Here is a 72,089-nt window from a genome sequence, read left to right on the forward strand (position 1 = left end):
AGGTAGTTTAAATTTAGTTTTTTTTTTTTTTTTTTTTTTGCTGAGTAACAGACGAATCTCATAAGATACGTCCGTTCTTGGGTCAAAATAAGTAAGTAAATAAATAAATGAGTAAATATGTATATTAGGGTGGCCCTTAGTTATAGGGCACTTTTTGAAAGTTAAAATTTCATTCCTCCTACCCCCTTTACTTGTTCCAATGAACAAAAAAACAGACTTGTGCAAAATTTTCCTTCATTTGGACAATTTCTTTGGTTGCCTCAAATGACTTGAAGTTCAATCAGTTCTAAATCTTATGAAGCCTTTTTAAAGATTACATTTTTTTTAAATATTGCAACAATTTCTTGAAAATAAATCTATTTTATTATGACAAATAATTGCCATAAAATCGAAATATAAAGTGAATAGCTAATGCTAATCACTATTTTTTCATAAATGAGTATTTAGTATCAGTTGGGCAGTTTTTACGGTCTTCAGCTTGGATTTCTAAAACAAATTTTCTCTTACTGTAATCTTTTGCGAGATTATTATACTGTGTTCCTAAATTAATTTTACATCCCTTTCTGCTGCATCATTCACATTAATTATTTTATCAGTTTTTTTCCATTCCGCTTATATAATCAGGGTCCTCCTTCCGAGTTGAAGGGTCTTTGTTGCAAAATTCGAAGCTGATAGAAAATCAAGTGCAGAAATACTTTGAAACAGAAGTTACATAAGATGAAAAATCGTGACTTGTAAACAGAAGAAAATTATTTTGGTGTGGAATGTATCTCTTGTATTGGATGTCTTTTTATTCCTGTTCTTCATTCTTTCTACTTATAACTAGAGTCATATTTCTCTTAACTGATTAAACCATTATCATCAAATAAATGTAGAGCGATATTCAGTAAATTACACCCATTAGCCAGGGCTAAAGCAGAAATACATGAAATATACTGTCAGCTCAGTCATTTCCAGCCGCGGATTGCAGTTTCGTGCTTATTAGCACTCATCAGCCCGGCATAGGAAAGTGACTGAGCCGGAGATGGAAAACCTCTTAAGGAGGCCAAGCGTGCCAAACAAACTGGTAGCTAAAATAGAATTAGCACAGACCAGACGAGTTACCGAAGCAATGGTTCGGTTCAACTCGAAGATTTTATAGCGAGACATGGTATAGTCAGTAACTTATTGAATATACTATGCCTTGCCATCAATCTTCGAGTTGAACCGTATTCAGTAACTTACTGAATATACCATGCCTTGCCACCAATCTTCGAGTTGAACCGAACCATTGCTTCAGTCACTCGTCTGGTCTGTGCTAATTCTATTTTAGCTACCAGTTTGTTTGACACTCTTGGCCTCTTTAAGAGGTTTTCCATCTCCAGCTCGGTCACCTTCCTATGCCGGGCTGATGAGTGCTAATAAGCACGAAATTGCAGTCCGCTGCTGGAAATGACTGAACTGGCAGTGTATTTCATGTGTAGAGCAATAGTTTCTGGAACTAAGTACCGGAAATTGTTTTAAAAGTTTTAGAGTGCATCCTATCTAATTTATGGTTCAATATCCTGATAACTGAACAGTTGACTCATGAATATAAAATCTTTATATGGAGCTTTAAATGCATCCGGGGAAAGAAACCTGGCGCGAACATAGACTCAAGCAGAAAAACTGCATTATTTTTTTTTAAGGAGTTCTTCGCCCTTTTAGATTAGTGAAACTGACCCTAAAGCAGGCAAACCATAGTGTGGCCAGGCAGTGTACATAAAGTCTTTGACATTCACCTAGTTTGACTTACAGCTCCTACAAAATGATATCCCATTTCTTCGATTTCCAACATCATGGAGAGTCAAAGCATTAGATTAAAACTTACTCAAAATATGAAACGACATGGCATAACAGGAGATTATGATCGAGTAATTTTTCTAAATTGGTACAAGCACCACCTACAGATATTTCTCCCATGTTTCCAGAACATAGTGCTTGAGTTGTATCGGTTAAGCCCCACTTTTCAACTGCGTGAAAAATAGCCATCACTTGGTCTTCGCCTGATGATACTGGGACTTAAGGGGCGCCCAATAAATGTTCCATGACATGAGAAGTTACAGTAATTGCCATCTTATCTATATTCCTAACTTCTGTGAGTCTGGGAGCAATTTTGCATCCCAGTGCAATATTTAGTTCTTGAGAACCGGTAAAGTAACAGTTTTGTAGAATTTCTTCATGTCTTTATTTTCTTGTTCTTCTTTTGCTTTTAAAGAAGTTGAAGAAAAGTTCAATTTACGAGTATAATTGCGTCCATGACATCAAGCCCAAGTGCTTTCAAAGCAACTACCATTATGTAAACTTCATTTTAATTAGTGATTTTATACCAGTCAGAAACTTCCGAGAGACGAGGAATAAAAAATTACCATAAGTTACTGGTGTGGCAAATTTTCGTTCCATTTTTTCATAAGTTCTTTCCTTTGGGTGAACTTCCATTTTTTTTTCTAAAAAGGTGTATGTCTCTTCTTTTTAGCTGGTTTTTGGTCAGCACCAGGGATGTTCCCATCAATTTTTCTGAGGGTATACTCCCAGTAATCCATTACTCACAATATGTGAATGTGAACATATACATAGTATGTCATAATATGAAAACTTATGAAGCTGGAGGGTATATGCTAGATGTCAAAAAAATGTTTGAGAGTATACGGCGTATATGGAGCCATATATGGCGTATATTTTGCCATAGGGCTCCATATACGGCGTATATGGAGCCCTATGGCAAAACCACTGGTCAGCACCAATACTAAAGACCGGCTTTTTGGCCCCGAAAGAACTAGAACTTCCTATCATCTTCTTTTTTTGATCTCCTCAAAAGCATCTGCATATGCAGTGTTAAAGATTTCGTCCGTAATTTTCACGAAAACTTCCCTTTTTCATATTTCTTCGTCTAAAATTCTGGGAAAAAAAAAACTGTAAATATTTCCATTCACTCATGGAGTTTGACTAATTTATCAATGCAGTGGTTAGCTATGCTCCCACAATTTGATTGGAAATGTAGCAGAGAAGATTGGTATAAAAATATTTTCTTAACTTGCATGATATTACTGGAAAAGGACATTTTACAAGTCTAGGTTGATCTAAGGCCACTATATAGTCTCATTTAGTGGCTCTAGGTTGATTATGTCACAAAAGTAAGGCACAAGTAACCAGCAGCGCAAACTGCACTTAAGGGACAATTTGTGATCTAAGACAATGTTATCGTTGGTTTTCTAACAATCGAGTAAGTAAACAAGTAAACGTACCAATTAAATTTATCAAATCATATGAATAAAAATATTGATTTGTTTGTAATATAAATAATATATTACCTGTCATAATCCAAAATATAAATATGAAGTAATTTCTCATATTTATTTAATAAAAGGAAATACCATGTCATGGAAAACACTGCATGCTAACAAAGTTGATAAAATTCAAATTAAATATTTTTCAAATTAATTTTTAAATCACTCATAAATTTATGTGTTTGTACAAAAATAACTCGACTGTAAATTAACAGAGAAACATACGAATGAATGCTTTAGCCCTGGCTAATGGGCGGTAATTTACTGAATATACGAATGATAGTTATGGAAATGATTGCAGTAACAAGAAAACGTTTTGAGTCGTATGAACGGCGTTTTAGCGAAAAAGCTCCGTCACTCGAAAAGACGCCAGACGAAAAGGTGGGGGAGGTATACTAAGTCACAGGAAAGAGCGTTTGAGTAAAATAACACTCATAACATGAATGATGACTATAAGAGAGGCATATCTACTAGAAATTAGTTTAAAAACTTGAAAAAACAAAAAAAACAAAAAATCTTTTTTTCGGTGAAAGTTGGAAATTTTCATGTTATTTGAGGCACCCCTTAAACCTTTCCAATTGAGCTAATATTTTGTACACTTCATTTTTTTGCCCATTGGAGCGAAATAGGGGGATAGGAGCTAACTTTTTACAAAGTTCAAAATAAGGGCAACCCTAATGTATATTGTTTCTGGAAATCTTCAAAATTAAATTGCATTATATCGTACGAATAGAATGAAGGTCACGCACAAATTGCGTTTTTTTGAAGTGCTTTTGATAGGCTTACATGGAAGCTGACCCTTGTTAGTCTAGTACAAAGAGGCCCCACTAGTCAGCATTTGATGCCCTTATTATACTCAAAGTCAGCCATGCCAGCCTAATCGGATACTAGGGGCCCGCCTTGACTGTCAGCGGTCCTAATATTACTGCCCACTGTGGAGGGGGCATGAAGTGGGCTTAGAGACATTTTTTGACGCCAAGCTATGCTAACGAGGGAAACTATACCAAATCATTATAATCGAAAGTCTCCATTATTCGAGCATCCGAAATAAATCATAGTCCATGTTTTTACTTCAATTTGTTCATTTGCGTTTTGATTATTGAGATCACGGCTAGATCACCACATATCAGCCAACAACCGTTTTAATTTGACCACATCAGTAAATATGCATAGTTAATTGTACCTAGGCTGCCAAACGAAAGGGGATGATGGAAGAACTCAAAATGAGCATGGGACCCTCCTCTGGACTATATCCAGCCCCTAACCATTTTCGAGTTATGGTGGATTAAGGAATATAAGTCAAAGCAGAAATTTCTGAGAAAAAGACCAATTTCTAGAATTCCTAGCAAACCAACACAAAATAGGCACAAGTTTGAAAAGAAAGGGCAAACTCCTGTAAAAGGGGATTTTTTTCATAAAAATAGTCGAATTTTTTACAGCGAGCTACAAGCTTTGAAACATTGAAAGTACTTTACGTTTCATATCTCATGGAATAGCGGTAGTATCAATGTCAAATTCTGTGCAAGATTTTTTTTTTTTTTTTCAATTTAGATTATTTACCAAAGCATAAGTTAGAGGACCTAGGGCCGTTATAAAAAGTTATTTTTTTTATTCTTTCACTATTTTTTTTTCGCTTCAGACATTCAATACCTTTACTCTGAATCTGATTTTGAACATTTTTGCAACTGGAAGTATGCATCTAAGACTGACGGTTGCGAAAATAGAAGTTTTTGCAGGTTGATCGGGAACACGGCTGTATGTATATATTGAGGACGTACCAATCAAAACCACACATGTCGACTCTAATTTTTTCGAATTCACAAAAAACGTGTTTCTAAATGACCTTCAATGAAAACATCTATTTATTTATTTATATCGATTGATTTAGTCTCATTAATACATTTAAGATAAAGTTTTCAAATGTATAAAGACTAATAAAACTGTAATTAAATTTTAAATTAGTACAGGTTTCATTTGATTGAACCTAACAAACACCTTTGCCTTTAAATGAATCAATTAACCAAGGTTTTGAAGCACAAAAATTGCACATTACTGCAGACACAGGGCTGTGGTAGCCCGATCGGTAGAGTATCTGATTGACAGAGGTTGAGTGGGGGCCGGAGGGTCCTGGGTTCGAACCTCGATGGTCGAAGACCCACCGTCGTCATTAAAGGGGACTGGGCGACGTTAAATATGTTCGTGGTTTCAATGTCCTCCAAGTGAAACGATACCTCTGGGGGTGCTAGCACCAGGTAGCTATTAGCTCCTCGACTAGTTCTAAATTCTCATAAACTGTTCGATCCGGTGATGGTGCTGCCATCTATCGGTATATAAAATAATAGAGGCAAGGCACTTAGTATGCAGTCCTCGACATAAATACAGTTGTAGTCAGTTGTGACTCTGAATAGGAATAGGTACTGCAGGCACGTGTTTCGGTGTTTCAAGGACGTGTCTGCAGTTATTTGCAATGTTTGTGCTTCAAAACTCTGGTTAATTGATTCATTTAATTTTCAGCACAACGATATTTATTCGTTACCTTTGTCTTTGATTAAAATCATGATGGGCATATTTGTTTTAGAACGAATTAAGACTCTAAAACATTTACAGTAGTCCACCATAACTTCAACAGCAAATAGCACAAAGCATGATATTGTAGATCAGATCCAGGTCACGTGACCAAAGTGGGTGCCTACTGCTCAAAATTGACATTTTTTTTGACTGAAACAAATCTATTGACATGTTCTTGTCTTATTTAAGGCTCTAAGTTTCAAAAGAGAATTTAAATGGGATATTATTTTCTTTGGCTGAAACTAACAATAGTGTTGCAGGAACCGTCCTGCGATATTTGAATTAGCAGTTAACTCAGTTTTTTCCTGAAACTAGATAGGTGTGGTTTTGATTACTTCCTCCTCATATAGTCATATAAAGTTGTATTTGCACTTGAATTTCAGGGATTCATACTCCCAGCAATGATAGTTCTATCAGCAAACTGGTTTCCTAGATCCGAGCGTGGATTTCTGTCTGGGATTACGTTCTCTGGTTTGACGCTTGGACGTTTATTAGGAGGGATTTTATCCAGTTTTATTTGTGATAGTTCCTACATTGGTGGCTGGCCCGTAGTTTTTTACACCTTTGGTAAGTAGAAATTGGTTAGTACGCTTCGAATGTATGTTGCTGTTTTTCCCCCAATAAGATTAGATAACAATTTTAAACTATCTGCCTTGAGCATCCATTGCATCCTTATTTGGAATAATTAATGTTTTTTTCCGTAATATCTTAAATCTTTTTCAATTTTCTCAATCTATACATATCTATACATATAATAAAATAAGATGTTTGTGTGTGTGTGTGTGGCGCGCTTCCCGGGAAAACGGTAAGACCTAGAAAGATGAAATTTGGTATACAGGTGCTGTTTTTGCTGAAGATGTGCACCTCGGGCTTCGATTTTTTATATTTTAATTAGAAAAAAGTTATTTAATGTTTTATGTGTTTTATGCACTTTTTACCTCACAGACCCCGAACCAATCGCACCACACAAATATTTTTTGTACTATAGTGTAGGAAATTTAATTTCTAATATGATGAATGAAAATGTTTTGAAAATAGAGCAATTTTTGTATTTTTTATGAATTTTTGAAAAAACCTTTAATTTGTATTTTTTTCTGGGTTTTATTTTTTCTAATATCATCCTGCGAGAAGTATCAAAGCCTCATTTCTAAAATTTAAGTTGGTAATAGTAAAAACATTTCGTCCTCTTCAGAAGGAAAAAAATCTTAAAAATACGCAATAGTTGTTTTTTTACAATTTTTTTAATGCTGAACACATCATGTCTTTCCACGCATCGGTCGAAAAAGCGTTCTTCAATCCTTTTTGCCTCTGACGTCACTACTTGGATTTCGATTCGATATTTACGCTGGAATCTTAATCGCAAACAATGTTAATCTTTTTTTCTTTTTTTTTCACTATATAGCTTACTTCTACATTTTATGACGTGATGACCACGTGCTTTTCCGGCAGCGCTTGCTTTTTTTCTTTCCTTTTTTTGTGTTATTTAGGGACTGTATTTATTTCTTTTTCCATCCCCCTCCCAAGCTGGGGGTTTTGCTATATCTATATTACCTTACAGTAATGCACAGTTGTGCACATTTAATTCAATAAAAACAGCGAGATTTTTTTTTTCTTTGTCAAACACTACTTTTGCACACTACGGGGAATTTTGGAGATGTTTTTGTTCATTTGTAAAATGCAATATCGCGCGACAAAACTACACTGACAATCCCACCTTTGCTATTTATTTTACAGACAGAAACTTTGAACAGAAATGTTCTGACCTACTTTTGTATTATATTTCAAAATTTACGAAACATTAATTTTCGTTGGATGTTTATATCTTTCTACTAAAAAAATTAATCCATTAATATTTAGTTTGTGGTTTTTGTAGAGTATCATAATCCCTAAATTTGTTGCTAATATTGCAAACAGCGAATAAGTTATTCAGTTTTTACACTTTATTTAAAAAAAAAAATGGCTGCCAAAAATGCAAAAGTGGCTACCATTTTTTGTGACTTTGTTCACCAGTGGCTATCATTCAGAAATCCTAGTCTAGAGCTTTAAAGTAATTTAAGGTTTCAAAATGCAAAACAATAATTATAGTTTTCTAAAAATGATTTTTAAAAAAAGGGGGAGTCCCGAATATGTAGTTGTTCAAAACGCAAATTATCATGTTATAAAATAGTAAAATACATGAATTTTTCTTTCTGAAACTTCATCGCGTAATTTCTTGTATGTTCTGCCCACCTTTTGGCCATGTCCACTCTTCGAAAAATCACATAAAAAGGAGTGAAAGTGCACTCACACTTGCAATAACTTCGATCGTGTGACCTGTTGCTGCAGATGTCAAAGCAGCTACTTACTTATTTATTTATTTTTTTTTTGTTTACTTGAAAGGATCAATGGTTATTTATTCTAATTTATTTTCAATCCTGTTTGGTCAATGTTGAAAACTCTTTTTGAGGAAAAACGTAAATTTGTCTTAAAACTCTTATAAACTGTTGAAGAAGTTTGCAACTATTCCTCTATTGAAGTCAAGGGCTCTAGAAAGAGAAGTTCCATATTTGTGTCTTTTCATAAAAAAATCAAACCATAACCTGCCAACTTCCTTAGAATTTTTCCAGCGTATTTTCAGGTGATTCCGAATTGATAATTCAGATGCCAGCTGCCACAAATCTTTGAAGGTGTATCTAATTCTTTCTTTATTGTGCAACAATTAAATCCACAATCTTCCGTTCCAGTTCTTTCGCTAGGAACACAATAAAAAAAGAGAGCAAGACTTCCGTACTAGTAGGAACTTTCTAGGAAATTAAGACTCCATAAACTCTTCTAATAACTGATGTAGTTCTTTCCGAGTGAACGTCGTAACTATGGATGAGCCGATTAATCGGCAGTACCGATTAATGAGTGCTTCCATCTATCGTGTGGTATCCGTGCTAAATATGACAGGCACCTTAGTGATGCTCCGTAAACGGAAGCCATACCTCTCTGCCTTAAACCGCTTCGCATTGTCTACTTGGGCTCGGATACCCGAGTGGATTAAGCAACTATATCATGGAATGACTGCGTTACAAAAAATATTAGAAGAGCGTGGTATCAATGCCACTAAAAGCCGGTATTACAGCAATACCCTAAAAAAGGATAAAACCAAATATTTTAAAGTTAAATTTACTTCTGAAATTTAAAATCAGAATAGTATGAGGTGAAGCAGTAACAAAATATATTTCGCATTTTTAGGAGGATTTGGAATTTTTGTTTCAATACTGCACATGTTTTTTGTGAAGAGCTTACCTAAAAATGATCCAAGGATATCGAACGCAGAATTGAAATACATTTTAGAAAATCTAGAAAATGAAATGACAAGAAAGGTAACTACCATCTTTTTACACACCAAGTCATAGTTAACTGCTATATGTTGTCAATCGGTTTGCTTTGATGGTTGGAATACATTATTTATGTTTTTGTTCTAGTGTTTTTGTAACTGGTGTGTTTCATTCTGTTTCTTATGCTTTTCTTATAATTCCTGACTTTCCCTTCTTGATAGAGACCTGCAGTTCCTTGGAAGAAAATATTGAGCTCTACGCCTACACATGCTTTGATGATTAACGCGTTTGGGCAGCATTGGACAGCATACTATTTTATTGAACTTCATGCTACGTTTTTAAAAACCATTCTTCACTATCCAATGGCTAAGGTAATTTTTGTTTAAAAAATACTCTAAACTAATAATTTCAATTATATAATTTTGCTTCACCGGAAAATCAAGTTAAAGAAAAAAAAAATAATAAGAAATATTTACCGCGTGATCCAACAGTCAAGACCAACTTTAAAAATAAAGAATTCGAAAACGAATCAAGATAAAAAGATGCAGTTTGCCCAGAACGGGTGGAAAAAAGAAGTCGGGTTTTGTCTGGCAACAAACTAAAAATAGTTCTTCTGGTGATTTAATGATGTCGTTGTCGTACTTCTGATCTAGGATCATTCAAAATAACAAACGATGCATAAAGAATCAACGACAGCGGGTAATGGTAGTCGAAGCTAATATGCACCGAAATGCTGTAAATAGTTGAGAAAGCCCGTTTAGTTAAACTGTATTATAAGAATTATGGAGAAATAAAAAGCTAAAGCATCATCCGTTAGTCGAAAACAGAACTATTTTTTGTTTCGTTGCCACACAAAACCTGGCTTCTTTTGGATTCGTTCAGTGCAAACCGCATCTTCTGATCTGCATTCGTTTTCGAATTATTCATTTTTAAAGTTGGTCCTGACTTTTGATCATCCTGTATATACCTTGTGCTGATACGTTTCGATTTTTTTTCTCGTTTTCATTTAGAATTTTGTATTATGTTTGAAAGACATAGGACGGATAGCTCTTATTGGTATTGGTACAATATATTTCGACTGTTTAGAAAAAGAAATGTAATAGCCCGAAAACGGGAAGTAAGACTCTTTCGCAGGTGCTTGATTTTGGCTATATAAACTCTTTCAACAATGCATCTGACTGAGGAAACAAATATGAAAAAAAACAGCAACAAATCTTTAACATCACATCGTTTCAAGTCCATACTGTCGTTGAAGCCATTTAATAGGATTAATGCTTATCACTATTCAGCGCCTCCCCGTTTAGCTTGCAAAACCTCTATTTTCCCAACAGTTTGACCTATATGCGTACTTCATAGTCAGAATAAGATCACGATGCGTGTAGATCTGAAAAGTTTAATGCGAAAAAATATTTTTGTGAGAAAATACGAAATCTAACATTTCATATGATCCCCAAGTCCCCCACATTGTGTCTACGAAAATCACGAGCATGAAAAATCAATTCGAGCAAAACATTTTTGACATTAGTACGACCAATATTTACCGAGGTGTTAAATGCTGAGTTTTGTTACTCATATTATTTTACGCTGGCAGTCAATTACACCAAGGAGGGGGGGGGGGGGGGGAGGCTGGTATAGCGACTAACAGACGTTTACATTATATATGAGCAGATATTTTTCAAACTGGCTATAAGTCTTATTCCACGAAAAAGTAGTATCTTTGTCCCGCATGTGACGGTTCATACATTTCATTAAAAAGTACTAATTTTAAAACTTAATGACGATACCTTTTGTGTAAGAAATGGCACATTTTAACACAATCAAACACGTTTGTAGCTTGTTAGGCGAAAAATTTTACTCATTACCCTTTTAGATTATTATTCTTAATGATATATATACACATATATATATATATATATATATATATATATATATATATATATATATATATATATATATATATATATATATATATATACACACACACACACATATATATATATATATATATATATATATATATATATCTTCTATCTTCTATACATATAATAAAACAAGATGTTTGTGTGTGTGTGTGTGTGTGTGTGTTTGTGGCGCGCATCCTGGGAAAACGGTAAGGCCTAGAAAGATGAAATTAGGTACACAGGTGCAGTTTTTGCTGAAAATGTGCACCTCGGGCTTCGATTTTTGATATTTTAATTAGAAAAAAAGTTATTTAATGTTTTATGTTATTTTTAGCACTTTTTAGTACTTTTGACTTCACAGATCCCGAACCAATCGCGCCAGACGGATATTTTTTGTACTATTGTGTAGGAAATTTAATTTTAAATATGATGAATAAAAAAATTTTGAAGATAGAGCAATTTTTGTATTTTTTATAGATTTTTGAAAAAACCTTTATTTTACATTTTTTTCTGGGTTTAGTTTTTTTCGAAACCTATCCTGCGACAAGTATTGAACCCTCAATTCTAAAATTTTAGTCGGTAATAGTAAAAACATTCCGCCCCCTTCAGAAGAAAAAAGTTTTGAAAAAAACGCAATAGTTTTTTTTTTTACAATTTTTTTATTGGCAGAACACAACGCGAGCTGTTCGCTTGCCGGCTGATTCCGAGCTTACCTCATCACGTGATCCAACTGAAATCGTATGCCTTCTCTTCACCTTTTTTTTTTTTTTTTTTTTGCAAGAGCTACTTTTTGAACACTTACGGGGAATATAGTGCCTTTATTTTTTGAGGGCTACTTTGATTAAATAAATAAAGCCCGCGATTTTTTGCATGATCTTCGTTTCTGTTACGAATTGGCGGTTAGGTTAGGTAGATACAGAGATAGATAGAGGTTGAGTGGACAAAAAATGTTTTTGCTTTCGAAATAATACTTATATAAATAAAAAAAGATTGTACTGTCAGGAGGTAGACATGCGCAGATCGTATAGATTGATAGATAGACAAATATAGAGTTCGATATAGCAGATGGACAGCAAGAAAGAGGCATGCCCGTCATTTAAGGAATTTCAACGGGGTGTCAGTGCCCCCCCCCCCCCCACACACACCATGACTTTGAAAAAACAATGCTTTCACATAAAAGTGGAAGTGCTTTTTGTTATTTTTCGACAAAATTTGCATGAAGAGTACGTCGTTCGTGTCTCCCACTCCTTTAAAAATATTCCAAACGACGGAACTGGAGATAGATCTAGAAAATATTTTATTCAAACTACTAATGATATACATAGATAGAGATTGATTGATACCGCCACGAAATTTGTTTAAGCAGCCGCCGAAGGCGGCAACATCGGTGTAAAAAGGCGAATGATAATATTGAGAAAAAAGAGAAAAACATTGATTAATACCGTTGCTAAATTGTCTAAGCAGCCGCCGAAGGCGGCAACTCTGGCGCAAAAAGGCGAATGGCGTAAAAAGGCGGACCAGCTGGTCGCCGCAGGCGGCTAGTATATCTATAATAAAATAAGATGTTTGTGTGTGTGTGTGTGGCGCGCATCCCGGGAAAACGGTAAGGCCTAGAAAGATGAAATTTGGTATACAGGTGTAGTTTTTGCTGAAGTTGTGCACCTCGGGCTTCGATTTTTGATATTTTAATTAGAAAAAAAGTTATTTAATGTTTTATGTGATTTTTAGCACTTTTTGGTACTTTTAACCTCACAGACCCCGAACCAATCGCGCCAGACAAATATTTTTGGTACTATAGTGTAGGAAATTTAATTTCTAATATGATGAATGAAAATTTTTTGAAGATAGAGCAATTTTTGTATTTTTTATGAATTTTTGAAAATACCTTTAATTTGCATGTTTTTCTGGGTTTTATTTCTTTCTAATATCATCCTGCGAGAAGTATCAAAGCCTCATTTCTGAAATTTAAGTTGGTAATAGTAAAAACATTTCGCCCTCTTCAAAAGAAAAAAGTTTTTAAAAATACGCAATAGTTTTTTTTTTTACAATTTTTTTAAGGCTGAACACATCATGTCCTTTCACGCATCAGTCGAAAAAAGCGTTCTTCAATCTTTTATGCCTGTGACGTCACTACTTGGGTTTCGATTCGATATTTACGATGGAATCTTAATCGCAAGCAGTGTTAATCTTTTTTTTTTTTTTTACTATATAGCTTACTTCTACATTTTCTGACGTGATGACCACGTGTTTTTTCGGCAGCGCTTGCTTTTTTTCTTTCCTTTTTTTTGTTTTATTTAGGGATTGCATTTATTTCTTTTTCCATCCCCCCCCCCAAGCTGGACCTTTCGCTGTATCTATATTACGTTACATTTCATAGTTGTGCGCATTAATTCAATAAAAACAGCGAGATTTTTTTTTATCTTTGTCAAACGCTACTTTTTGCACACTACGGGGAATTTGAGCTTTTTTTTTTTTGCTTTACTTAAATAAAAAAAAGCGGTTTTTTGAGTGTTCTTTGTTTTTATTAGGAAATGGGTGAAGAGGTCAAAATAAATAGAGATGGATAAGAAAATGTAGAGATAGATTGTAAAGGTAGATAGCCGCCGAAGGCGGCAATCTTGGCGTAAAAATGTGAATGGCACAAAAAAAAAGATAGAGATGGATTGATTAATACTGGTGCCAAATTTATTTAAACAACCGCCGAAGGCGGCAAACTTGAAGTAAAAACGTAAATGACAAGTTAGCCAAACAGCCGCCGTAGGTGGCTGCTTGCACATTGGATGTCAATTCCCCCCTCCCTCCCCCACATACACCATGACTTTGAAAAAACAATGCTTTCACATAAAAGTGGAAGTGCATTTTGTTATTTTTCAACCAAATTTGCATGAAGAGTATGTTGTTTGTGTCTCCCCTCCCCCTCCTTTAAAAATATTCCAAACGACGAAACTGGAGACAGATCTAGAAAATATTTTATTCAAATTATTAATGATATAGATAGATATAGATTGATTGACACCGCCACGAAATTTATTTAAGCAGCCGCCGAAGGCGGCACCCCTGTCGTAAAAAGGCGAATGGCGTAAAAAGGCGGACCAGCTGGTCGCCGCAGGCGGCTAGTATATATATATATATATATATATATATATATGAATTATATTTGCCTTTTTTTTATAGCAAAGAAAAATATAGATTTTTTGATTTTTTTACTTCGACAACCACCTGTCATTTTTCTGAAATTAATATTCTGATTGCATCTTCTGCACAGTCCCTATTAATTTTAAAGTTAAATACCTCCTTAAATATTCGTTGCAAATGTTTTAAATTTTTATGTTGGTATATTTTTTTAAAAAAATATTATTTTCCGAAATGCAATGTCGGGGGCTTGGAAACCACAAAAAAAATTTAAAATTTCGTATTTTTTTAACTTTTTTTTTTTTTTGTTTCAAAATTTTCCTATCTTACATTTGCGTATTATTTTGACCATGTTTGCAGTAATTGAAAGTACGCATCCCGGACTAACAGTTGCGAGTATAGAGGTCTTGCTGGTTAACGGGGACGCGCTGTATATTACTGCAAGCTGTGCTTGCGTGTTTATTTAAAATGCTCTATTTAATGCATCGCTTTTCGTAATTTGCATGGATTTTCAATGTATATGTACCCATTATGAATGCTGATGTTTTATCTTACTGGCCACATTCTGTAAGTGACCACTTTTTACTTCCTTTTACAAAAAAGTTAGTATTGTATTCGCGAAAAAAATTTTACTCTAAAATCGGCCATAATTTCCATTTTGCTCGCTCCCGAATAAATATTGATATTTTTTTCAACCCGACCACACGTGGATACATGCCTAAGAACGTATAGACACCTGAAGAATCCATTTTGACGATCCCCGAGATAATTACAACGACTTTTCTCGTGTCGTCTGTATGTACGTATGTATGTGCGTATTAGGGTGGGTCGATTTTGACTTTTTTTTGAAATCGAAAACGCCTGTGGTGGGAAAAGTTGTGTATTGGCATCAAATACTCGCATAAAAATTTTTTTGGAAATCAAAATATATTTAGATCCCCCGCCAGCCTTTTAAAGTTTAGCCAAGTATGTAAAAATTGACATTTTTTAAATTCTTAAAAAAAAATCTTATGTATAATATTTTTAATCGCCTGTGGTGGGAAAAGTTGTGTATTGACATCTAATGTTCATTAAAAAATTTTTTTTGGGTAATTAAAATATATTTATACCTTCTGCCAGGTCCCTAAAATTTCGCTAAATATGTAAAAATTGACTTTTTTTAAAACTTTTTTTTCATTTCTTATGTTTTTTTTTAATCACCTGTAATATAAATAGTAAATAGTAAGACCCTTTGTTTGTGATCAAAATAATTATCATATCGTATTACATATACCACCATTGCCGGGAATCTGAAATTGCGCGTTTTGCTTTTTCTTTGCTCCTTCTTCTTAGTTTTAATTGTCAAAGAAACAGATGATGTGATTCCTCCGAATGTTTATTTTTCTTCTTCTCTGTGATATAATGAAACTAATCACCTACCTCCAGTCTGACAAATCGGCCTGTTCTTGGCACTTAGCCATGTATATATGAACCAAATCAAAATCTTAACGAAAAACTCAGAGCAGAAGAATTGGTACAGCGAATGAAGTGTTATCAAGCATGTTAGACTATTTAAAAACAACCCAAGTATCTACTGTGGATTTAATTGCAGAAGGATCAGATGGAACAGCAGTCAATACTTATGTGAAAGGTGGTGTAATAAGACTGAGCTGCATTTAAAAAGGCCGTTGCAGTGGCTCATATGTCAATTACACACCAATAAGCTACCTTTACGCTATCTGTTACGGCATCTTGATGGAAGCACTACAGATCCTTTTACATATAATGGTCCTATAGGGAAGCTTCTTGGCACATGTGAGCAGCTTCCAATTGTCAACTTTAAAAAAATCGTTTTTGATTTGACAACATTTGATACAGACGTACTTAGCACTGACCAAGAATACTTGTATCAAATATGTCAAGCAATATGTTCAGGAAATTGTTCATCATCACTGTCCACCAAATCACCAGGAAAGCTATCTCATGCTAGGTGGTTTACAACAACGAATAGAGTACTTCGTTTGTATGTTGGTATAAAAGAGCCATCGCTGGAAATAGGGACTCTTGTAGAATACATTATAAAAGTGTATGCAAAAGTTTGGTTTTCGATTAAAACTGAGTCTTCATGCACAGCCGGTGCACAGCATCTATGGGAAGTTATCCACTACTCAAGATATCTTAGCGATGATTAGAAATCAGTAGTTGACCCTGTGATACAAAGAGATGGTTTTTTTTGGTCATCCAGAAAACCTGCTGATAGCCATGATCAACGGCACGCGATTCTCAGTAAATAAATTAGGCTACCGAACAATTCTGAAGGCCCGAACACTTACTAATGAAACTGTTCGTGATTTTGTCATTCCACCTTTAAATTTTGAAGCAAAAGATTGTACACAATTGATAAAGTGGCAAAAATTATGTCCTTACAGACCCTCCACTCACCAAACATATACCCAATGCGGAACTTGAGAAAGTAGATGAAACGGGTGACGTTATTGAAAGTGAGTTGTGGAATTTATCATGTCATACACAAGCGGTAGAAAGAGCAGTTAGGTTGGTAACAGAAGCATCTTTATCTGTTTGTGGAGCAACACGCCGTGATGGCTTTAAACGTACAACATTGGCTTCCCGAAAATTAATGCCAAAATTTGAGAACAGAGCAATGTATAAGGCGTAAAACTTCTACACTACAAAAAACTCCGAAGTGAATTCTTAGTCACTTTCCCCTAATACTTCGGGAAAATGAGCGAAGAGCTACTGTAAAACTGCGACGACGGACTTCTGGTATTTTAATCTTTTATATCTATTGTAACGGATTCGGTGCGACTTCCACTTTCTTGAAATGAAGACACAGTTCTCGATAAAGCACAGGAAATTTATTTACACTATGCACAGGAAAGATCGTCAACAACTGCTAAATTATTCATCAGCAATTAAGCAACTATCACACAACACCGTAAACTCAACGTTTACACACGTATTTACTTCCAAATACGAAAACAACACAGCGAAATGCTTCGCTATAAACAGAGCTAATACACTCTCAGTTCGAAATCCTCAATCGAAACTCTCTTGTTTATCACGTGGGACGCCTTTATAAACATCGAAAGAAATCTCTCAAATATTCCACACGCTTCTCGAAATGCGTTGACCGTTATCAAATTTTATCAATGAAAAGAAAAGGAAATAGGGGATCGTATACTTTAGCGGAATGAAAAGGGGTTGTATATTCATTACGGGAAACTATTTACAGGTTACGTTACTACAATTATTACTTTTTGCAGAATTTGTAACATTGCCCCCTTCCTAAGGACTGCACGTCCCGGGCAGTACAATCCCCAGAAAGGGTGCAAACACAAGTCTATCACAAGTTCACAAATACACACATTAATTAATAACTAACAGATACAGAAAACACAATAATAACAAGAAATATTACTAAACATTAAAAGCAAAAATTATCTACAACTTTTATGTTATCAACCATGGTTGTTTACGTAATACTCATGAACTATGGCCATAGTATGGGGCTAACCGATCATAATGTACAACCCTAGGTTTTGCATTAGGTGATTTTTGGATCCTCACTACGACGTCATTTAGTCGGTTAAGGACTTTGTAGGGTCCATCCCAATGCGACTGCAATTTGGGCGACAGACCTTTCCGTCGGATGGGATTCCATAACCAAACCTTGTCGCGTTCGTTGAATTCATGTCCAGTAGACCTTGTGTCGTATCGGGTCTTCATCTTCTCCGCCGCGATGTTGATTCGCTCTCGTGCGAAGTTATGAACGTCTTCCAACCGGGCCTGGAGATCCTGGATGTACTCCTCAGGCGATGCAGGCGCATCCGGAGGACGACCGAAGCCGAGATCACAAGGTAGCCGAAGCGCTCGTCCGAAGAGCATCTGAGATGGGGCACATCCGGTAGTCTCGTGGACAGCACTGCGGTAGGCCAGCAGGAACAAAGGTAGCTTCTTGTCCCAATCCTGTTGATTTCTGGATACCATAAGCGAGAGATTATTTAGGATTGTGCGGTTAAATCTCTCCACCATGCCGTCCGATTGTGGGTGTAGTGGTGTTGTCCTAGTTTTCTCAATTCCGAAAATTTGACATAGGCCCTTAAACACAGCAGAGATGAAATTCCTCCCTTGATCGGAATGAATCTGCAAAGGTGTTCCATATCTCGAGATCCAATGTTGGACTAGAGTCTCGGCTACGGTGGTAGCTTCTTGATCTGGAATGGGATACACTTCGGGCCATTTGGTGAAATAGTCGATGGAAACAAGAATGTATTTGTTCCCATCAGCAGTTCTTGGTAGAGGACCCAGGATGTCTATCCCAATTCGTTCGAAAGGAGCTCCAACGTTGTACAGATGTAGCTTCCCTCTGCTTCTTTTCTTCGGTCCTTTACGAGCAGCACAGGCGTCACAAGAATGGCACCACTTCTCCACGTCATCATTCGCCTTGCTCCAGAAGAAGCGCTCCCGAACTTTATTGAGGGTTTTCAACACACCAAAATGTCCTCCAGTCGCACTACTATGTATTTCTTTCAGAACATTTGAAATCCTTGATCGGGGAAGTAGTAACTGCCACCTAGACGCTTTGCCGTCATCAGATTCCCATTTTCGGTACAGTACGCCGTTCCGTAAATGGAGTGAGTTCCATAAAGCCCAGTATCTTTTTGTCGCAGGGCTGAAGATGGAAACGTCCTGCCAGCTAGGGCGCCGACTGTCACATTCCATGAACTCCAAAATTGGTTTTATGTCGGGGTCTTCAAGTTGATCTTTTCGAACTTGGTTGTCACTCCATGGATCAGGTTCTGATGATATTGGATGTCACCTGATAGGCGGTAGGGCTAGTCGTTCCATACTGTTTCTCGATTCGGGAACAATAATTGCAGTTCTCAGGACAGGGTTTCCTTGATAAAGCGTCTGCATTACCGTGAGACAACCCTTTTCGGTGCTTGATCTCCATGTCATATTCCTGGAGCCGCTGTATCCACCTGGCTATCTGGCCTTCTGGATTCTTGAAGTTCAAAAGCCAAGTTAACGATGCATGATCTGTCCGAAGCAGAAATTTTCGGCCGTAGAGGTAATGATGGAAGTGTTCTATAGCTTTCACTATGGCCAGTAACTCCTTTCTGGTGACGCAGTAATTTCGCTCCGACTTTGATAAGCATTTGCTCCAGTAAGCGATGACATGTTCATTTCCGTCAATTTCTTGGGATAAAACAGCTCCGATGCCCTCGTTGCTCGCATCAGTGTCCAGGATGAAGGATTTTTCAGGCTGAGGATAGGCGAGAATAGGCGTTGATGTTAAAGCCTCCTTCAGTCGTAGAAATGCATCTTCGCATTCTTTGGACCATTCAAACTTTTGCTTGCTCTCCGTCAGCTTATGCAAAGGTCGTGCAATGTTGGAAAAACCCTTTACAAACTTCCTGTAGTACGTGCAGAGCCCCAGGAAACTTCGCAGCTGATGGATGTTTTCGGGATGACTCCAGCTCTTGACCGCAGATACCTTTTCTGGATCGGTTTGTACACCTTCAGAAGAGATGATGTGACCAAGGTAGTTCACTTCCCGGCGGAACAAATGACATTTGGACGGGCTTAACTTCAGATTGGCTTCCTTAAGCTTTTGCAGCACCTTCCTAAGATTTGCCAGATGTTCTTCGAAACTGCTTCCCACGATGATGATATCGTCTAAGTAGACCAGACAGGATTCGTAGGAAAGTCCTCTTAACACTGTCTCCATAAGACGCTCGAGCCTAGCTGGTGCATTGCAGAGGCCGAAGGCCATCACTTTAAACTGCCATAAGCCTTGTCCAGTTGTAAACGCTGTCTTCTCTCGGTCATCAGGGTGTATCTCAACCTGCCAGTAGCCGCCTTCCAAGTCCAGGGTCGAAAACCACTTGTGTCCGGAAAGAGTGTCCAAGGTGTCGTCTATCCGTGGAAGAGGGTAACTGTCTTTCTTGGTGATTTCATTCAGCCGTCGGTAATCGACACAAAATCTGGTGGAGCCATCTTTCTTTCGGACCAAGAAGATGGGAGAGGCCCAAGGACTGGATGAAGGTTCGATTACATCATTCTCCTTCATCTCTTTCAGGAGGGTCTCAACCTCTTCCTTCTTGGCGAACAGTAGTCGTCTTGGATGCTGTTTAATAGGGGGGTGTTCTCCAGTGTAGATCCTATGTTGCGTTAAATTCGTACGGCCAACATCCTCCGATGTAGATGAAAACAGATGCTTGAAGTCATCCACCAATTGTTCCACAGCAGTTCTTTGATCATTCGATAACGGCGCACTCCCAATTAACTTCGATGCCAAGGACTCAGAAGACACAGTCGCAGGGAAATTGATTCTTCTAATGATGCAGTTTACTGGAGTACAAGTTGCCAACACTTCACCTTTTCGGATATTCCTTGGCCTTTCACTCACGTTGGCGACTCTCACAGGAATTACATCCATAGAAAGGTCCACAAGCGTAGATGCTACCAGCACTCCTTTTAGGTTATTGTTTAGGTTGGGGTATTCAATGAGTCCAAATCGAAAACTATTGCTTTCTTCAATGGAGCCAGTTATTAATGATTCTGACCTTGAGGGAATCGATAAATCTGTTTGGGCTATTATTTGATGAGCAGATTTTACATCACTTTCTGCGTGGAAAACGGCTATGTCTTCTCTCATCGAGTGCAGCTCATTTGTCTTGAAGTCGAGGTTGAAGTCATACTTCTTTAAAAAGTCAAATCCGAGAATGAAGGGGTTTGTGATAGCAGCAACGAATGCCGTATGATGGTAAGTGGCATTTCCAAACACAATTTCTAAGTTTACTTTACCTTCAATCTCGATCTTGTCACCTGTCACAGTTTGGAGGGTAACGCAGGGCGGCGTCCATAGAATGTTGAGTCCAAATTGACGAGCCACATCTGTTCTAATGATTGTAACATTGGCTCCAGTGTCAATAATCAGTTCGCAGGGAAACCCGTTTACGTATGCGTAAACAAACAGTCCATTACTGCCGCCACTTGTCGATGAAATCTGGAAAACTTTAAGATGGGGCTCATTCCAATTTGGCGACCTCCGCCCCGCGAGATTGCCATGGCTTAGTTTTCCTGGACCTGGGAGGGAGAGGTGCTCTTCCCTCTGGTTTCTTGGCGAGCTTCACAGTTTCTTCGTAAGTGACCCTCGCCGCCACATTTCCAGCACTTAAGTGATTGTCCATTTTGGTACTTGGGAGCCGAAGTCCTTTTGAGGATTCCTGCAATTTCTTTTATTTGCTTTTCCAGTTCAGCAAAGCGTGACGAAACCGGATCAGGCTCATCAGTTTTCACGCCGCGGATTGAATGGCGATCCTTGCGGGTTGCTTGCTGGGCGGCCTCCAACTTCATCGCATACACAACAGCAGAATTCAGGTCTTTGACATCCGCCATCCGTAGAGCTTTCTGGATTTCCGGATCTCGAACCCCGTCGATGTAGTAGTTCAGTGCCAGGTTGTCTCGAACATCCGCAGGACAGTCGCAAAAAGCAAGATGAGACAATCTCTCGACGTCCGCCGCTAGCTCTTGCAGGGTTTCCCCGGTTTTCTGGAAACGGGACTTCAACTGGGGTCGGCTGAAATCTTTCTGGCACTTCTCACCGAAGCGAAGCTCCAACGCAGATGTGAGGGCGGCGAAATCCAGGCGCTGCCTGTCCGGAAGGGTCTGGAGAATGTCCGTTGCGTCACCTCTCAGGGATGCTGCAAGATGACAGGCCTTGGTAGCAGAGTCCCATCCGTTCGCTTCCGCCACTATCATGAATTGGGTCTTGTACACCTGCCACGAACTTTTCCCATCAAATGTGGCCAGTTTAATGGACGGTCGAGCAACAGATGTGGGAGCGCCAAACTGTACAGAGCTGCTTTCCGCGGTCGCCAATCTCCTTTCCACGTCCTTAATTATTTCTTCCTTAAATGAAGTCAATTTCTTGTCTTCGTCTTCCAACTTATTTTCCATATTGGCGTTGCGCTCTTCCACAGTATCAAATTTTTCTTCCAGGGCATCGACTTTATCTCCCATGGCGGTTAGTTGATTCTCCATCATGGTTTTCATCGACGTTAGGTCACTTTTCATTTCATCGTGACTTGTAGTAATTTTAGCAGTTAAATCACTATTTAACAGTTCTTGGTTAGTCGCTAATTCATTTTTCAATTGTTCCTGATTTGCAGTAAAACTTGCAGTCAAATCACTTTTCACAGAGGTGATTGCGTCAAGAAGTTGTTTTAATTGTTCATCCATTGCGCGAGTAATCACCATAAAAACAAGTTCCAACCTTATAAAGTTTTTATGAAAATAATGTCCAAAGTCACACTTACTCCAAGAAAGTCCAGAAGTAGCCCCACGTTGGGCGCCAAATTCTAACGGATTCGGTGCGACTTCCACTTTCTTGAAATGAAGACACAGTTCTTGATAAGGCACAGGAAATTTATTTACACTATGTACAGGAAAGATCGTCAACAACTGCTAAATTATTCATCAGCAATTAAGCAACTATCACACAACATCGTAAACTCAACGATTACACACGTATTTACTTCCAAATACGAAAACAACACAGCGAAATGCTTCGCTATAAACAGAGCTAATACACTCCCAGTTCGAAATCCTCAATCGAAACTCTCTTGTTTATCACGTGGGACGCCTTTATAAACATCGAAAGAAATCTCTCAAATATTCCACACGCTTCTCGAAATGCGTTGACCGTTATCAAATTTTATCAATGAAAAGAAAAGGAAATAGGGGATCGTATACTTTAGCGGAATGAAAAGGGGTTGTATATTCATTACGGGAAACTATTTACAGGTTACGTTACTACAATTATTACTTTTTACAGAATTTGTAACACTATGTTTTAATCCTAAAGAATTCTATAGTAATATTATAGAAAAATAAAGTATAAAAAATGCATAAACTTTTTTAAAAAAAAAAGAGTTGGATAAAATTTTTGCTTTAAAACGTCAAAATTTTAAAAAATTAATAAAATATTCCTAATTTCACCGGTTGAGCGGATCTTGAATATTATTATTATTATTACTTATGAGTGAAAAATCTTACTAGGCAATCATTTTCACAACGGGTGATAAAAAAAATCAATCATGAGAAATTTAAAAAATAATAAATAAATGTCAATTTTTCCATATTTGTTGAAATTTCAATCGGACTGGTGAGGGATCTAAATATCTTTTGATTACCAAAAACAAATTTTTATGAGCATTAGATGTCAATACACATTTTTTCCCACCACAGGCGATTAAAAATATTATACATAAGATTTTTTTAAAAAAACTAAGATTTTTTCAATTTTTACACATTTGGCCAAACTTTAAGGGGCTGGCGGGAAATCTAAATATATTTTGATTTCCAAAAAATTTTTTATGCGAGCATTTGATGTCAATACACAACTTTTCCCACCACAGGCGTTTTCGATTTCAAAAAAAAGTCAAAATCGACCCACCCTAGTGCGTATGTGTGTATGTATCTTGCATAACTCAAGAACGGTATGTCCTAGAAAGTTGAGATTTGGCACATAGACTCCAAGTGGGGTCTAGTTGTGCACCTTCTCTTTTGGTTGCATTCGAATGGTCCAAAGGGGGTCTTTTAGACCTTTTTGGGATAAAATCATTGTTAATTTCAATGTAAACTCAAGCGGTGCTATAATTTGGCAAACACTTGGCAATACATTGCCAAGCTTTTGTTTGCCAAGTTTTTTTGCCAACTTGGCGACGAATTTGGCGGTTTTTTTTTAATCTGGTTTAAATTTGGCCATATTTAGAGAGTTAACCATTGAATCACATTAAAACTGCGAATATTGATAAAATTTATCTGTATAAAACATTTTCTTTGCTTCGGTTCGCAACAAACTAGGAATGAAAGTATTTAAAGTGCTTTTTTGCTTACTCCGAGGCACTATTATCTTTAAATAGGAGTAAAAGGAAGTCATGTGATGCACACATCAGCTCGTTTTTCAATTATCTGATAGAGGATCATCCGATGAGCTGAAGGAAAACGCGGTTTTTTCTGAATGAGAATTATTATAAGCTTCGGCTTTAGGTTCCGAGTTGTCTTGGCTGTTTTGTAAATCCTCAATTTTTACTATTTTTTCCAACTCGTTGCTTCTTTTTTTTTTTTTTCTTATTATTAAATACGTCATCCCTTTGTACGTATTCAACAATGTTAACTTTAACAAATTACGGGCTGACGCATGTGAAAATTTACAAACAACCCACATGGATAAATATTCAATTGTAACATTTGAGACTGTACATCGTGTAAAACTACCATTGCGTAAAACTTTGATTTCTCCAATGCCGTTTTTTTTTTTTTGAGTTGTGTCACGTTTTCTGACGGGTGCGATGTATATATATATATATATATATATATATATATATATATATATATATATATATATATATATATATATATATATTAGGGTGGTCCTTGTTTATATGGGAATTTTTTTTTTTTTTTTTCAGAATTCAACAAGTGTACCCCTATGGCTAGTTTTGTGAGATCTCGGGGACTAGTGCTGCTTTCTTAGGCAATTTTGCCAGCAGCACTCACGATACATCTTATGGTTTTTCCCTACCCTTGGGGGGGGGTGATGCCCCCCCCCCTCCCCCGTGATGGGGCCCCAGGGTATTTTGGGATTTTTTCATTTTTTGTTCTTTGAAAAATAAAAAAAAAATCTTTCTTGTTTAATTCTTCCTTATACGTTTTGCTATCAAATTTGTTGTCTACCAGTATCATAGAGCTACCTATGGCGCCTATTGAACTGAGTAGTGAAGTTCATTTTGGTTGACTTGTCCAGGTTATAAATACAGTATATGATAGTGTTTCTTTATATATATATATATATATATATATATATATATATATATATATATATATATATATATATATATATATATATATATATATATATATATATATATTAGGGTGGCCCTTATTTATATGGGAAATTTTTTTTTTCGGAATTCAACAAGTGACGCCCCCTAGTTTTGTGACACTATAATAAAAAGTAACGTGTGCAAAATTTGAACTCGATCGGTCAATAATAACACATGCCCCTAGGCCGTTGAACTTTAACACTTTTGATAATTTTCCCACAAATCTTTAAGTTTTTACTTCTGACCCAGTACATTGTTTCTCCTAGGTTTGCAAAATATTTTTACAGTAAGGTAGTACTAAAATTAATCTTTCAATTACTTTATATCAGCTAAAGATTGTACGTTGAATAAGAATAAAATAATGCTTTAGAAACGTTCCTCAATCTTACACTTTTCTCAATGTATCTCCATAGTTAATTCTTCGATTAATCATGCTCCTCTTTCAGATTGTATCCTTCACAAATTTCAGCGTTTTAACGACCTATCTTCCCTTTAAATAGCTTCCTTCATTTTGCCATGAATCAGGATCAAATAAGAAAAAATTCTTTAGTATTCGTAACTAATCAAACAGTTTTATTGACTTGTAATTGATTCCATAAAGAGGAAGAACTTTACTAAGAAAGTATTCCAAATCTTCAACTGTTACCTGAAATTTGTTAAAACAGTCATCATACACGTCTTTCTTATCACAAGCATTTTTTGGACTAGTCCTTTCCTATCTTCAAAGTCAATTCCTTTATCCAAAACGGACAAAGCTAGTAGTTTATACCCTAGATACCATAAGTGATTCATGAATTTTCCAATCGCTGCTTCTGCTGCATGTTTGTCATCATTTTGTACGCTGCTAGTTTTTCAGACATATTATATTATTTAAAGGAACCTCGATTGGGTTTCTGCGAAAAACCATATCTTCATGTACATTCAATTGTAAAACAGCATTTAAGGGTTTTCTTTTCACCTAAGGCAAATTTAAATTGTTTCCTAAATTTTCAAACAAGAAATTCCTTTTGCCACCCATCTTGCTCAGGGATAGGCTCCAGGTTGCCAAAAACACATCCTTCTAGGAAAGACTTCATCACGAAATATTATTACAAGTTATAAGAATTCTCTGTAATCCTATATAAAGGGAAAGATCTTTCTTAATTCCACTTTTTACGAACAATAATATATCATCAATTTCGTCTTTTAGAATTAAAGTTCTTTGTGTACTTGATTGAAATGTTATAAGTTCTGAATGATGGAGATCTTTCCACAACATTTTGAAGCATTTAAATGACGGACTATCGGGTCTAGAACTAAGGAAGGCAAGAACTTCTTTAACGGCACACTCTGCAGTACGATTTCAAGTGCATGATGATGGCAATCCAAATGTAATGTATCACCGTTCAGTTTTTTGCTGTAAAAAATTGCGTGCACAATTTATGCGGCCGGTATTGCAAGCCGTTGTATCAAACACTACAGATAGAACAGTCAGCAATATAGAGCTATCATCTAAGATAGCATATACAACTGAAGAAATATCTAAGGAATTCCGAGTAGCTGTTCAATATTAGGACCTGAAGCTATCACGGTAAGCCTATCGGCGTCCTTCTTCCAGCTACATCTGGATGTAGCTTTGTATCCCAGTGAATATTTACGAAATCTATATTTAAATTCATGAAATTGGATTTTACCTCTCAAAGATTTTCTCTTGCTCTCTTAAGGGATGTACGAATGATCACAAGGCCATTTGGATTTAAATTTACTGCATCTACATTGGCCGTTAATAAATAAGCAGCATCTTTATCCCTAATATGGCATTTGTGGATGAAAAGCGAGCAGATGTCAATAGTTGTCAAGTTTTTTTGCGTTGTGGTAGACCAGCTGCAGAAAAAAAAAGGTTCAACAGGTTAGGATATATATCCATTTCGGTTTCTAAATCTTGTGAATCGCAAGTATTTGATGCTAATAAAGGACTATGTACTCAAATAGAAGAAAAATAATTTAAAGTATGGATTTTTACATTATTCCGATCTGGATTTTTTTTTTTTAATTTATATTTCAGACATGGAAAATACAGTATATTTATATGTTAGAGTAATTGAGGATTTTTCGAAATTTATGTTTTAAAAAGTAAAAATTGCATAAGCATTTAGGTATGTTTATAACTAAAGAACAGCGAATTAAAATATAATTGCCATTACCTATACTTATAGCATCGAAACCTTACGACCCTATTTGCCACACCTTTACAAACACAGGGAATTTCGAAAATCAATACTCCCAAAGCCTGGAGGAGGGAATTTGTTGTTGACAAAGATCATTTATTAATGACCTAGGCCATTTATCAATGGCCTATAGAAACCTTTGAGCCCATCTTTGTGGAAATAAATGTTCCCCTGCCGCTTGGTTGGAACGAACGCAGAAGAGCGCTATGCTTGACCCAAGGCCATTGGTGTACATGTACCCTCTGTAACATGTAAAATTTTACAGAATGAAAGTGAGAGAATGGTCGGTCTGGAAGTAGCAGCATCTATTGAGGTTCAAAATTACTTTAAATATTAAACGTTAGAATATTTTTACATAAAAATGAGAAAATCGGCAATTTTTTCTTCGAAACTCAAAGAAGGGGGTCCTAGGGGCACGTGTTAATATTCATGGACTGACTTAAAATTTTGCAATGATCATTTATTTGTATAATGGAACAAATTGAGGGGGCGTCGCGTAAAATATCTGCAACCTCTGAAAATAAGGACCACCCTAATATATATATATATATATATATATATATATATATATATATATATATATATATATATATATATATATATATATATATATATATATATATATATATATATATATATATATATATATATATATATATATATATATATATATATATATATATATATATATAATTACACAAAACTTAATTTTCAAAATTGAGCTACGTAATTCATTAATCGCTCATGCTTTGCAGATTGGAACATTAATTTCCATGCCCTACGTGCTGACGATGATCGTTACTGTTGCTACGGCCTTCTTATCTACAAAAGCAGAAAACTTATTTAGCGTCAACAAAGTTAGAAAATTTTGGAATCTTATAAGTGAGTAAAAAAATAAAGTTTATGCTGTAACTTTAATACTAGTAAACATATTTATGTGCCAGCTTGTTTTCACTATTGTTTTTCATCTTTTTGGGTAAATCTAAGGTCAAAATTTTTTTATTGTATTTGAACTTTATACATTACAAACCTTTCAGTAGTGTATTCTGAATACACATTCAAATTAGAGTCTATGCGTAAAAATATGGTTTAAAATTCTTTGATGGCAGGTTTGTATTTTATATTTTTGCAATTGAGTCGAAAATTTCATTTATGTAGCGTTCGTTTTTTTCTTCGACGATATTATAATGAAATCAGAAAGGAGATATAATAATGTAGTGAGCTACTTGTTTTGTTTCGTTCATTTCAATTTTGCCCAAAATTTTATAATTTGTAAGCTTTGAGCTCTCAAGGTGTGTTTTAAAGCTTTTCCATCCTAAAAGATGGATCTTGTTCAAGCAAATAAAAAAAAAATAGTTTAAAACTTAACTACGTGAAGGCAATTTTAAATGAAGTTTACACTGAACAACAGTTTTCAACAATATATAATATAAACAATGTACAACAAAGTACAATAGTTTGGAAAATTCAATGCAGAAAAACATATTTAACATGACTCCATAATTTTTAGCTACCAACAGGAATCGCAAAATACCATGCTCTGCAATCAATCGCTATGCACTCTGACAATCATGTCAATGTATTGCAATACAATACGTATTGCTAACAGGTCTCAGTGCACATATTGACTGACAGCTGTTTTGTGTAAATCACATAAGAGGTCATTAGAAAATCTTTTCGAACTGAGCAATCAAGATTATAGCTTCGGATATACTGATATTGATATAAGAGACCATGCCCACGTCTCTAACCCTCTCGCGCAAGATAGGTTCTTGAGAAGCTAATTGAAGAGGTCTCAGTGCACATATTGACTGACAGCTGTTTTGTGTAAATAACATAACAGGTCTTTAGAAAATCTTTTCGAACTGAGAAATCAAGATTATAGCTTCGGATATACTGATATTGATGTAAGAGACCATGCCCACGTCTCTAACCCTCTCGCGCAAGATAGGTTCTTGAGAAGCTAATTGAAGAGGTCTCAGTGCACATATTGACTGACAGCTGTTTTGTGTAAATAACATAACAGGTCTTTAGAAAATCTTTTCGAACTGAGCAATCAAGATTATAGCTTCGGATATACTGATATTGATGTAAGAGACCATGCCCACGTCTCTAACCCTCTCGCGCAAGATAGGTTCTTGAGAAGCTAATTGAGGAGGTCTCAGTGCACATATTGACTGACAGAGCTGTTTTGTGTAAATCCCATAACAGGTTGTTTAAAAAATCTTTTCGAACTGAGCAATCAAGATTATAAGTTTCGGATATACTGATAATGATGTAAGGGATCTTGCCCATGTTTCTAACCCTCTCGTGCAATATAAGTTCTTGAGAAGCTAATTGAAGAGGTATTTTCTTCATTTACTATTCGTTCAAGTGAACATTGAACGAAGGGAAATGATACTTGTTTATGTATTTAAATTAATTAGTTCTACATAATTTTACAAATTGTTAAATATGTGAAAAAGTTCCATGGATATTTTTTTTTACCTTTTTAGCTTCTGTGATTTGGTCCATGTGTTTTGCTTTGATGATTTTTACGAATTATGGAAACACAGCCACAGTATTCAGCTCTATTATTGGGATAGGTTCCATCGGGTTTATGAATCACGGTATTATGATTGTTCCTATAGAAATGACCCCCATTTTTGCAGGTAAGTTATTAAAGTTATGGCACAAAACTATGCTTTTACAGTAATAAAACTATTGTAATTTTAAACATGCAAGGGTGGAACTTCTAAATGATTACGATCATTTGTGTGCTTAATTTGTTTCAAATATATCAATACTAGTTCGGTTGGTTTTGTCGATTAAACTTAAGATAGGGGAGAAGCACAAACTAAATTGCTTTCCTGTCATAAACAACGGTTTTGGACTTCTACACAGACTGTTTGTATTAAGTACAGTACTGCCAGATCACGGATTGTATGGAAAGGCAAACATCCGGTTTACAGGCGGAAATGGACGCATCTATTAGTTTCTAGGGATGTCAGCGGTTTGCAGATGTTATTTTAGCCTCTAGTAGAGTTTCAACAAATGAGCGGAACACGCGCATCAAAGTTTTATTCCCCCCCCCCCCCCCTCATTCAGCTAGACTCGTCTTAACTACACGCTTTCCAATTCCATAGAATCCGTGGTTAGATAGTAGATACCCGCTATTCCATGTGACCCAACAAAAGTGTTCAGATTATAGGTGTGTTCTGTTCACTATGGAGGAAAACTGGATAATTTGCATAATGTGCAGGGGTGTTCACGGCAGGAAGTCTTCAGATGGAGAGAATCCACTGTTTTTAATGTACGAAGGATCAAGCGATTCAGTTTGTTAAAAATGAGAGAGTAGAGCCAGTTTGCGCTTCACAAATAACGACGGTTATTGGCGTTGCACCCTGTTAACAATATTCTCCTATTCAGGCTCAAAAATAAATGACCTCGTCAAAGTCGATCGCCTTGTTATCAGAGCTAAGCTATGAGAGTTCTTAACTCCTTCACCACAAAATTGATGGCCAAATGTTAAAACAGAGCAAGTAGTGAGTAACAATCATTAAAAAGTTCACAGAAAGAAAATAACTGGATTCACCATTGAGAGATGGCGCTACCAATCATTGTTACGAATTGCCGAGAGAGCGTATTCCTCACCTATACTATTTAAGAAAGTTGTCTTGTATCTTTTAGCATATGTTACTTGTTATGTTACATCAGTAGAAGGGAGCCGCCAGCCCTCATAATACTGGCGAGAACGAGTAACTGCCTCGTTTTATCTTCATTCTCTTTTAAGTTTTAAATAAAAGTTAGTTTTTACTTTAGTGTTGTTATTTGGAACCACTGATAAAGCTAGTACCATTTTGTTGTTTTATGGTTGTCCCTCTTATTGTGCGTTGTGGGTATAGTTAGTAACACCCTGAAAACTCAAATCAATTTGTTTATCTTCAAACTGTATAAAACCAATTCAAACTCATTAAAAATAAAAAAATGACTGAAACCGTTTTAACAAAAGTTGATTCATTGAAAAGTACCCAATTCAAAGAGCATAATAGGGAAGTTGCAACCTATTGAATGTTTATATTTTGGCTATTGGATATTGTTAATTGACCCTCTAAACTAAAAAATTCACCATCGCCGAATTTTAAAACACCGTGATTGATTTTTAATGACTTTTTAAAAATCCACGCGCAAAAGTGCGCTCTTCTGAAACGTCACGAGCTTACGTCACAGGGCGCTAATGGGCGGCCTTCCGCCGAAGATCCCTTGTTTTCGCTAGGGACATTTTGAGCGCGCTGATATTTTTATTTTTTAGAAATTCAATAATCCTTTTGTACACACTATGGAGGCAGGATTCGTTAAAGCACAATCTAAATAATCTTCCTCAATTAACATCAATGATGATATTCGAATTTTTCCGAGAGGATGAGAGGTTAAAATGTTCCAGAAACGCGAGGAGTTAAATGCGAGGAGATAAGCCTTTTACGTTTCGTCTTCGAAGTCGAATGCACGTCCTTCAGCTTCTCCCCTAGCGGAAGAGCGCGAGACGTCACTTCCTATGCCATTTGACGTCACAAGCACTTGAACTTTAAAAATTAATTTAAAAAAAAACTACTTATCGTATCGCAAAATTTTTTTCACCTATGATGTTCATACATGTTACTTTATCATATAAAAATATAATTGAAAAATCGAAAACTTCCCTATTGAATACATATGTGTAGTGGTGCCATCTGTATTGCTTTTTATGCACTTCCGTCGAGCTTGACATAGGTGTCTGGAATATAAGTACAGATGGCACAAACATCAATTCTGTCAGTGATTTCTAATTGGTGAAATTCCTAATGAGACATATAATTTTAAGGGGGGAAGTTGATATCATTTATTCCATCCGAATCTTTCTAAACACAAACCAAAACCCCAAATTTCTGCCAGAAAATAAGAATCACCCTTCAGTCATTGTTGCGACATTCCGGTTTGAGGGTAAATATTCTAAGAACAACAATATGTTTTTAGTGACACCACGGTTTGAGAAAATTTTTGCTCAAAAATAAACCTACCCATCACATTAACAGTGTATTAATTTTTAACTTATGTAGCATTTTAAACATCTGTCTTTCGGATTTTTTGTATGAGTTAACTAAAACTGTTTTAGAAGTTCGTGTGGGTTGCATGTCATGTGTTTCCATCAAGTTAAATAATATTTTCCGATGAAAGGCTGCTGGGAAAATCAAAGTATTCGAACTCTTTCATATACATACATTGCGTTCAAAAGTTGAACTTTATTTTCTTGTCACTAGTTCAACTTTATCATGTTCAACAACAACGGAAAAACTAGTGCCTTGTTAATGAGTCTTAATTCTTTAAATTTTCAAAATATGTCAGTACGTGTGGTAACATTTGAATCCAAAGTATCGAATGTGCAAGAGAAAAACAAATAAAGGACCAACAAAAACAGCTATAACTTGAGACTTTTTCCCAGATAAAGTGTTTAAATTCTTACATTACAATATTATTTTTGTGAGCCCACTTCGTACATCTCGCTAGTCACTGGTTGGAAACCAATGCCCAGAGATAACTGAAGCCATTGACCGACAACAATAAAAAAACTGCACACCTATAGAAACACTTTTCGGAAACTTTATAAACAATAAGAATTCCAATTTCTTTGAAAGCAAACATTTAAAAAAACATCTGCAAAATAACAGAATTTTGCATAATGAATGGCTCCAGCGGCAACTGAAGGTACTAACTCAAATCAAAAAACTTTTGCACACATACCAACAATAACAGATGGCAACTTTTCCTAATTATTGGAAATTTGATGTAAAGGGTGGCTATAAAATAACGCGAGGTGTTCAGAGCCCTCTAGCAAGTGAAGTATTGGACAAAACATTGCCAAATTTCATGGGCGTACATAGCAGACTATGGGATTTTGATTTCTACAATAAAAAATAGTACCAAAAGTCACCACCAGAGGGAAATTTGGTCCTGCAAAAGTGTATTACAGTAAAACCTGTAAAGTTGACTACCTTTGTAAGTTGACCACTTGTCTAAGTTGACCGCTTTTGTCAGGAGCGGAATAAGTCTTATCTTATATAATGAAGGAAAACCTCTATAACTTAACCACCTCTCTATATTGACCACCTGTCTATCTTGACCACTAATATACACCAGCTTTGGTTTGGAGTATTGTAAAAACCCTTTGTAAGTTGACCACTAGGCAAAAGCATTAGATTATACTAAACTTTTCATCAGTTGTTCCTCAAATAAGTAACCAGACATTTTAGAAAAACCTATAAATATTTATGTTTCCATCGAAAAACATTGAACTCATGTTAAGTCCTAGAAAATGCGCCAGAATTCAATAAGGAGTTATTATGTTGAAAAGTAGATTACCATAGTTACAAATGTTCAAGAAAAAATCAAATGAAGAATTTGAGTAAGTTTTGACTTATGAATTTTTAGGAATTGTTAATATCAAGTAAGTTGTTTTTCATTAGTAATGAGGCATCATGAGTAATGAGGTTTTTTGATCGATTCACAGAAATTTTAAATTTGTATGATACTTTACGAGTCATTCTGGTAAATAATCTCTAAAAATATTTAAACAACATTTTTTCTTATTGTTTTAAAGTAATGTTAAATAATGAAAGTGAGTTTAAAGTATTCCAATTAGTTAAAAATGAATGCATGAGACAAGAAATGACAAAAAAAAAAAAGTCTTCATTACTACCCTCTATAAGTTGACCACATGTCTAAGTTGACCACCAAAGTGCTGCACCGCAAGTGGTCAACTTACACAGGTTTTACTGTACTTGCGAATACTGAAGAATTAAATGCAAAAAAAGCCAATTAAAAGCACAAATTACGTGTTTTGCTACAAATAATTGTTGCTTACAAATGAGGTTCAAACGAAACCAACAAAAAATTTCAATTTGTAACAAGAGAAGAATTTTACCAAACGTCGTCAGGAAGAAATTTCGGCGCTGCAGCAAGGATTTCTTTATGAATAATATTCGTGTAAGATGGTGCACCACCCCATGTTGGGCTTAAAGTACTGAGCGTGGCGGCAACATTTCTTTGATAGCAGTTTTATTAGTCATGCATTTCCTACGGTATGGAGACCGTGGCCGTCAATCTACCATGGGGATTTCGTAACGGCGTTGTGTATCTGCGACATGTCCCCGATATCTCAACTTTCAAAACCAGAAAATTTTTACAGGTAGGCGAAAAAATACCCAACCCCAGTGGTGTTGAAAATATTGTGCATTGTATGCAGTATCTGGAAAATCTCGATGTTGGTCACATTGAACCTCACTTGTTGGTAAAAATCATATTTTGCGAATAAAATTGATGCATATTTTATCAGTTAGCATTTAATCCTTCAATAGTCAGAGTAATACACCTTTTCAACGCCAAAATTTCCTCTGTTGGTGATTTTTTTGTACTATTTTTTTTTTTTTTTTTGAGCAATCACGATTGCCTATTGTTCTCACTTGACTGTTTTGATGTGCTATCATTTTATTTTCCCACCGCCACCCTCTGCAACATCACCGTCACCGGGTCCTCGTGATGCTGCTCCTATAGTGAAAGCCGTCTCCAGGATGCATCCATGTCCTACACACACGCGCATACATACACAACTACACACAAACACATACGCACACATACACCTACACACACATACACAACCGCATAAAGAACTACACACACACGCACGCACACACACACAAACACACACGCACACAAACACATACACGCACACACACACAAACACACACGCACACAAACACATACACGCACATACACCTACACACACAAACACATACACACAACTACCCACACATTCATACCTGCACACAGACACAAACACATATGCCTACACACACATACACATACCCCCCACACACACATTCTTATACACAACTACCCGCACACTTATGCCAGCACACAGACACCAACACACATGCCTACACACATACACATACCCCCTACACACAAACACACATACCCCACCCCCCACACAAACACACACGCCTACATACACACACTTGTGAATGCGAAAAACATAATTTGAATTTAAGATGTCAAAATTCAAATTAATTTTTCTTTTTTTTTTAATTTCAGAAATCGAAATCCCATGGTCTACTGTGAATGCGCATGAAATCTGGCAATGTTTCGTCCACTACTTCACTCGCTTTAGGGCTCTGAACAACTCACGTTATTTTATAACCACTCTGTATAAAAGAAAAAGTATTTCTTTTTTTGGCGTTGCACCCTAATGTATACTGATATCTACGGACACAGTGCCCTCACCCGAACTCACATAGAGCCCGCTTCAAATACGGGATGTTAATGTGCCGAACAGGGGTGCCCATCACCTCAAGATCAATGGCGCTAATTTCCCCCCAAAATTATTCCCAATCCACCTTATCATTTTCATTTTTCATTTTTTAGCTCTCTTATGTTATGTTATTTTATTTATTTTTTTAAATAATTTTTTATTATTTATTTATTATCATTATTATTATTATTTTACTAGAACAGTTCTGACTTTAAATGCCTTGTACACACACACGCAAACTAAATAAATAAATGAAATAAAATACGAACAGAATTAAATGAAATAAATAATTTAAATAAAAATTAAATCTTTTTATAAATTTAAATAAAAAAATTAAAAAGTACCCCCTCCCTCGGAAACGTTGATGGCGCAACTTGTGCCATAATCCCTTCTGTGTTCACCCCTGGTGCCAAACCCTGCATTTCTAAAGCAAAATTAACAAAATTCCAAATTTGAATTATTATCTTCGAATACATGGAACAATTGATTTTTTTGGTCAGTCAATTCAAGTTGTTCCTTTATAATTGTTTTATTAATTTATTGTAAATTTTTTTTATTTACTTATCATTTAAAATATTAATGTTATTGAAATAGTCGTATTAACAGTAATAGCAGTACAATTCATTTCTCTCTCTCTCTTTTTTCCATTGTGAAAATACATGCACGCCGCGTTTATAAGGTCTAGCCACCACCAAAAAAGCGGAAAAAAAAACACTTTTTTTAAAGGACCAAATAAAGAAGTTGTTGTCCTGCGTCAGCTAGGCTGGCAATCTGACGTGCGCTGCTTCTCTTTTCCAAATGTACCGCTTATAGGGTTGGCAACCATTCATAGCATAACACCGTATTCACACAAAGGAAGGACAAGGACAGCAGAGAAAGTATATCCATCCCCAGCCAGGACTAGAACCCGGTACCTCCCTGTTGCAGTCGAACTCTTCTCACTGCTAGACAGGGCGGGTGACAGAGACAAAATAATACTTGAGGGGAATGCATAAATTACGTTTATCATACAGTTTATCACAGAAAATAGTATTTTTAGCTTCGTGTCTTAGAGAGGACAATTGAAGTTATGTTCTCATCATTATAAGTGTTTTTTTTAAAAAAATGAGAACTTTTCAAGAAATGTGGAATCAGGGCATGCGTTCCAAATTAAATTTATAACAACGATCAATTTGTTACCTTTCAAATGTACAAGACGTAGATCCAGGGGTACGATCTTTACTATCATGGCTTTAAAACCACGTGGGAAAGAAGTCCCCTACTAAAATAGCATTCAGATCAGAAATTCCTTCCTAGATTTGTCATATAACATTTCTAGTATAATTTTATTTCTTAGGATCTTTATCGGGTCTTACAGCAGCAATTTCTTCTTTAGCTGGATGCATACTACCTGTAGTGTGTGGCGTATTAACCAAGGAAGAGGTAAAGTTTTATTTCTAATAAAGTAATTGGCAATACTTTTCAATGTCTAATATTTAATTTAAAAATTGTCTGAAATTCAATATACTATCTGTTGAGACAGTGTGCTAATTGAATTTTAAGACTTTACTAAAAGCAAATTTAACAATCGGTCTGCACTCAGGAACACTGAAATTAGCGCCAGAAGAAGGAAACATTGGTTTGCAGTGAAATTTCATATGCAGAATAATATAAGTGAGCGATACACTTGATCTCAAAATCTAGACAATTGAACAAATACAAGTGTACGGATTGTTTACTTTAAGCCTTAATAGGAAAAAAAATCTCTTTTAATTTACAAATTAACTTCCCAATTTTCTTACAAAAGTGATCGTATAGCTTTTTTATGTCCAATCCATTAACCCAGATATAAATTCTTATCATTAAACACTTCATAACAAAATTTCCCAGATAAGAGAAATACGGCGCCACGTGCTCAAAATATGCAATCTAATTGCATCGTGGGATAAACATATGAAATCAGCTCAAATACAAATCGTACCTTATTCATTGTAGTAAAAGCAATTAAACTACATCTCAATTTTTCCTAAAGGAGAAATAGCACGTGACACAAAAATTTTACAAACTCCCATCAAATACAAAAATGTTTAATTAGAAACTAATCGAAGCATCATGAGGCGTTACGCACTGAATATTAATCATCAATATTAAAACCTTAATCAATTACAAAAGAGAAAATGGTCACCAATGAGCTGACAAGAGTTTATATACAGACACATACAGTTTATCTGCTGTCGACACATTTGTAATCGTGGGGCCCCAATTAATAAAACAAAGTTCCGGTCCGAGGTACATTTCCGATGCAACGTGGTATCAGGTCTTGTGCTCGTCCTATGGACCCCCCAGACCATTATGCCCGCGGTGCAGGCAGTGTGTCGGGCGATAGAATGGGTGGAATGGTACCTTTCTCCAGGGCACCTCCACACCCGTGCGCGGTTATCATCTGACCCAAAAATGAACCGGGATTCATCAGTGAACATCACTTTTTGCCATTCAATGACATCCCACATCGCTCTGGCTTCGCACTATTGTAGACAGAGTTGCCTATGTTTTAGTGTTAAAGGGAGAACAGGAAAAGGACGCTTGGACTGCAGCTTCACTTCCGCTAGACGTCTGGAAATGGTTCGGGGAGCAACTGCTACCACTACGTCGTCTTGTATGGTGAAACGAGTAACTGTGGGATCCACGAGCGCTTGCTGGACAATCCTTCGATCCTCTCTCCTCGTCGTCTTACTGGTCACTCCGTATCCAATTTTTCCCACGACCATTTCGTGTCCACTGCCTCCAAAACTTTCTTACGGAACACTCCGAACGATCCTCCTGGGTAGCAACACGGCTCATCCACCAGCCCGCAATTTTCATGCCGATGATCAAACCTCTCTAAAACTCGCTTAACTGTGAGCAACATTTTCTAACTCGCCTACCTAGCATCCTTCACTCCTTAAGGTTCTCCAACAATCGGGATGTAACTGTAAAATTTAAAAATTTTAAATTATGTACTGGTATATGTAGCACCTTTTTCCCAAATGCAACGATACTGTGGTTAAACAGTCATGCGCAAATTTGGATTATTTGCATATCAGATGTTACTCTTCTTATATGCAAAGTTTCGAGATTGTGCCTTTCTTCATTCTTGGGGTGCTGCTTTCAATGTTCCTGATTGTAAATTACATCCTAGTTAAGTCAGGAATAAAAGTGCTTAATGCACAAATTGCTGATTACTGCTGACAAAACTTGCGTCGGGCACAAATCTTGCGTCCGCAAAGGCGTTCCTTTTAACGCCCAAACACGTGTCTGCAATAATATGTGATTCGTAAAGATAATCGTTGTTATTTCTTATTTACATTTAAAACACAAAGATATTTTTTCAACTCTTATTTCTGCTAGTTTTAATTTTTCTCCCCGTTGAAAGTTTTATCTTATCTTTTAAAAAGGGCCAAAATCTAACTAAGTGTTCATCTTTCTCTAATCGGTTTTAGACAACAGCATCGCACACATAACTGTTTTAAATAATACATGTACTTTTTAAATAACTGAATGGAAGCGTAAAAAATCTGAAAGTAAAAGCTTAGAGCTTGATTTTTACTCGTAGAAATCTAAAAAAAAAATGTATTTTTAACTGTATTAATGTTTTTATAAAGGGATCATCCAAAAATGATGTCATGCTTTGAGATAGGCAAGGAGTAAGCGAAAATCTAACAGCTTGTGACAAGGGGTAGAGATGGGTAGCAAGACCTGTGATATGCGATTTTTATTTCAATAATATGCTTGTGAAAAAAAGAGTGAAGTGTGACAAGGCGAAAGAAAGGCAAAGATGAAATGTAACTAATTTTGCCCCCGGGAGGGGGAGTTGTGTAATAGGTTAAAAAAAGCAGGGATATTATTTCTCGACAGCCCAGAAAGTTGAAACGCATACATGTTGAAGATATCTCTAAGCAGCGAAAAACATTCCCAATGAATACTGAGTACTATCAGATGGCAGCACTGGAAATTAAAAAATAGCATAGAAGCATCAAATGACAGCACTAGAAATGAAATAGGGCATAGAACCATCAGATGGCAGCAATAGAACTAAAAACCGGAATAAAACCATCGGATGGCAGCTTTGGAAGAAAAAGCAGGGCGTAAAACCAGCAGATAGCAGCACTAGCAATCGAAAGAGGGCATAGAGTCATTAGATGGCAGCACTAAACAATACCAGAGCGAATAACCATTAGGTGCCAGCACTAGAAATGAAAATCGGGCATAGAACAACATGAAGGCTGAACGCGAAGTGAAAATTATGCATGGAACCAACAGTAGCATTCAAATGAAAACGTCGCCGTCGTATAGGACTATTAAATGGCAACACTATAAATGAAAATTGTGCATAGGACCATCAGATGGCAGCACTAGCAATGAATAAGGGAGTAAAACCACCAGAAAGCAGCATTAACAATTAATAAAGGAATATAACCACTAGATGGCAGCACTAGGAAGAAAAATAGCACACATCAGTTGGCAGCACAATCTGAGAAATAGGTAAGAAAACCATCAGATATCCGCATTCGAAAGAAAAATAGGGCGTTGAACCATCAAATGGCAAATCTAGAAGCCGAAAAAGGTCATAGAGCTATCAGACGGCAGCACTAAAAAACAGGGCAAAGAGCCATCAGGAGAAAGCACCAGGAAGAAAAATAGGGCATAGCACCATTAGATTTTAGCATTAGAAGAAAGAACAAGGCATAAAACCAGCAGATAACAGCACTAGAAATCGGAATAAAGAAAAGAGTCATCAGACGGCAGTACTAAAAAAAAATTAATTTGAATTTTGACATCTTGAATTCAAATTATGTTTTTCGCAATCACGAGTGTGTGTATGTAGGCGAGTGTGTTTGTGTGTGGGGGGTAGGTGTGTTTGTGTGTAGGGGGTATGTGTATGTGTGTAGGCATGTGTGTTTGTGTCTGTGCGCAGGCATGAGTGTATGGGTAGTTGTGTGTATGTGTGTGTATGTTTTTGTGTGTGTGTATGTGTAGGTGTCTGTATGTATGCGTGTGTGTATGTGTCTGTGTGTGTAGGTGTATGTGTGTGTGTAGTTGTGTATGTATGCTCGTGCGTGTAGTTGTGTAGTATGCGCGTGTGTGTAGTTGTGTATGTATGCGCGTGTGTGTAGGTTATTGATGCAACCTGGAGACGGCTTTCGCTAGAGGAGCAGCATCGTGAGGCGCCGGTCGACGGTGATGGTGCGGAGGGTGGCGGTGGGAAAATAAAATGATAGCACGCCAAAAACAGTCAAATGAAAGCAATAAGCAATCGTGATTGCTTTAAAAAAATATAAAAAAAACACGGCAGTAAACCATAACGGGTAAGCACCCGAAATAAAAATCGGACAGAGAACCATCAGATAGCATTAGTAGAAATAAAAAGAATGCAAATAATCTTCTGATGCCAATACGAAAATAAATTTAGGGGATAGAACCAACACATGGCAGCACAAAAAATAAAACTAGTATGATGTGACCATCACGAAACTTTCTTCTATATTTTTGAGCAATCACGATTGCTTATTGCTTTCATTTGACTGTTTTGATGTCCTATCATTTTATTTTCCCATCGCCACCCTCCGCACCATCACCACCCTCCGCACCATCACCGTCGACCGGGTCCTCACCATGCTGCTCCTATAGCGAAAGCCGTCGCCTGGTTGCATCCATGTCCTACACACATGCGCATACATACACAACTACACACACACACACACATACACCTATACACACAAACACATACACACACGCATACATACAGACACCTACACATACACACACAAAAAAACATACATACACACACAAAAACACACACACACACATACACACACATTCATGCACACAACTACCCACACACTTATGCCAGCACACAGACACAAACACACATGCCTACACACAGATACACATATCCCTACACACAAACACACACGCCTACATACACGCACTCGTGATTGCGAAAAACATAATTTGAATTCAAGATGTCAAAATTCAAATTAATTTTTTTCTTTTTTTTTCTGATCCCTCCCCATGCTTGACGAGGAAGCAATATTCCCAACAAAAACAAAAGTACACATGCAAAAACTTGACGACCATCCCAATGTCTGAATTATTACAAAAGCAAAGCAAAGAGCGAAAATTGAAAGTTATTTTAAAAGCCTTGCTTAAATTAATTACAAATATTTTATTTGTTAACAAACATAAGATGGCAACAGTTAAAAATTTCAAGTCATTGAGATAATTTAATAAATTTTTCTTTCATCCCGTTCATTATTTCTTTAGTTACAGCAGTCACAATTGACGACAAAAAACGTTCTATTGCTCAACCCCCGTTTGAGTTATTGACACCAAAATTGAATCAGCACCTGTTCCTGTTAATGGCAACATATGGACCAAATTTTGTTTGATTCCACTAGTTACTTACTGAGGAATAGCAAGCACGCGTAACTCAAAAAACGTCCCATTGCTCCACCCCACTTGGAGGAATTCGCGCTAAAAACCAATGGGCACAAGTTCACATAGGGGCACATATGTGTACCAAATTTCGTTCGATTTCATGCGGTAGTTTTTGCTGTAGAGCGGCCACAAAAAACTGGTCACATACAGACGTGACACACACACACACACGGACACACACACAGACAGACATTTTCCAAAAATAGTCGAAATGGACTCATCACACCTCAAAACGTTCGAATCCGTCAAAATTCGAAATTCGAAAATTTGCACGAATCCAATACTTTCTTCTATATATTAGATATAGAAGAAAGTAACTAGGACACATAACTATCTGATTGCAGCACTAAAAATGAAAATTGTGCAATGTGCGTAGAATCATTAGGAAAAAAAAGCATAGAACCGTCAGATGGCATTAGTAAAAATCAAGTAGGGAATAAAACAATCAGATGATTGCACAAGAAAAAATATAGGGCGTATCTGTAATCGATCAGAATGCAGCACTAGAAATGAAAAAGAGAATGATACCCTCAGATGGCAAAACTAGAAAGAAACATAAGGCACATCGCCATCAGATAGCAGTACTAAAAAAAAAGTCAAAGAACCATCACGTGCCAGTAAGAAAAATATAAATAGGGCAAAGAATCATCATTTGCATTATTTTTTGAATAACAATGAAAAATATAAATACTTTGTTTCTTTACTTCGACAACCTGTCATTTTTCTGAAAAGGCGATATGTTCCGATCTCATCTTCTGTATGAATCCTTAAAACTTCGAACTCAAATATCTCCTTGAGATTTGGTCGCACAAATGTCAAAATTTTTGTGTTGGAATTATTTTTTAATGGAAATTATTTCCCTAAATATAAGTTGGGGGACCCGTATAAACAGTAAAATTTTGTATTTTTACTTTCTTCTATATCTAATATATAGAAGAAAGTATTGGATTCGTGCAAATTTTCGAATTTCGAATTTTGACGGATTCGAACGTTTTGAGGTGTGCTGAGTCCATTTCGACTATTTTTGGAAAATGTCTGTCTATCTGTGTGTGTGTATGTATGTGTGTGTGTGTATGTATTTGTGTGTATGTGTCACGTCTGTGTGTGACCAGTTTTTTGTGGCCGCTCTACAGCAAAAACTATCGCATGAAATTGAACGAAATTCGGTACACATATGTGACCCTATGTAAACTTGTGCCCATTGCTTTTTGGCACGAATTCCTCCAAGGGGGGTGGAGCAATGGGACGTTTTTTGAGTTATGCGTGATTGCTATTCCTCAGGAAGTAACTGGCGGAATCAAACAAAATTTGGTCCATATGTTGCCCCTAACTGGAGCAGGTGCTGATTCAATTTTGGTGTCAATAGCTCAAACGGGCGTTGAGTTATAGAACGTTTTTTGTCGTGAATTGTGACTGCTGTATCTCAAGAAATAACGAACGGAATCAAACAAAAATTTTTTGACAAGTAGCCCTTAGTGGGTATAAGAGCTGATTTTATTTTGGTGTCAACAGCTAAAAAGGGGGTAGCGCAATCGCCCGTTCTTTTTTTCCATTGTGAGTGCCCTATCTCAAGAAGTAATGCTACGTTCTGTTTGAAATTTGGAATATATGTGAATCCATACGTAAACAGGCTTTGGTTCAATTTTGACGCCAATCGCTCCAAGAGGTGTTGATTTTTTTTTTTTTTTTTGCGAATAAAAATAGTTTTATTAATGCAACAATAAGAAAGATAAATCGTAATAGATTGTCGTCTGCGTATTTCTCGTGATTTTAATTGTATGGAAATGATCGGAAATATTATCTCAATGAATTAAAATTTTTAACGGTTGCCATCTTATGTTTTTTAATAAATAAAATATTTGTAATTAATTCAAGTAAGGCTTTTAAAGTAACTTTCAATTTTCGCTCTTTGCTTTGCTTTTGCAATAATTCAGACATTGGGATGGTCGTGAAGTTTTTGCATGTGTCATTTTGTTACTTTCTTCTATATCTAATATATAGAAGAAAGTATTGGATTCGTGCAAATTTTCGAATTTCGAATTTTGACGGATTCGAACGTTTTGAGGTGTGCTGAGTCCATTTCGACTATTTTTGGAAAATGTCTGTCTGTCTGTGTGTATGTGTGTGTGTATGTGTGTATGTGTGTCACGTCTGTGTGTGACCAGTTTTTTGTGGCCGCTCTACAGCAAAAACTACCGCATGAAATCGAACGAAATTTGGTACACATATGTGCCTTTATGTGAACTTGTGCCCATTGGTTTTTGGCGCGAATTCATCCAAGGGGGGTGGAGCAATGGGACGTTTTTTGAGTTACGCGTGATTGCTATTCCTCAGGAAGTAACTGGCGGAATCAAACAAAATTTGGTCCATATGTTGCCAGTAACAGGAACAGGTGCTGATTCAATTTTGGTGTCAATAACTCAAACGGGGGTTGAGCTATAGAACGTTTTTTGTCGTCAATTGTGACTGCTGTATCTCAAGAAATAATGAACGGAATGAAAGAAAAATTTATCGGCAAGTAGCCCTTAGTGGGTATAAAAGCTGATTTTATTTTGGTGTCAACAGCTTAAAAGGGGGTAGCGCAATCGCCCGTTCTTTTTTTCCATTGTGAGTGCCCTATCTCAAGAAGTAATGCTACGTTCTGGTTGAAATTTGGAATATATGTGAATCCATATGTAAACAGGCTTTGGTTCAATTTTGGCGCCAATCGTGCCAAGAGGTGCTGATTTATTTTTATTATCATTATTTTTTTAGCGAATAAAAATAGCTTTAATAATGCAACAATAAGAAAGATAAATCGTAATAGATTGTCGTCTGCGTATTTCTCGTGATTTTAATTGTATGGAAATGATCGGAAATATTATCTCAATGATTTAATATTTTTAACTGTTGCCATCTTATGTTTGTTAACAAATAAAATATTTGTAATTAATTCAAGCAAGGCTTTTAAAATAACTTTCAATTTTCGCTCTTTGCTTTGCTTTTGCAATAATTCAGACATTGGGATGGTCCTCAAGTTTTTGCATGTGTAATTTTGTTTTTGTTAGGAATATTGCTTCCTTGTCAAGCATGGGGAGGGATCAGAAAAAGGAAAAATATAGAAGAAAGTTTCGTGATGGCCACAACATACTAGTTTGTCTCATTTTTATTTCCGCTTCAAACATTCAATATCTTAACTCTGCATCTGATTTTGAACATTTTTGCAATTAGTACTAAAGGTTGCAAAAATAGAGGTCTTGTAGATTAAAGCGGAGCACCCTATATGTTTAATAAATTCATATTATATATTTTAAAACCGTAATTTCTTATAAGCTATCACACAAACTTTTTTTAATAAAAAAACTTTTTTTAACGAATTAAAAAATACATTTTTTGTACATAACAGCTATCTATGGTTGTAGACATGATAGCAGTAAAACTACTTAGCACAGCTTACCATATACTTCTGTTTCTTTAACCAAACACCCAAAAGCGTCAAGAAGCCTCTTTTTATGTGTGTTTTAATATTTTTTTCACTAGTAAGTAATACCAGTCAAAAACGTTTTTTACTTTTAAGTTAAAAAGTGTCTCTTGGCAAGGACGTTACATTGATATTTAGACAGTTGTTTTGAAATAATAAAAATATCTCACTTTTCGTAACGGATTATTTAAAAAAATCCAGAATATCTCTCTCTCTCTCTAGTGTCAGTTCTGCCAGGTCTAAAAAAAGTATTGGAGAAAATCAATGTTTTACGCAAAATTAATTATGACTGGTTGACTTTTAAATACACTAATACGCGCAAACCAATGTGATGTTTGCTGGTTGATTTTTGTACTCAAAAGTATTTGCTTAAACTTGAAGAGTGATTTTTTTTCTAAATTATGAAAATTTAGTAACCTGTCACTATTGGTTATATCCAAGCGCATCGGCAGGACCTGGTTTTTGAAAAACAATGATTAAAACATGATATTACTTTGATATTTTTTTTCACATTAAAAAAAATAATTATTTGTGCTAAGTAAATTTACTCACATTCATTTCAAGCAAAGATGCTTGAAGGCACAAACGACAAAATACTTTAAAACTGCAAATGCATCACAAATATTCTTAATCTCATGCTTATGTCCACTAGAGACGGTAGGGGGGGGGGGTTGGAAGGGGATGCGTTCCTTGGCTTTTAGAAATGCAATAAAGTTAATTAAACAAGGACAAACTGGAAAATAATTTTGAATACCGACAAAATACTTTAAAACAACAAAATACACCGCATAAAATTTTAATCTCACGTTTCATGTGAGTGTCTCAGTGGGCTACAAGAGCTCTTTCACCGCCTGACTTTTGAAAAAATAATTTTATTGATTTGAAAAATTAATATTAATTTGGTAGGGCAGACCGGGGCACGTTTACGAGTATTTTTTCAATGAATTTTCTAATTTTTATGTTTTAGGAAACTTTAAACATTGCGCTTTTACGAAGCAGTTAATGGAGTCAAAATTGGTTATTCAGTTGTTGCTCAGCTTATGTTTTTAATCGTTAAAAAAAAAAGTCCAAGTCGGTTGCGTAAACGTGGCCCGAACACGGGGCACGTTTACGCATATTTATTTTGACACCTAACGTGGTTCTGTTAGTGTTTTGAACATTATGTCTTACCATCGCTAAAATAAAGCAAATTTATTACAGACTGAATAGTGTATAAAGTTAAAGCTGAAGGAGTATGAAGCTAGTACTATATGATTGTAAGCTGTAAGATACGAATGTTTAACTTAATTAAAAATTAAATGATAATTTTCAAAACTAAATAGCCGGAAAATGCAAAAAAATATTTGAGACAGTTTAGAGCAAAAAAAGTGTCCGTGGCAGGTTTAAGTAAGACACAGTAAGAACGTGATCCGACATTCAACGCGTAAACTTGCCCCGTCGTCAAGTTTGGATTAATTTTTAACGTGCATAAAACTTTAATAACATTTCAGTTCATACAACTACAAATCTCAAAAAAAGATAAAATTATGCTAATTTTTATACATTTGTTCTTTCTTGACTAAGTATTATTTATTCACAACGAGCTTCAAAACGTTCAACATAAAATTTACTTGACTTGGTAGATAACAGATTGTTCTTTCTGCATGTTAGACCGAAGATCGACTAAGGCTCAAAAACTTGTGAGAATTAATGTTGTAAGATTCCGGGGTTCCATTGCCATGGTCTGAGTGTTGTTACTCCAAACGTTTCGGCCGCTTCTGAGACGGCCATCTTCAGTGTTAGCGTGGTTGAAGCTTCCAGGGAAGCAACTTCCTAGCAACTGATGCAGATATCGAAGTGTTGTCACTATTTATGTGGGAGGAGCTAGCTCTCCCTTCGTTCTGGGCCAGGATTGGCTGATGAACATTCGTCCTTGTTTCTAGTTGGCTGACACTTGAGCTCTCTTCTTTTTGCTTGAGGATTGGTTGCTGGGCGTCCGTCGCTGTTTCTGGTTGACTAGAAGTATCTCTCCGTATAATCCGTCAAAATATAGCATGCCAGAGTTTGTGGATCTTTATTTCTTCTTCCTTTTTGTTAAAATTGTTAGGATGTTTGAAAATTTCGATCGCTTCTCTGTTTAATCTGTGGTAATAGTGGGAAGTCCTTGAAAGTATTTTGGTTTCTTTGAATTTAATGTCATATGTGCCACCACTAAAAGCGTGTTCCGCGACTACTGATTTCTCAGTGTGGCCCAGACGGCAATTTCTTTGCTGTTCTTTTATTCTTGTATTAACGCTTCTTTTTGTTGATCCAATGTACGCCGATGCGCAAGAACATGGGATCTTGTAAACTCCTGTAGCGGACAAAGGGTCTCTCGCATCTTTCGCTGATTGCAGTAAGTCGCAGATTCGATGGGTAGGCTTGAAAACAGTCTTGATGTTGTGTTTGCGCAGCAGTCTTTCAATTCTGTCTGTGACGTCCTCTACTTAAGAGAAGTAGGCTGCAGTCGCGGAACACACTTTTAGTGATGGCACCCATGACATTAAATTCAAAGGGACCAAAATACTTTCAAGGACTTCCCACTATTACGCCAGATCAAACAGAGAAGCGGTCGAAATTTTCAAGCATCCCAACAATTTTAACAAAAAGGAAGAAGGAATAAATATTAACAAACTTTGGCATGCTACAGTTAGACGGATTATCCCGAGAGATACTTCTAGCCAACCAGAAACAGCAACGGACGCCCAGCAGCCAGTCCTCAAGCAGAATGAAGAGAGCTCAAGTGTCAGCCAACTTGAAACAAGGACGAACGTTCACCAGCCAATCCTGGTCCAGAAAAAAGGGAGAGCTAGCTCTTCCCACATAAATAGTGACAACACTTCGATATCTGCATCAGTTGCTAGGAAGTCGATTCCCTGGAAGATTCGACCACGTTAACACCGCAGATGCGGCCAAAACGTTTGGAGTAACAACACTCAGACCACGGCACAACAGCCCGGAATCTTACAACATTAATGACACCGGCCGTGAAAGCCATCATTCTTACATACTTGTGGGAATATTTGCTAAAGAGCAACATCAATCTGTTATGACTGCTTTCCAGTTATAATTCGTTTTGAAAAAAGAGCACTGCGTAAATGTGTCCCATGCGTAAAAGTGGCCCGGTCTACCCTACTTTTTTAATTATTATTATTATTATTTAGAAGAAATTATTAATTTTAAATGAGTGAAATGAAAATCGTTTTAAATAATTGACGAATAATATTAAGAAATAGAACTGTAACAGAGATGAGTTAATACGTCTCTGAATTCGCTTAAAATTAGTAAATAAATAAAATTTAACTGTAAAAAATATATAAAAAGAAATAAAAACTCTGATTATTATTTTTTTATTGTATTTTACGTGCGAGAGCATCTTTCCCCCCACCCTCTGCGTATGATTCTGCCAGCGCCAATGGTTATATCGTTTGGGTGGAATTTTGTTAAAATCCTGTTGGAGCAATCTATTCTGTTTTTCTCATAAAGTTCCAAAAAATAATTTCATTTAAAAAATACACAAAAACATTTTAACCCAAACAAAACGTAGTTCAACTTTAAAGACCAATATCCTGAGTACAATTAATGTCGGTGACAAAATAATATTAAATTGAAATTTTCAGAAAAACGTTGTAGTTAGTTACGTCGGACACTAAAGATTACATATTTTTAATTTAAAGAACTTAATGTTCGTCGTTAGCTAATCATACATAAAGCAAAATGTTTAAGTGTTTCGTATGAGAAATTTTTCCCGAATTTGCGTAAAATTGCATGCATTTTCATTTTTTTTTTTATTGGCCAGGCGCCAATACAATCGCCTGGCCTTACCGGATCTGAAATTGTTTATATAAATGATATTGTGTGTTTTTGTTGAAGTTTTTTTTTCATTTTGTTTCAGCAAACAATACAGCAGTGGAACAAAATCTATATTATGAATATTGTGATAAGCATGAGCACAGCAATATTTTTTTGCATTTTTGGATCGGCTGAGATTCAAAGTTATAATTTTTTAACCGAAGATGCGTCACCTAAAACCGAGGGAGAAATAAAAAGCGAGCCAAAGATATTTGAACTGAAAAATACCTCATGAGTTGTCCATCTACATACAGATAAGGAATGTTTGTTTTATACATATGCCATGTGTGAATATCATTTCAATTAAAGACTAGATCTCGTTGATGTTTTTATAACTTGAAATGTGAATAATATATCTACAATGTGTTTGAAGATTTGTATGTAATACTATTCACGATCCAATGTTTACAAGAAAAGTCTTGAAATTAATTTATAACAATGAAATTGAATAATGTGACAATGATGTTAATGTAAAACAAAACAGTCAGAAACTTTGTACAATGAAGTGAGTAAACTAACGACAATGTGTATACTTGTACTAATAAAAGCAATTATAAAGCTCTGCGAACAGCTGTTTCGAGATTATAAAAGCGAACCCCTTCATCAGAGCAAAACGAAAACCTTTGTAGAACTTTGTGAGCAATTTTTCTTTTAGCACTTCTAAAATGTCCAATCATAAAATTACAATACATCTTGAGTATAATCGCAGTTGAAAAAAAAAAGAAAGTTCTCGAACAGTGACCCAAAGCAACAAGTGTTTTTTTTTTTTTTTTTAACATCTCGGCCTGTCGTGGTGTTATTTTTTTTTAAAACCAAAATCTTGATTTTAAATCGTGTGATTTAAACATAAAGCTTTTAGTTAAGAAAATACAGGTGTTCGAATTAGGGATGTGTTCATGAACGAACGGGTCAAGAAGAACGAATCCCTAAAATAAACGGATCCGTTCTTTTAGACGGTGAGTAGTTTGGAGCATTGTATTGATGCATTTGTGATAAAATAGTTTTTTTTTCAATTACATTCATCTTTTAATGTTTAACTCTCAGTCAATCTGAAATTTTCTTTTCATCAGTTGCAGTACAATCTAGTCATTCGAACTTTTTTACTTTCTGTTTCGTTCATCATTTTTCTTTAATCGTTACAGTTCATTTGCAATTTTTCAATGTATCCATTAGTAATTTTTTGTGTAACTTGTTTGGGCTACTAACAAAATATTTGGAAGTGAAAGTTTCCACTTCCTGTCTCACGCACTTGCTAAAATCCTTCACAAGCTTTGTCACCAAAATTGTTTCTAAAAATACCTTTTATAACTTTTCTGGCTATAATTTTGTGTTTCTTTTGTCATTCCTATCAACTACCATTTATATTGATTCGGTTTTATTTTTAACTTCCTTAATGACTTCCAAGTAGCAAATTTTACATTCAATATAAAAAGATTTTTAATAAGGAATATTACTGTTTATTTTTTTCCCCATTTAAAAACGTTTTGCAGCGGGGGGGGGGGGGGCATTGGTATTGTGGAATTATTTTGAAACTCCTTCATATTTAATGTGTAGTCATTTTTCTTTTTTTTTTCAATTGTAGTATCCGGGTCTCCGGTTGTGCTACCGACATATTTGTTGTAACTTTATTCGTTATACATGGTCTATTAGCATGCAGTGGCGTACCTACCATGGGTGACACCCTGGGCGGCATTTTGTGGTGTACCCCACAAACGAAAAAACCAAAAAAAAAAGGCTTTTCATGTTCAATTGTGTTGACACGAAAATTTTAGTCAGCTGATGCACAAAAGACAAATCAAAACTAAGAGCGCTTTTTAAATAACTTGCCCTCGACTCATACGTGCAGGACCGTCGTGAGGTCCAAGAAGTAAGAGAATGTAGGAAATTAATTGCCCGTAATTATTTCACAAACACGGGAAAAAATAGTGGGACTCAGTCTTTTTATTTAAGTTAATATGAACGTAATCCGAAGTATATATTCACTCCATGTAGGGAGGGGGGGGGTGTTAGGGAGTTCCTCGCCCAGAAAATTTGCGAACTTGTTGTTTTAAAAATGCATTTTAGATGAGCTTTGACGAGGTTAGGGGGGGGGGGGATAGAGGTTCGGAAGAAGTCCCCTGGAAATGTTTCGAAATTGTAGCTCTTTAAACGCAGTTCTTCAATTTGTAGTCTAAAAAAGGCATTTTGAACTATCTTTGGTCTAGAGAATGTTAGGGGTTGATGAGAGGTCCACCCTCAGGAATTTTCAAAATTCTTAAGATCGCGTTCGAAGACCATCTTTAGAGACGTTTAGAGGACCAACCGCTTTTCGAAATAGAAGAAGCTCTAACAACGCAATTAAAACAACTCTTTAGAAAGCCGACACACCCCCACACAAAAAAAAAAAAAAAGATTAACGAGTAACGATTAACCTGTGAATCACTTTTTACAGTTTTAGAACCGTTGCTCAACTTTTCAGAAACTCTTAAATGCATTTTGAGTGTCACCCCCCAAAAGCTGAACCAAACCCTCCCCCCCTCCTGTTAGTGCTGCTACTCTGCTTGATAGATTAAATACAATTTAAAATGTTGATGAAAAAGTTCAAAACTGAAGTAATTATGTTTTTCATAAACTCTGAAACCCAATTTGAAAACAGTTCCCGCCCCCTCCTGTGGGTGTCTCCGAGCACAAGCACCCGCCGCCATCCCCCCCATGTGGTGATGCAACTGCGTTTGATAAAGTAATTATTAAAATATTGGGGGAAATTTTCTGAATAGAAACATTCGTATTTTTCAAAAAATTGCAATTCCACTTTGTATGTCACCCTCCAGACGTGTGACACCCGGTTTAGATCCCCCCCCCCATCGCGACGCCACTGCAATACATACAGTGCTGCAGTTGGAAAAAAATTTAATAACTTAATTTTTTGACGCGCTGAAATGTAACTTGCAAGTTTTGGAATGGCAGACATATCTTAATCTTCGGCAGCTGAGAAATATCTTTCAAAATGAACTGTAATTGCCTTATTGGTCTAAACCTGAATAAAGCTTTTTGGATTCATTTTTCATATGTTTTTTCTTTAGGTCATTTTAGTTATTTTTTCCTTCTAAAGAATGGTACTGGTCAAATAAATATTTCGAATGTACGTGAGTATGTCTTGCAGAGAGATCACCCGCAGTTTTTTAAATTAACGAAGTCGTTCAAATGAACGAGATGAATGGATCAAAAGAATGAACGACCCTCTGATGAACGGTTCATTGAAAAGAACGACATTGCTCACCTCTAATTTGAATTGATTCGTTTGCATATTATGTGCGCCTCAGAACACTATTGATACAGCTTCTTTTCCTTGGTTACTAGTTCCTCCCTTACGTACTTCCTAAATTATTTAAAAGTTTAATCATAAAATTACAAAAAAATCTTGATTATGCTTGAAGTTCAGCAAAAAGTTCTAGAACAGTAACTCAAAATAGCATGCGTTTTTAAAAAAATAACTCGGCCTGCTCGTGGTGATATTTTTTTTTTTTTGTCAAAATGTTGATTTCAAATCGTGAGCTTTAAACATAAAGCTTTTACTCAAGACTTTTATTTTAGTATTTTATTTTAAAGCTTTTATTTACCAGCACGACTTTGCCCGTAGTAAAATATTTAAAGAACCATTTGATTCGCCCGAATACTTGCTAGGGGTGCGACATCGATGTCGATGTTTTTGGACCATCGATGTTTTTTCTATGTTGATGTTTTTGCATTTTAATTGGAAATTATCATAAAATTTGCTCCAATTTTCTTACTAGGTAATTAAGTTTACTTATGGAGTTGCCAAAAAAAAAAAAAAAAAAATTTTTTCACCCATTTTACAAGATCAGTTTTTTTTTGTGTAGAGGATGGTTTTGGGAAAGATCACTACAATTGCAACTTGTGTTTAATTATTAACTAACAGTACAACACATATTTCTTGCTTTTAAAAATAATTGTTAGAATTAATTTCGTATTTTTAAAATAATTAGCACAACTTTTTCTCATCATTCAAGTGACGGTAAGTGCTATGATAAAATTTTTCTTAGATTCTTTTTTGATGCAAATTTACTTTTAGTTTCATTCAGTTTGTAAATATTTCCTAATTATTATAACTAGTTTGTATTAATCGGTGCTATTTTTATTATCAATTTTTGTTCTTCTATAATACCAAGATGTTGCGAAGTTATTCTTATTAAATTATATTCATGATTTGAGGTTCAGTATTTTCAATATATTCGTCGGGGACGTATTCTTTTGTATTGCTTAAAATAGTGTAGTATATTCAAAAATGTGTGTTATACATTGATAAAAAGATCGTTGTTTTAAAACATCAATGTTTGGAAACATCGATGTTTTTTGGTCTATGTATCAATACCATCGATGTTTCAATATTATAACATCGATGTTTTAAAACATCGATATTTTGCCATCGATGTCGCACCTCTAATACTTGCAGTTAACGTCTACTATGCGTTATTATTATTTTGTTTTCCTTTTCAAGATCTCTTCATATTTTTGCAGGTTTGAAAACTTAGCATGTAATTAGCATGTAAGAGAAGTCATCAGAAGCCTTTAACGTATTTTAAACGAGGAAAGAAGTTTCTCTTCCTTGCTTAAAACGCAAAATAACATATTTTTCCGAAATTGAACACTACATAAAGAACGTTGTGACAGCAATATTTTAATAATTTACTGAACATAATTCAATAAAAAGTAAGAAAATAAAAGCAGACGGAGCTTCTTAACAGTAAAATATTTGAACTTAAATTTTTTTCAATAAAAACAGAGAATGTTTTAAGAAAAACAACTTAAAAGATGTTTAAAAAAAAGGAAAAAAAAAGTAATGAAACGATCAAAGCGAGTAAAAGAAACAACCATTGTAACTTTCAAAAGTTAATTTCCGTTTCGAAAATAATTTCCATTTATCTTTAATTTTTGTTTTTATTCTAGAGCATATTCATTCAGAATCATTTGGGATGTTGAAGGTAAGCCTTGGACATTGGTTTTCTTTAAACGATTCCTACAGCTCTCTGAATGCTCGAACAATCTTCTTCTTATGGAGAAATTCCCAAGCTTTCGAATGACCTAAAACTTAAAACTGTGAATGAAATATTTCTCCTCCATGCTATCAAATTTATGTAAAAATAGGGCTTAAACCAATAAAAAAATATTAAAACAGATTTTTTGAAAAATCGCTTAGAGGTGCTCATTCCTATGCTACGAACTAATTGTGTGCTAAATTTTATGAAAATCGTCCGAACGGTCTAGGCTCTATGCGCGTCACAGGCATCCAGACAGAGATCACGACAGATATCCAAACTTTCAGTTGTATTATTAATAAAGAAAATGCGGGTATTTGCATTCACGCGCTTGCATCTTATGTGCACAGCACAACCCTATTTATACAGCTTCCTTACTTAAGTGGAAAATAGTTAAGGTAGTGAAACAATGTTTCCACCTGTGCAGTTGGACAGGCCACGCACTGTGGACCAACGTCACTCTTTTAAGATTGGCAAATATCCTAAATATTTTTGTCTTTAATATTCAATGCACCTTTCTAAAATTTTATACGATTATTAAATATGACATAAATAACACATTTTAAATGCTTATTTGTCGTAAAAAAAATTTTTGATAGATTTTTTTTAAAATAAAAAACCCACAATATTCTTTTTGTTCTATCTCTTCGTAAGATACCAGAGAGTAATATTACCCTCCAAGTTGGAAATAATTGACTAAAAACAGGTTTTTCAGGTGTTTCAAAGTTTCCCCCTAAAAACGTGCTTTTTTCCACCTAAATTTAATTGATCATTATTTCGAAAACACGTATTGCATGTACATTAACTTTTCAAGGTTTATATCACAGTAATTTCCTCAGTTATCATGTTTGCAAAGTTTCAAAACTTTAAAGATAATACTCTTTTCGCTAGAGCTGTTGGCTTAAATAAAAACTTGAAAACGTGGTTATGAGAAAATCAAGAAAGAAAAAATAAATTTCAGTAATAAGCAGTGCATTTGAGTTTAGTAAATTTCTTCTAGTTTTCTTAATAACTCACCGATTTAAAAAACAATTGCGGATTTAGAAAGAAGAACACTCCAAGAAATTATTTTTTGACCCATAAGGAGACTTGATCCATGGGAATGTTTTCCATGAAGAGGAAATTTAGAGAAAATTTTAGTCACATACTGTTGCGTGGTTGACCAATCACACAACAGTATTGAGCAGGGTGAAGCTAATCCAGAATTATCAGTGGTTTGCAAGAAATTCAGAGTTAAATGATACTGCACATTTAAGTAAAGTTTGAAGATGGTGGAATTTGTTAAATTTTAACATACAGTTTTGAGAGAAATGACATTTTAAAAGTGTTCATGTTTTAGTCATTTTCTAGCTATCTATTGATATTCAGTAGTTTTGTATAAATTGAATATAAGTTTCCAAACATTTAAGGTAAACAAAAGAAAGCTACCGAGGACGCTTTGACCCAAGCAAACAATGGAGGCTTGATCCAAAGATTAATTTGATGTTTTTACATTGAAATTTTATTAAAGGATAGGTAAAATATTGTGATTTAGGCGAAATGATTTAATTTGAGTTAAGCAATAACCCTAATATTGTGAATGTGGAAACATATTTTTTCTTTACTTAATGAATAACTAAAATAAATAATATTTTGATTTAATAATGTTTTCATTTGACAAGTAACTAAAGTACTAATCATCTTTAAACCCAATGATCTATTACTTAATAAAATAACTAAAATATTGTCTGAGTTGATAAATTTTTCAATTCGACTTCAGTTTTTCTTCTGAAGTGGAGTACGATTAATTAAAAAAAAAAAAAAAAAAGAATGCAACACTTTTAACTAAAGAGTGAAAATTTTGTACATTCACTTCAAGTACCACTTATTAAAACAAAAAACACCATCAAGCCTGCGTTTTTGATTTCAATTATCTATGAATCTTCTTACATTCATGAAGGCGGGTCATGTCTCCCTATGTGTTGGGTCAAGTCTCCCTAGATCTAGGGACACTTGACCCATGTGCAGACTTGAGGAATATAATTTTTTTACCATTTCTACTTAGACTTATACTATTATTTTTAGCCATACTAATGTGCAAAATGACAATATTTATGTACATCTTTCATTTCGTTCTAATCATTCTGCAAAACAATAGCAAAATAAAAAACAAAAAATGGGTAAAATCTTCCTATTTCCCCTCATTAAATATATTTTTATTTTGTTTACAGTTTGTTATTTTTAGTGTGTAATGAATATCTTACTGTTTGATATTGTTAGTTCAGAGAATAGTATTGATATTATTTATAAATTATTTTAACTTTTGAACCTTTAAATATGTAACAGCTCTAGGGAAGCTTAAAAGTTTCAACTTTGAACTTTCGTTTTAATAACTAATACTTTAAAATGAGAAGTGATTGTTTGGGTGGTGATAAAATGATACAAATGCGGTTTTATAACGCGTGAGATGCTATTAATTCTCGTAACCATTTTTTAAAAACCATTTTAAACAATTTGGGTTCGAAAAAGATGCAAATCAATCTTTAAACCTCTACACTCATTGAACAATTTTGACTCAGAAGAAAACAATCAAAACCGCATGACCAGCTGGGTTTATTTACAGTTAGTTAAAAAAAATGTTATAATTCCGGTGCTTTATAACTTAACATTCCCAAACAAGTTCCATCATTGGCAGAAAAGTTAAGTTATTTCTTTTGTTAGCAATATTTCAGACTAGTAGACATTCACCAGTAAAATGACTAAAAAATTCTTATTCGGTTTTTATCTAGTAGGGGAGACCGGGGATAGTTGGCGAATTTTTTAAACTTTATTTTTTTAAAGAGTGTAAATAAAGTAGAAAAACTATCTTTTATTGCTTGGATAATCTGAATGGTATCAGCAACTAAGTCGTATTTTTGTTTTGACAGCACTATGCTTTGTCCATGTTTTACATAATTTTTTGTGAACCTTCGCAGAGTTCGCACACTTGCCACGGCACGGGGTAAGTTGGCGAGCTGAGAAAAACTCATAACAGACACAGAAAATTTCACATAAAGCCTCAACGATGCTTTAAATAAGGAAGAAAAACTTACCAATGAATGAAATAAAGCGAAATTAGTATTATAATTGCTTTAAAATTAGTTATGTTAGACCATATAAAAGGTTTAACTGATTTAAGATATAAATGCTGAAAAATGCAAACATTATTCGAAATGAACTATTTTATTTGCCGAAAGAATTTAAATGGTCCGAACCTTAATATAGATGATAATACTCAAATTAAATCATAATTCTAATTGGTTAAAAAAACTCACTCATGAAATTAAGTGTGCCTACCAAATTAACTCAAATAAATGCTGACAGGGAAACTTTCATAAGATTGATGTAGAAACAATTGTAGTCGCAAGAATGCATCATGAGTCGTGAATGGTGTCTTGGCGAAAAAACTTTGATGCCACAAAAAACGTCATAGGAAAAAGCGGAAAAGACATAGAAGGTATCTGAAAAATTAGAGTAAAAAACCACCTGTAAGAAGATATCAGTAAGTCAAAAATGCAAATATGCGAGATGCTTTTTTTTAACTTGAAAAGAGTTGAAAGAATCAATTTTTTGGAGAAAATTTGATAATTTCATGCTTGTTGAGGCACCTCAAACTTTTCCGATTGAGCTAATATTTTGCACACATCATTTTTTTTTTTGTCCATTAGAACAAAATAGGGGGTTGGGAGCTAACTTTTTGGAAAGTTGAAAAATAAGGGCCACCCTAATATATATATATACATAGTGTGTCTACGCTTAACCTGAACGGTCAATATTTTTGATGCATAAGAACCTCCTCCAGCGGAAAGTTGCTTGGAAAATAACACCGAAGCAACTTATTACGAATGAGTGGCAACACTCTAAGTAAGGCGGGAAGAGCAAAAATTACGCGGAACTATGTACGAGGGCCGTGGTAGCCTGATCGGTAGGGCATTGGACTCGGGGCCGGAGGGGCTCGGGTTCGATCCCCGCTGGTCGAAGACCCACCGTCGTCATTAAAGGGGACTGGGCGACGCTAAATATGCTCGTGGTCTCAATGTCCTCCAAGTGAAACGATACCTCTGGGGGTGCTAGTACCAGGTAGCTATTAGCTCTTGGACTAGTTCTAAATTCTCATTAACTGTTCGATCCGGTGATGGTGCTGCCATCTATCGGTATATAAAATAATGGAGGCAAGGCACTAGTATGCAGACCTCGACATAAAAATACAGTTGTAGTCAGTTGTGACTCTTGAATAGGAATAGGAATAGGAACTATGTACGACTACGTTGTTGAACTAGGGTCTCTTTTAAGTACGACAATAAGACGTAACAAACAGTACGATTGAATTGATTTGTGTTGAAATGAGTTTTGTAATCAATATTGTACATATTTGTAAATAAATAGCCTCAATTGTTTTTAATCCTAGACTTTGAAAGTACGATACAACATTTATTGGTGAGCCAGCCAGGATGTACGGAAATCAGAAGATTTCAAAGGCTTATTAAGAATAAGTCTATATAAGTAAGTGTTTGTAAGAATAAAAAGTACGTAAATTGATATTCTTCATACGAAAATGGACATTTTGAAGCAGAAGCGTTCAATTTTACGACGCGCTTTCACAAGAGCTATAAATAATTTTGATAAATTAACGGAATCAAACGAGACAAGCAGTGAAGAAAAACAAGTAGAATTTGAACTGATATATGAGAAATATAAACAATTAAAAAAGTGTGACGCCGAAATCTTATAACTATTACCGAAGGAAAAATGCACAGAAAAGCAGTACGAAGAGGAATTTGAAATGTGTGAAAAACACGATAGAAACTTTATTCGAAAATGAAAGTAAAACGAACATTTTCCGTGCAAGCTCCGAGAAACTACGAAGAAACGCCACTTCATTCGGTACAGGGTACCGAAACAGTGTCCCAATATCAGCTACCAAAAATTGAAGAGTTTGATGGAAATCCGAGGGAATGGTTAAACTTTTGGTCCCAATTTGAGCAAATTCATCAAAATACGAGAATAGACGAACGGGATAAATTCCAATATTTAATACAGGCGACACTTGTTGGGTCCAAGGCAAGAGACATCGTAGACAGTTTCTCCCCCACGGTAGAAAACTATCCCAAGGCCATCGAGTATTTGAAAGAAAGATATGGAAAAGAAAGCGTTTTGATTCAAGTGTATATACGAGATCTATTGCAGCTGGTTATGACGAAGAACAAAAGTGATTTATCGACGTTGTATGATAAACTCCAGACACAGTTACGTTTGCTTGAATCGCTAGGATTTAACTAAAAATAAATACGCTGATATTTTGTTTCCACTCGTTGAGTTAGCGTTGGCCGTGGATATTATTAAGTTAGGGGAAAGGCAACGAAATACAGCTGCAGATACAGTGGGTAAGACTGATTTAGATTTATTGATTTTGTAAAGAATGAGGTTGATAGTGGATTCAGAGTAAAAATTGCTACGGAAAGCTTTTATTCTGAAAGGGTAAATAATAAAAAAGATTTAAGTAAATATTCAGAATCTAAATCTCTTGTACCAACTGCTTGTGAATTGCTTAGCGCAAATGATAAAACTGCATTTAATGATAATAACAGTAAATTTAAAAGGTATGATAATTGTATTTTTTGTGATAAGTTTCATGCATCTGAGAGTTGTAATGAAGTCGCGAGTATGACCTTAGATTATAAAAAAGATATTCTTAAGAAAAGAAAGCTTGTTTTGTGTGTCTTAAAGTGGCAATCATTGAGCAAATCAATGTAGTTCTAAGCATAAATGTCAGATTTGTAAAAGGCGACATTTCGTGATTTTATGTCCAGATTTGCCTTCAAATAGACCAGATAATCTTTTGAAAGATAACAATGATAACAAAATTTGTACGTTAAATAATCATGTACAACTCTCGGATGTATATCGTCAAACTTTGATTGTAAAATTGTGTAATGGGTCGAAAGAAATGATTCTACGTACAGTCATTGACATGGGTAGTATGAAATCTTACATAGTTTCTGATGTTGCTCAGAGTATGAACTAATGCCCTACAAATGAAATTAAATTGAAACAATCGCTGTTTGTTGGAGTAGAAATTTCTGAAAAAAATTATAAGAACTATGTTATTGTTTTATGTAATGTTGACAACAGTTACAGGTGTAAGTTTGATGTTCTTGCACAAAAACGTATTTGTTTTGAGATCAATCACATCCCATCTGGTCCTTGGTTAGACGAGCTCAAACAGCACAGTATTGAAATTACAGATACAAGCAAAAAAATTTAAGGTAGATAAGGAGATAAAGTTATTAATTGGTGCTGATGTTGAGGGAAAATTGTTGATGGGAAGAATAATAAATCTTAAGTCTAATTTGACAGCTATACAGACTCGTTTGGGGTAGACTGTGTTAGGGAAATTATGTGAAACAAAGCAAAGCGTAAATAGTAATCATTCTTTAGTGATTATAAGCCAACTCAGTACATCACTGATCTTTGGAAATTAGACGTTCTGGGAATAGAAGATCCAACATATCGCAAGACTAAATTAGAGTTGGAAGAAGAAACTAATAAATTCTTTAATGAAACTATTTGTGTGTATTCGGAGGGCAAGCACGAAGTTGCGTTGCCTTGGATAGAGGATACCTCCTCCTTACTGGATAATAAGAAATTAGCTGGAAAAAGATTATTGAGCACAAAAAGAAGCTGGTAAATTTGGGAAAGTTGGAGGAATATACGGAGGTTTTTAGCAAATGGGATTCTCTTTATATAATTGAAAAGGTACCGGGAGAAACAAGGAAGCAAGTACACTATTTGCCTCATAGGCCGGTAATTAAAGAAAATAGTGCTACAAGTTTAAGACCAAAATTTAACGCAAGTTCTCATTCAATAGGTTCTCCGTCATTAAATAGTTGTTTATCTGCCGGACCTAACTTAATAGAAATTATTCCAACGATTCTTAATAGATTTCGTAGGAACTACGTAGCTGTTACTTCCGATATAGAAAAAGCGTTCTTACAAATCGCTATTATGGAGAAGGATCGAGATTTATTGCGTTTTCTGTGGTTTGGTAAGGATAACTCAGAGCAGTTAGAGGAGTTCCGGCATCGGATGCTGGTTTTCGGGCTAAGTTGCAGTCCGTACTTTTTGGCTGCTACGCTGCAGTTCCATTTGAATAACGTTCCAGAAAATTCAAGTCACACCTGAAATACTAAAGAGTGCATTTTACGTCGACAACTGTGTGACCAACCTAAATACCGAAACAGAAATGAAACAATTTGTATTGGAATCGCAAATAATCATGACTTCGAGTAACTATAATTTACGAGGCTGAGAATCTAATTTAGGCAGTACTGGCAGTACAGTTTCGGCTGATAACTCCGTTGGGGATAAAAAAGTTTCAGTCTTGTGTTATGTTTGGCATACGGATTCAGATACGTTATCTTGTAAAATGGTTCACAAATTTGACTTAAGAAAAAGCTATTGCAAAAAGGTCAGGCTGTAGCCAATTCAGTTTTCGATCCAATAGGTTTTACAGCTCCTGTGATGTTGATACCTAAATTAATCTTGCAAGAAGTGTGGAATTTGAAACTTAAGTGGGAGGAAATTGTTCCAGAGGATTTAATAAGAAAAATTAAGACATGGTATCAAGAGTTAACGAAACTACTAGAATTGAAAATACCCCGATGGTTAGGCATTTCCCTTGAATACGAGTCAATGAGTTTGCATCTCTTTTGCGATGCCAGTCAACGAGCTTACGCCGCATGTGTTTATATGAGAGTGGTTCGAAATAATGAAGTAGTAATTAATTTAGTACATGCAAGAAGTAGAGTTTCACCATTAAAACATATAACTATACCTCGTCTAGAGCTACTCTCCTGTTTAATTGGGGCCAGATTACACTCATCTGTTATTGAAGATCTTAAGCTTTCCGGTATTAATGTTTATTGTTGGACAGATTCCACTACCGCTTTGTGTTTTGTAAGAGAGGGAAACTGGGGAACCTTTATACAAAACCGTGTACAAGAAATACGTTCCTTGACATCTCCTAAAGTATGGGGACACGTTCCCGGAGTCCATAATATAGCCGACGTAGCGTCCCGCGGATGTTGCGTAGAGCAATTGTCGTAGCAAAGGTGATGGGAGGGACCAAAGTGGTTGTATGACAAAGAAGAAAGTTGTCCGAAGTGTGAGGGTAAGCCAGATGAGGAATTGGTGAACTCAGAACTGCGTAAGACTATTATAACTACATTGACAACAAACAAGGATGATGACAATTAGTACTACAGGTATTTTTCAACGGTAAAGAAAATTGTACGCATGATAGCTTGGATCTTTAGATTTTATTGTAAGTTAAGAAAATCAGTAACGAGTTTTATAAGTATTTTGTCTGTTTCTGAGCTTGAAAGGGCTGAAATAGCTCTTATGAGGTTGATTCAAAAGGAGTCATTTAAAGGTGTAAACGATGATAAATTGAAAAACCTCAGACCACTACAGGACTCCAATGGTTTAATTAGAGCTAAAATTAATGTTGCTTATCGTGATGATACTAATGACTTTAAGTTTCTTATCATCTTACCATCTGACCACCCCGTGGTTAAATTATTAATAATGAATGCTCATAACCGCCTTTTACATGCTGATACTTCTATGTTGATGTCTCATTTACGGGAAAAATACTAGATTATTAAGTCTCGTAAAACTATACGTAATTGCATTAGAAAGTGCGTGAAATGTCAGATATTTAAGGGTGAAAGATGTGATGTGAGTCCAGGTATTTTACCAAATGATAGAATACGTGATGCAGCTATTTTTGAAATCGTGGGTATTGATCTCGCTGGTCCACTATACCTAAAAAATGGCCAAAAGGCTTATATTGCTCCTTATACTTGCGCGGTCTATAGAGCCATTCATCTCGAAGTTATTACGTTCGTAAGCACAGAGATATTTTTTCAGTCACTGAGGCGCTTTATTGCTCGTCGTGGTTGGTGAACCATAATATATTCTGATAATGGTTCGAATTTTAAGGGAGCAGAAAGACTTTTGCATGAGCTGGACTTGAAGAGTTTGCGTTCTAAAGCTGCGGAAGAAAAAATTCAGTGGAAGTTTAACCTTCCATTCGTCGCTTGGTGGGGCGGATGGTGGGAGCGCTTAGTGCAAATGGTGAAGCAAATTTTAAGGAAAATTTTGGGTCGTGCTGCTCTTGATTATGAGGAGTTAACTACAGTACTCTGTGACTGTGAAAGAATTATCAATTCAAGGCCACTTACGTACGTTTCCGAAGACGTGAACGATATGTCACACCAGAACACCAGAAATGTTTCTTCAAGAAATTTCTAATGCCGGAGTTTCTGATATTGATATTGTTGATAGAGAAAAATTGGGTAAGCGAGCTAAATATCTTCAGAAAATAAGAGTAAAAGGTTCCGTTTTGAATACCTAGGGCAATTGCGTCAACAATCTGCTAAGAACTTCAAACTTGAGCCTCTAAAAGAGGACGAAATAGTTCTTTTGGAGGATATTAATAAAAAAACGTGCTTACTAAAATTTAGCTCGTGTGATGAAACTGATTCCGGGGCGTGATGGGCAGGTTAAACTTGCTGTTGTTAAAACTGAAACATCTGAATTCTTAAGACCAGTTCGAAGATTATTCCGACTGGAGTTAGAAGACCATGCATTAAATACGAATAAGAAAGCTGTACCTCTAACTACCAGTAGTGGTAGAATTGTCAAGTCACCAGTGCGTTTGTAAATAGTTATTTTTCATGATTTATGTTTTAATTTTTCTGGTTCATTTTTCTTTGTTAAGATTGTGTTTTTTGTATATTGCTTGATGTTATATTATGTAAGTTTTGTGATTTAACCTAAGTCATTTTGAGTGTTTAGTTCATTATCCGCTCAAAAGGTGGGAGGAAATGTTGCATAAGAACCTCCTCAAGCGGAAAGTTACTCTGAAAATAACACCGAAGCAACTTATTACGAATGAGTGGCAACACTCTATGTAAGGCGGGAAGAGTAAGAATTACGCGGAACTATGTACGACTAAGTTGCTGAACGAGGTTCTCTTTTAAGTACGACAATAAGACGCAACATTACGTTTGAATTGATTTGTGTTGAAATGAGTTTTGTAAACAATAATGTACATTTTTGTAAATAAATAGCCTCAATTGTTTTTGCTCCTGAACTTTGAAAGTACCGCAAAACAACTTTGACAAACGTCAATGCTAGATATTTACTTTCAATTGCGAAAAATGATCAACGTAAGTAACCGACTAAAGCTGCTAAAGGTTTATAACAAAAAAAAAAAAAAAAGAGAATGAAATACACTGTTTATGTGTGCGATTCCTGGGTCCTTTCAAATTTATTTAGGTAAATAAAATTCGTAAAAAAACAATGCTAACGCTAAAAATTGAGTATTTCAGTTCGTGAGATATACACCGTGTAGGAATTGGCAGAGCTAAATGTGCACATCAGAATGTTGTAATGAATATTCGGTCAAACATATAAATCTCATGATGGATCAAGTTATGTTAGTCAAAATGGCAGAAAAGCTTAAACATAAATCAAACTGGAAGTATTAAACAAAAGTACACTAAAATATGTCAGAAGAAACTAAAAGAAAAACATGGAGAAAAAATAATGCGGACAAAGTATCCACCCTTAAAAAAGGCAATATTTGGCTTCAAAAACGTATAAAACTTTTAATATGAGCAAAAAAAATATTGTCATTTTTTTGTTGACACTTTTATCTAACTAACAAAAGATAATCAGGTAAGCTGTAATTGACTTAAAAGCTCTCAAGTTAAGTTCAAATTTCGCAAAACCTCCAGTTTTTCGATTGGTAGGAAAGCTAAAAGCATGCGAGGAATTTTTTTCTACCAAAAACTAGCTGTTATAGTTGGACTAAACCTAACCTAGCATCATCGTAATGCGACGATTGGATAGCCTTCATAATCTGCGAGGTTGCGTTTGCCCCGACTATAGTTTTTCAACTTAAGAGTTTTCACTATATAATAAGAGAAATTACTCCGTATTCTTGATTTATCGTAAAACCATACAACTTTAGACCAGTGTTGCAACTTTAGACCATTGAAGGAATCTGGCAGTATGTGCCATGTAGTGGTCGTTGGAGCAAAGCTAAAGTCTTTAAAAAAATTATAATAATAGGCAGTCATGGGACCACCGACAGAAGCGAAAACTTAATAATACAAAATAAATTTGTTGTGTTTGTACGCGGGAGTTTTTGTGGTGTGTGTTTAATTTTCATTTAAAACTAATTGTAGTTTCAAAAATTAGTCTTATAATTTGTAAATTCAAAATATCAGCTACGTTTAGTTTTAACATTTATCAGCAATTCGAGCATCAATTATATACATTTGGTTGGTCTCTTTCTGTTCGTTTATAAAATAAATATTGATGCAAATATAGGAAGTATTAGTAAATAAATTCTTAGTTATCAGTATCATTCTTGATTATCTTATGTTGTTCAGTTTTCCATGCCTAAAAATAACAAACAATACACATACTGAACTTTCCACGTGATATCACACCCCTTCCTCTCCCTTGCTATAAACTGTCACAAATTCGCGAACCTTCCTCTCCCTTGCCATAAATTGTCACAAATTCGCGAACCTTCCTCCCCCTTGTCATAAACTGTCACAATTTCAAGAAACTTTCTGCTCCCTTAAAGCATAACATCATTTGCGAACAGACTCTAAGCACATTTTACTTTCTGTTGCATTGCCGCTTTTTCTGCACTGCCCAAGAATGCAACTATGTGCGTCTTATGATGCACTATTTTTTTTTTTTTTTTTGAACTTCTTATGTGGTATCCCTTTAATTGCTCCCTTTTGATGAAAAAACGCAAAAATAGAAGTGTTATAGAATTTGAACGAAATTTAGAGGTTGCTAAAAGCGATCAAAATTACGTTCATTTTAAAAAAGAGGTGTGAAAAAAATTTCTAAATTTTCAATTATAATATTTCAATTTAATATGAAATTGGACTGGGTTAGGTTAGAAACATAACCGAAAGACTTCTATTCATACAATAAAGTAATAAGCATTTCATGGCTGCTATGTTAGGTAATAATGTCAAACAAAAACCACGCAAAAATTCAGTTACGCCATTCATATTTTATGTTTACAATTTCAGTCTTTTACAGTCACCAATATTGCAATTTTGCTCTCTTAGTTACTAGTATGCAAGAAATGCAAGACTTTTTCTATTTGATACTCATCTTACCAGTGTTGGACATCAACTAAAAAAATCAACTAAATTTGTAATTGATTGATTAGTTGACTAAAGTAATCTGACTCCCATTTAGTTCAGACTAATATTTTAAAAATTTAATTCAATTGCAGACGAAGATTAACGTTAGTTTAAACTAACTCGTTAGTTGCTCACAAAAACTAATTTAGTTCAGATTGATTTAGTTCAGATTAAATTAATCAGATTGAATTTAGTCAGACTAAAAGTAATCAGATTAAAAGTAATCAAATTGATTTGATTACTTTTTTAATTCAGATTAAATTCGTAAAATATCACATGAACAGAGGCACATCTGTATTTCTACGTGTATATATATATTCATGCAAGCATACACGAGTTAATGCGTGTACATACGACTATGTGCGGGTATATACGTATATAAACGTGTTATCCCGCGTATGTTCGTGTACGGAGGTATATTTGAAATTTTAAGTAAATATACATATTTATGTGTGCATACACCAGTAAATACGTGTATATACGAGTATGTACGTGTATATAAGAGTATGTACGTGTACACATGAGAATATGCGTCTAGATACGTGTTACCCCGAGTATACTCGTGTAAAAAGGTACATTTGTCATATACCAGCTTGTCATATACTACGTCATATTCCAGCGTGCGTATACGAGAAAGTACGTGTATATACAGGTACGTGCACACACGAGAATATGCTTATAGATATGTGTTACCCCGAATATACTCGTGTAAAGAGGTACATTTCTATTTAAACGTGTATATACATATTTATGCAGCCATATACGGGAAAATACGTGTATATACGAGTAAGTACGTGCACACACGACAATAGGCTTATAGATACGTGTTTAACCCGAGTATACTCGTGTAAGATGGCACATTTGTATTTCTACGTGTATGTGCATATTTATGCGTTTATAAGCGAGTAACTACGTGTATATACGAGTATGTACGTGTACACACGATTATGCTTATAGATACGTGTTACCCCGAGTATACTCGTGTACAGAGGTAAATTTGCTTTTAATTGTGTATATACATATTTATGCGTGCACACAAGCGAAGATACGTGTATATACGTGTACACACGAGAATATGCGTATAGATATGTGTTACCCCGAGTATACTCGTTTAAAGAGATACATTTGTATTTCTACGTTTATATGCATATTTAAGCGTGCATATACGAGAAAGTACGTGTATATACAAGTATGTTCGAGTACACACGAGAATATGCATATAGATACGTGTTAACCCGAGTATACTCGTGCACAGAGATGAATTCGTATTTAATCTAGTACATGCACTTTTATGCGTGCATATACGAGAAAAGACAAGTATATACGAGTATGTTCATGTACGCACGAGAATATGCGTATAGATACGTGTTTAACCCGAGTATATTCGTGTACAGAGGTACATTTGTACTTGTACGTCAAAATACATATTTATGCGTGCATACACGAGTTATATGTGTATATAATAATATTTTTGTGCATATACGTGTATATACGTGTTGACTCGACGATATTCGTGTATACAGGAATTTTGTATTTCTACGTGTATATACCTACAAGTACGTGTGAACACAAGTAAATATGTGTATATACGATACATATTTGTAAACACGAGTTTATACGTATAAATACGTGTTATCCCGAGTATATTCGTGCACGGAGATATGTTTAATTTCTAAGTGTATGTACAAATTTATTTGTGCATACACGAGTAAATACATGCATACACGAGTATATACGTGTACACAAAGGAATATACGTATGGATACGTGTTAATCCGAGTATACTATAACAGAGGTAAATTTGTATTTAAACGTATATATACATATTTACGCATGCATATACGAGAAAATACGTGTATATTCGAGTAAGTTCGTGTACAAGCGAGAATAGATGTCTAGGTTCTTTTTTTAGCCCGAGTATATTCGTGTACAATGGTACATTTGTATTTCTATGTGTATATGCATATTTGTGCGTTTAAACATAAATAAATGCGTGTATAAACGAGTATGTACGTGAACACACGAGAGAATATGTGTATAGATACTTGTTACCCCGAATATACTCGTGTACAGAGAAATTTGCTTTGTATATACATATTTCTTTGCATATAAGAGAATACGAGTATGTACGTATTCACACAAGTATATGCGTATAGATAAATGTTACACCGAGTATACTCGTGTGTAGAGGTCGTTGTATTTACACGAGAATATGCGTATAGATAAATGTTGCACCAAGTATACTCGTGTGTAGAGGTACATTTGTATTTAAGATTGCATATACATTTTTATGCGTGCATACATGAGAAAATACAAGTATATACGAGTATGTACGTGCGCACACAAGAATATGCGTATGGATACGTGTTTAACCCGAGTATACTCGAGTAGAGAGGTACATTTGTATTTTTGGTTAAAATACATATTTATGCGTGCATACACGAGTTAGTACGTGTATATACGAGTAAGTAGGTGTATATACGAGTAAGTACGTGTATATATGAGTGTGTACGTGTATATATGGATCTGTACGTGTTAACCTGAGCATATTCGTGTCTACAGGAATTTTGTATCTCTACGTGCAAACAGAAGTAAATACGTGTATATACGAGTTCGTAAGTGTAAACACGAAATTTTACGTATAAATACGTATTTTCCGAGTCTATTAGTGCACGGATTTATATTCAAACTTCTAAGTGTACACAATGTTTATCAGTACAGCGTTTACAGACTTTCAGGGCAGATAGAGTACACCTAGACGAGGGGAAACACATAGCAATGCATGGTCGGAAACACTTTCCTGGCGCGGTAGTGACAACACCAATCACCAAAAAGACAAAACACGAATAAGAGAAGAGAACATGTTTAGAATCTTTAGTACAGCAAAAAACTAAGGAAAAAGAAAATTAAGGGGCCAACGATCATCATCAAAGAAGGTGTTCGAAATTACGACCCCGCCCGTAATATCGAAATTTAGCAAAAATACCGAGCGGGTCCCGGACTTACTGGTGGAACAAAAAACCACGTGTGCGCATGCACCGTCATCTACGTAGTAGATGACGGTGCATGCGTACATCTGTTGTATGCACCAGACAAATCTCACCAGTATTTTTGCTGTATTAAAAATAATAAACATGTTTTCTCCTCTTAATCGTGCCCTGTCTTACGCTTTGTGTCGTCACTATCGCGTCTAGGTGCACTGTATCTGCCCTGAAAGTATGTAAACGCTGTACTGATGGGGGTTAGGTGGGGGAAGGGGGAGAGCCCCCCCATAATTTGAAGGGGATTTCTATTTACGGGGGTATCTTCTTACGTAAGTTACTCTGAAACAGAACATGCATCAGCCATCTGGATTAAAAAAAATTAAGCATTTTAGTCCAATAAAACCAGAAGCAGTGTGGCCTATGGGGGGGGGGGGGGGGCTCATTGGAGTGGGAGAAGCAAACTTCCAATTTTTAGTGCTTGCTTTTGAAAACATTTTGTGTTTATAATTGTTTTTGGGGGGAGAGACCCCACCCCTATAATTTGAGAGGCTTTCTATGTAGGGGGTACCCCTTACATAAGTTACTTTGAAACAGAACATGCATCGGCCATCTGGATAAAAACATTCAAGCATTTTATTCCAATAAGATCAGAAGCAGTGTGGCCTACAAGGGGGAGGGGGGTGGGGGGTAGTGGGGCGGGTGGCGAAAGCTTCAAAATTTTAAGGTTTGTTTTTCGAAAATTTTAGCGTTTTTAACCACCCCACAAAATTTGAGTGGAGTGAATTTCTATTTGAGAGGGGGGGCATTCCCTCATATAAGTAACTGCAATAGGGAACAGGCATCGGCTATCTGGATATGAAAAAAATCAGGCCCTTATTCCAGTACTAGTGGTACCCGCACGGCTTTGCCCGTAATAGAAAATTAAAAGGTCTTTTGGTTCGCCTGTATATTTACAAATAATGTGTGGTGAATTTTATCGCTAATTGGCTTATGCCCATGTTATGGTTCCACGTTATGGTAATCTCGTCCATCTTATGATATTTTGTTCCTAAAATCGGAATAGAAAAATAACCACATCGAATTTTCGAAAAATCACTTCGAGGTGCACACCCCCATGATACAAACTAACTTTGCCAAATTTCATGACAATCGACCGAACAGTCTAAGCGCTATGCGCGTCACAGAGATCCAGACATCCAGACATCCTGCAGACATCCAGATATCCTCCGGACAGAGAGAATTTCAGCTTTATTATTAGTAAAGATTATGTGAAAAAGGGCTTAAAATTTTAATAGAAAATTAATAAAATCGAATTTTCGAAAAACCGCTTCAAGGTGCACACCCCCATGCTTCAAACTAATTGTGTGTCAAATTTCATGAAAATCGGCTGAACGGTCTAGGCGCTACGCGCGTCACAGAGATCCAAACATCCATACAGAGAGACTTTCAGGTTTGTTATTTAAAAAGAAAGGAAAAGGAGAAAGGTAAAGAAGTAAAGAAAAGAAAGATAAAGAAAGATAATTTTCAGAACAAATTCTTTCCCATTTTATTAAATTTCTGTGAAAAATAGGCTTAAAATTGGAATAGAAAAAGAACAAAATCGAATTTTCGAAAAATCGCTTCAAGGTGCACACCACTATGCAACAAACTAACTTTGTGCCAAATTTCATGAAAATCGGCCGAACGGTCTAGGCGCTATGCGCGTCACAGAGATTCAGACATCCAGACATCCTACCGACATCCTCCGGACAGAGAGAATTTCAGCTTTATTATTAGTAAAGATTATGTGAAAAAGGGCTTAAAATTTAAATAGAAAATTAATAAAATCGAATTTTCGAAAAATCGCTTTGAGGTGCACACCCCTAAGCTACATGCTAACTTTGTGCCAAATTTCATGAAAATCGGCCAAACGGTCTAGGCGCTATGCGCGTCACAGAGATCCAGACATCCTACAGACATCCTCACGTCAGAGAGACTTTCAGCTTTATTATTAGTAACTAGTGGTACCCGCACGGCTTTGCCCGTAATAGAAAAATTAAAAGGTTTTTTGGTTCGCCTGTATATTTACAAATAATATATGGTGAATTTTCTCGCCAATTGGCTTGTACCCATGTTACAGTTCCATGTTATGATTATTTCGTATCTCGCCAATTGGCTTGTGCCCATGTAACGGTTCCACGTTATGATAATTTCGTAATTTACTCGTCGATCTTATGATAATTTTGTTCTTAAAATTGGAATAGAAAAAGAACAAAATCGAATTTTCGGAAAATCGCTTCGAGGTGCACACCCCCATGCTACAAACTAACTTCGTGCCAAATTTTATGAAAATCGGCCGTGTGGTCTAGGCGCTATGCGCGTCACAGATATCCTACAGACATCCAG

At 35.6% G+C, this 72,089-nt stretch overlaps 1 protein-coding gene across 1 annotated transcript; it reads left to right on the plus strand.

Annotated features, from left to right (window-relative positions):
- The first annotated feature begins 6,376 nt into the window (after positions 1-6,376).
- Positions 6,377-49,908, plus strand: LOC129221259 (sialin-like). Its single transcript, XM_054855715.1, has 7 exons — positions 6,377-6,440; positions 9,093-9,223; positions 9,400-9,549; positions 28,069-28,195; positions 29,809-29,964; positions 36,973-37,058; positions 49,466-49,908. Exons 2-7 carry the CDS (start codon positions 9,125-9,127, stop codon positions 49,655-49,657), a joined length of 810 nt encoding a protein of 269 aa, XP_054711690.1. The 5' UTR covers positions 6,377-6,440; positions 9,093-9,124; the 3' UTR covers positions 49,658-49,908.
- The last annotated feature ends 22,181 nt before the right edge of the window (positions 49,909-72,089 follow it).

Source organism: Uloborus diversus, chromosome 4, assembly GCF_026930045.1.
Source record: "Uloborus diversus isolate 005 chromosome 4, Udiv.v.3.1, whole genome shotgun sequence".
Taxonomy (NCBI): Eukaryota; Metazoa; Arthropoda; class Arachnida; order Araneae; family Uloboridae; genus Uloborus; species Uloborus diversus.

Excerpts from the sequence above, each read along its gene's own strand:
- LOC129221259 (XM_054855715.1), top strand. The coding sequence starts at position 9,125 with ATGTTTTTTGTGAAGAGCTTACCTAAAAATGATCCAAGGATATCGAAC. Across the intron at positions 9,224-9,399 it reads AAAATGAAATGACAAGAAAG|AGACCTGCAGTTCCTTGGAA; the intron begins GTAACTACCATC and ends CCTTCTTGATAG. Across the intron at positions 9,550-28,068 it reads TTCACTATCCAATGGCTAAG|ATTGGAACATTAATTTCCAT; the intron begins GTAATTTTTGTT and ends CATGCTTTGCAG.